Here is a 70,548-nt window from a genome sequence, read left to right as displayed (position 1 = left end):
TGTTTCTAGGCTGCTTATCTGCAGACACTCCCTGGAACAGGCTCTGTCCCAAGGCCTAAAAAGAGGGGGGAAAAGATGAGAAAATGGGAGGGCGGAGTGGGGGAGAGAGAGGAAGCTGGAGGAGGAGGGAAAGGGTGAGGGGGTAGTGGCAGAGGCAGAAGAATGGAATAATAGCACAATCACAGATAACATTGCATGGCTCATGGCTTTCCCATTTATTTAACCCCATTTAATCTTCAAAACAACTTTGCTGTGGATATTGTTCTCTTTTTACAGATGGAGAAAACCGTTGCAGAGACTGTTTTGGCTCACAGTGCCTAAAACTCAGCCCAGCTCTGGCCTCAGTTTTCGTTTCGGAGTTGAAGGGGCACAATCTGCTCTCAGAGCTGAGCGCGTAGGCACCGCCTGAACCCGCATCAAACAGTGGCCCCCAAATGCTGGTCACGACTTGTGTTCTGGGGTGTCTCCCTCCCCACCCCATCTTTGAACCTAGACCAGGGCTCTATCTGTGCCAGGCACCCCAGACACAGTCAAGAGACTTCCGTTGCAGTTTTTGCCCTGACACCTACCTTCTGTGTGACGCCAGCGTAGTTACTTAACCTCTCTGGGCCTCAATTGCCTCATGGTCTTGTACCTGATAAGTTGAGCATGTCCTGGACTAGGTGCCTCTTCTCTCCAGTCCCTCACACCTGGGGCCCAGACGCCCTGCAGCTCGTTGTCCCCAGTGATCTGTGGTTAATGTGGCCCTCAGCCACCCCAAACCAGAACCGTCGAGTCCTCCTTCACTCCATGTCCAGTCGGCCACTGTGCCCCGCTGACTGTGCCTCCTAAATACCTTGAGAATTGCTGTGCTCCCTGCCTGGTGTTTGGTAGATGCTGAAGAGATGCTAGTTCTTTTTCTTCTGAGAACCTCCTCCTGCTTTGAAAATACCAAGTGATCTGAAAATGTGTCACTGTGGTACAGCTTGATTCCTGAGCCTCCCTTCTCACTTCTCTGCCAGCCACAGTGTCCCAAGTCCTACCCGAGGGGCTGGGGCTTCAAGACAGCTTCTGACTGTCACCCCATTCCCACTACAGGGCCTGGGTTTGGGCTCTCATGGCCCCCAGGGGTGGCAGTATGTCACGGTGGTTAAGCATGTGGGCCTTGGACTCTAACCTCAAGTCTGCCACTAACTAGCTGTGTGACCTAGACAAGTGACCTAACTTCTCTGTGCTGCCGTCTCCTCACCTATAAAATGGAAATGATACTAGATACTACACCTTGTTATGAGAATTAAATGAATTTATATACACAAAATACTTAGAACAGTGCCTGGCAAAAACAAGCATTCAACAAATATTAACTTTTATAATTATTGCCTGGAATATAATCACCTCCTCAGTGGTCTGTGCTTCCAGTTTTATATGTATTATACAATACATTCTCCACTCAGTGGCCAGAGAGCTTTCTCTGTCACTCCATGCAGGGTTGCCAGATAAAATACAAGATGCCCAGTTTAAATCTAAATAGATGTTTGGTATTTGCTAAATCTGGCAACTCTTCTCCTGTGCTTAAAATTTTCCCCTGGTTCTCCATTACCTTTAAAATAAAATCTAAGCTTTTTAGCATGACATTCAAGTGTGATTCAGACCTCTGCCCTCTCCATTTAATCTGTCACCTCCTTATTTCTTACCATCCCCAGCCCCCTCCTCTTATGCTCCAGCCATCTCCATCTGCTTTCTTGGAATCCCAGAGAATGACTCTTAGCATTTTGGAGCTAGGATGGACCATTTGTCACATTTTTAGATGAGGAAATTACGGTCCAGAGAGATTAAAGACCTGCCCAAAGCCACACAGCGGTTAAGTGAAACTCACATCCCCTATGTTCTTGATAGGACCTCAAACCTTGGTTCTGCAACACTGAAAGCCAGGCCCAGGCCAGAGGAAGATCCTCTTGGAACAACAAACATACTAGGTTTAAAATTCCTGGCCTCAGAGGACCAGCCGTGTGCTTCTCTTAGAGTCTGAGACTGAGGGAAAGCTGGATCTGCCGGCCTGGAGCCGTTCCCAGGAGCCAGCCTCCGCAAGCTGTGATGCACGAGAGGTTCTGGGGAGTTCTGGGGGGCAGAGAGCTGACCTGGAGGTGTTCCAGGCTCAGGTAAGGAGCTCCTCAGGGTATAGGGAAGTGCTTCTGAGACTCAGGGCTAGGGAAGCAAGGCCCAGTTTGCAGCTCTGTACTTGGGGTTTCCCCAAGTCCAGGCAGCTGAGAGTGAGGCTGGGGATTATAAAATAGGCAGAATAATCCTGGCTGTGAATAATCCTGCCCAGAAGACTTGTGGTGGCCTCAGGGCAAACAGAGTGGAGGCCATTAGAATGGGAATGGGGGACCTTTCCCACCGGGCTCCTGGGGCAGGTCTCAGCACTCTGCAGTCACCCCTGGCATCAAACTTGAAGTCGACCAGCTTCCCAGCCAGGTCCCTGGGAGGCTCTGGCTCTGTTTTAGCCACTCAATGCAAATATCTCTGCTCAGTGCTGAGAACCTAGTCTCAGTAATTGACTTGTATGATGTCCAAAGACTCCGTGCATATAACAGGCTCAAAGTGAAGCATCATCTTTAGCAAAAAGATTTATCATGGAATCTGCGACAGCTTCCCATTTGTCTGGAGCAGAAGTAGGAGCGACTCTCCTTGCCAGGAATCATCCTTTGTCTTCAAAGCAGATTTCTCCCAGGTTGGAGTCGTCCTGGGCCCAGGCTGAGACCTGTGGCCGACTTCCTGGCCAAGGTCCCAGAGTCCTGGTGTCTCCATCTCAAGAATCTCAGCCACAGGCAGCAGGGATGAGGGAGAAAGTGGAGCCCTGGGTTTAGGAGCCCCGAGTTCTAGAACTGACTCCGTTAGCAGCTGGCTGTGACCTTGGGCAAGTCACTTGATACCTCAGGCTTTTACGGCTCTATCTGTAAAATGGAATGTGTGATTCCTGTTTAACTATCTTACAGCAGTAATGGAAGAAGAGTCATCCATCACCTACTTCGCAGGGAAGCAGTGTGGCCAGTCCTCAGTGTGGGCAGAGGCTACCCGAGGAACATCCTGTGGGTGATCAGGTGTGACAGCAGGGAGGAGTGACACTGAGACGGGGCTTTGAAGGACAGAAAGGCTTCTGATGAGGGGAGCCAAGGGGGAGGACCTTCTAGGCAGAAGAGATGATGCTGGGGGAAAGACTCAGGAGAATGCTGGGGCCGGTGAGCATGGAAGCTGGAACCCATGAGGAGATGCTTCCATTCATCCGCCCACTGTAGTAGAGGTGACTGCCTTTTAAAATCGCTTTCTATGTGCCGGACACTTTGTAATCACTCTAACTTTCACAGCTTTCTTCAAAGTAGATAACATTATCCCTTTCACAAATAAGCAGCTGAGGCCCAGAGAGTCTAAGTAAGCTCCCCAAAGGAGTCACAAGTGAGTGACAGAGCCGGGACTCAGATTCAGGTCTGTCTCCCCAGGGTGCTGTGACCCCCCCCCCCCCCCGCCATGCTAACTGCCAACCATCGCTGAATGAATGTGTGCCTCCATCCCACAACCCCTGCTAGGAGCCAGGGGAGGATTTTCTAGAAACAGGTTGGGCACTGGTTCTGCACTCCAGCAGCTGGCAGCCTTGGTAAAGGAACACACACAGCTTGGGTGCTCGGCTGGCGGTGAAGCACAGAGGAAGCATGGCCTGCATGGCCATGTCTATTGCTTCTCAAATAAAAATATTCCTCTCCTGACAGCCAGCTTGGGAGATCAATAATTCTGTCAGAGCATCCCTGCAGTAAGGCTGGAACTCTGCAGTTTTCCCCAAGACTAGCCCCCCGGATCAGAGTAACTGCTCTCCACACCCCCCACCATGAGCTTGGGCACGGGCTGGTATGGTCAATCCACTGTTAGGCCGGCTAAGAGCCGGTGGGGCAGGGACAGGCGGGGCACTCTGTCCTCAGCTCTACAGAGACTGCACAGGTGAAGAGAGTTAGGGAGACAGAGGCTTGCCTTGGGCCACTTTTGGCCTCCAGCCCGGTGGATTTTAACCTCTGTGGAGCCTGCTGGACACCAGTCCAAGGCCAGGTGGTGACAGAGCCCATGGCTGATGCTGACAGAGGCAGCCCTGTGATGATGATTGTTTTTCTCTTCTGTCTCCTTCAAGAATACGTCAATGCACGAGTTTCTTTGTCTTCTCTGAATCCACCTCCCCCTGGACCCTCCACTGCTGGCAGCTTGAGCCCACGGGATTGAACCACGTGAATCAGGTCTGTGGTCGGCAGTGTCCTATCCCAAGACTTGGCTAGCGTTTCCTCCTCAGCCCACCTCAGTCAGAGCACTGTCCCCCTCCCCAGGTCCTATCCCAGCACCCAGTGTCCCCTGAGAATGCTCCTCCCCATCTGTCTGCCTGGCTGTGTGTTTTCCCTTCCATCCTCCAGGAAGCCTTCCCTGACTTCTGTGGCCCAACCCTACTACCAGACCCAAATGGCCCCAGAGCGCAGCTAATGGTTAACAAGATTCTCTTCTATTCACTTATCCATATGTACCTAAAGCAGGGCAGCTCTGTAAGGGCAGGAAGAGTCCTTTCCTGCCTTTTCATCTCATCCTCAGCACCAATCAAAGAAGGGCAAAGGACTTGGTGATATTTAAGGGATTCAGCTGGATGGGGGCAGATCTGGGACATTCTGATCAAAAAAAGATTTCCATAGATTACCATGGATGACATCTGGCTTTGCTCGATATTGCAGGACTTCTCATGATTTATTAGCCACTCTCTCCACATGTATCAGCCAAGGGGCCAGGGCCAAGTCTCAGCACAGAATAATTAAGCTCTGTTCTCCTTCCTTGGAGGACCTTTGACTCCAGCCAGGTGGGATAACCTGGGAGCCAAGGTACCGAAATCCCCACTCACCAGAGTCACACTTATATCTCAGTGGCCCCTCGCAGTCCCCAGTCCAGAGTGGAGCCCCAGTGAGGTGGGGGGGAGCCTGCTAAGGACATGCTGATTCTTGCCCCAGTTTTCAACTGACTCACCACGTGACCTTGGACAAGTCCCTCGACCTTTCCGGGCCTGGTTACCTTCATCTGACAACAAGGGGATTGTAACAGTCCTCGAGGGTTGTTAAGGTGCTTTATGGCTCTGAACTTTTGCTTCTCTGACTCAGAGGCAAAGATGTCTATTGCTTCTCAAATAAAAATATTCCTCTCCTGACAGCCAGCTTGGGAGATCAATAATTCTGTCAGAGCACCCTTGCAGTAAGGCTGGAACTCTGCAGTTTTCCCCAAGACTAGACACTTTATCTTTATTCATTGTTCATCCCTTTTCTCCCTCTCCTTAGCCCTCCCTCCAGCCCCCTTCACCACCCCACCCCCAACCTGGGATGCGGCAACCTGCCTTGAATGAAGAATGGCTGGTCACATGGCCTGGTCACCATGGAGACGGATCCCCACAGACGAGGTAGGCATCAAAGTCACATGAGAACCCCAGAAAACTGGCTGAGGTATTTATAGAAGCAAGCTGGCGCTTTTACGGAAATGGGTCTATATTTGACTCTGGTACTGAAAGCTTCATGCTGGCTCTGGGGTGAGGCATGTTTTGCACCAGATTCTCCCTCCCCAGGTCTGGTGAGGCAGATAGCCCCCTGCCTTCCTATTGTCTCCTGGCATGTTCCCCTCCCCACCTCACGCCCAGCTGATGCTGCTCCTACTAGAGCAGAGCCCTGCTCCCTTCTGTTTACATTGAACAAGGCTTCTTCCCAGGCTGGGAGTTTGGGGCTCCAGGATGCTGGGCATGTGGGCAGATTGGGACACCCTCTTTCACTACCCCCCCACCCCAAGTACAAACCAGAAGCATGTCCTTGCTGCTCTTCATAAATGTTAGAAGATACTGTCATTGCTCAAAGCCTTTGCCACTTCTTTCTTCCTTCCAAGTTTGGAGACAGCTGCCAAAGGGAGGAGGGCTTCGGCCACCCAGCCCTTCGTGGGTGTTACAGCCGTGTTCCAGAAAGCAAGTCCATGCTAGCGGGAACCATTATTTATTGAGCACTCACCTTATACATGTTATCTCATATACGCCCGCCTCACACGCCCTAGAACATAGATACTGCCGTTATCCCCATTTCACAGATGAGGACGAGGAAGCTCCAAGTCAGGATGAGAACCCCAACCTATCTGATTGCACAGTCCCCGCCCTTCCCACCGTGCCCCGCTGTGGAGAAGGCAGAGCAAGCCTGAGCGGAAGGGATAGGAGGGGAGGAAGGGGCCAAGGAGAGCGCGGCAGACAGTTGCAGTCTAGGGGAGCAAGGAGAAATGCATTTTGCTATTTTAATGAGCAGGTAATACATGCCCACGGTCAAGAAAAATTAAAACAAAACTCAATAAGTTCAATGCCAAATTTCTGTTCCCAGGGCCCTCCAGCCCCCAGTTTCCTTCTGCAGAGGGAGTCACCATGGCCAGTTTCAGATGTCCCTTTCTAGAGATCTCATATGCACTATAGAAGCAGATATGGATATACTGAATCGACATGGTACGGACATAAGGTATAAAATTCAAAAGGTGAAAAGTAAATCTTTCTCCCATGCCTGCCCACAGCCATGCTCGCCCTAGAGGCATGCACTATCATCAGTATCTTATGTATCATTCCAGAAATATTTTATGCCTCTACAAGTATGTGCAGCATACACAAATGGTCACACCCTCTCCACGCTATCCTGCATCTTTTTATCATTTAACAACACATTTTGCAGATGTTTCCAAATCAGAACATGGAGCAGGCTTGTTCATTTTAATGGCTGCAAAAAGTTTGATTGTGTGATGGTACCATAAATTATGTAAACAGTTTCTTGTTGATAGACAGCTAAATAGTTTCCATTTTTAAAATTACAAATACTGCTGAAGGAGAATCTTTAGATGAATGTCTTTAAACAAACACATATGCAAAATGAGTGTGTACTTCCATAACTTTGACAGATGTGGCCTAATGGGCAATGGGATGCACCCTTGTAATTTTGATAGTCTAATTATCTTCAGCAGAGATTGTACGATTTAACTCTTCTCCCACTAGCAACATGTGTGTTATCAACCTTCTTTTACAAAAAAAAAAAAATTTGCCAACATAATAGGTACAATACGGTATCTCATTTTTCAGTGTGCATTTCTTCTATTATGAATGAAACTAAACATCTTTTTATATATGTAGGAGCCACTTGTATTTTATTTTCCATGAACTTTCTATTCACATCATTTTCTCTTTTTCTTACTGATTTTTAGGCACTCTTTATATATTAAAGAAATACCTCCTCCACTTTTTAAACAGTCACTCCACAGATATCCCTCAACACCCACTATATGGCAGGACTGTTCTAGGCTCTGTTCTAGGGAATACAGAGTTCATCTGTCTAGTTGGGAGCAGACAACAAGTAAATAAACATGAATGTGAATTGAGTGCCAGATGTGAGAAGTGATATGGAGAACAATAAAGCAGAAGGAGGTAAAGGGAGTACCAGTCATTATATCAGACTTAGAAAGGTCTTCCCCACTCCACATTGTGACAATTTTTTTCCCCATGCTTTCTTTTAGGTTTTTTTTTTTTTTGGCTGTGTTGGGTCTTCGTTTCTGTGCGAGGGCTTTCTCCAGTTGTGGCGAGCGGGGGCCACTCTTCATTGCGGTGCGCGGGCCTCTCACTGTCGCGGCCTCTCCCGTTGCGGAGCACAGGCTCCAGACGCGCAGGGTCAGTAGTTGTGGCTCACGGGCCTAGCTGCTCCGCGGCATGTGGGATCTTCCTGGACCGGGGCACGAACCCGTGTCCCCTGCATTGGCAGGCGGATTCTTAACCACTGCGCCACCAGGGAAGCCCTCTTTTAGGTTTTATTTTTAAAAAATTAGACTTTTCAAAGGACAAACTTCTGACTTTGACGATCCTATTGTATGTTTACTTTCCTAGTTCATCAGTTTCTACCTTGTCTTTATCATTTACTTTCTTCAGGTCTATTTTCATAAGTTCTTGAGATGGTTGGTTGATTCATTGATTTTCACTCTTTCTTCTTTTCTAATATATCTATTTAAGGCTGTAAATACCCCTCTAAGTACTGCTTTTGATGCCTTCTATGGATTATTTTTTTCTTTCATTTATTATGCCTTCTATGGATTATTTTTTTCTTTCATTTATTATCTCAATACATCTACAATGTATGTGGGTATAAGAAATAAGGCAGGGATTCAAATTTACTTTTTTTCAGATGGCCAAACCAATGCTGTCTATTAAAAATCCATCTTCCCCCTACTCATTTGAAATGTAATCTTTATTATATTTTAAATGACTGAATCTGGGTTTATTTCTGGACTATGTTCTGCTTCATGTATTTCTCATAACTAGGACTACATTAATTTAAACTCGTAGCTTTATACTGTGTTTTACCACCTGGTAAATTCCCACACCACACCAATTCTCTCCCTTAATTTCCCTGGATATTTTTGCTGGTTTCTTTTTTCAGATGAAGCTTAGTATCAGCTTGCTTAGTTAAAAAGAAAAATAAAACCCTTTTGTTATTTTCATGGAGGTCATTTTAAAATACAGATTAATTTAGAGAGAATTAACATGTTCATTATGTTTTGTCTGCCAATCTAAGAACATGCTGTTTCTTTTCTTATGGTCAAATGTCCTTTTGGAGCTCTCAGTGGCATTCAGGAGCTTTCTACACATCTTTTAAAGTTTATTTCTAAGTATTTTTCTTTTTTTTGTTGCTATTGCAAATGAAGCACTTCTTACGTTTTCTTACCGGTCGTTGTAGATCTGAAGGTTATAGATATCTTACATGTTAATTTTGCAAACAATCGCTTACTGAATTATATTGTTTAAGTTTTTTAGTTCTGAGTTATTTTTTAAATGAAGTTTTCAGCTTTTAAGGAAAGAAAGCACATTATATTTTAAAACTTCCAGGGTAAATAGCTATTTAATCATTCAATGAGTTAATAGGTGTAAGATGCTTAGAGTAGCATTGGGCACATCTTAAGAGCAACAGTGGGAATATGCCTTGAGTTTACACAGGGTTTTATCTCATTTAATCCTTACAACGACCCCATGAGGTTAGAGAACACATTATTTCTATTTTCCAGATAAAGAATCTGAAGGTCAGAGATATTAAGCGATTTGTCAAAGGTCACCTGGCAAGGCAGTGTTGGATGGAACCTGAGTTTATCTGACTGTATACATAACACTGTCTCAGAGAAAGAGAACAAGGCAAGTCCTTTTGCCACGTGAAGGGTCCTTTAGAATCGCTCATCCCACAGGTGGGTTTTGATTTGTGTTTTGGATGTTTACGCAGGGGTGTGTTTAGTCGGGGCACCCACCGTGCTTGATAAGGGCCCTATGGAGTCAGATGCCCCGGGGCCAGCATTCTAGGCCACTGAGTCCCAATAAGCAGAAGGTCGGGCTGCCTTTGGAGCTGGGCAGTGGGGCCTTGTCTGCCTTTGCATGGCGCCTCTTGCTCCTGTGAAGAGCTGTCCATTCCTCTCCTCCAGCACTGCACGTGACCACCTCGCGATGCTGATGCCGGGGGATGGGGTGAGGGGGGACGTGAGGAACCAAATGGTTCACAGGCTCACCTGAGTCACATGTGGGGAAAATAAGGTGGAGGTGCAGGAAAAAGTCTGGAGGTCCCCTCGGTCCTCCTGGGCCTCTGACCTCTCGCTGCCTCTCTCTCTCCTCATATTTCCCCAACGCTGCTCACCTCTGGGGTTCTCTCAGGCCCGGAAGTGAGGCTTCCATTACAGCCTGGGGAGTTAAGGTCAAGAACGAAGAGACTCTCAGAGCTGCTGTGAGGTGGGACCTGGGAATAGAAATTGCAGTCTCCTTTCAGGAAGCAGTGATGCTTCCGAAGGGCTCTGGGGTTGCCACCTCCCATTTAAGTCTAGATAGGAAGTCATCCCTATAATGTCACTATCATGCTGTAAAACTTTCAGTGGCTCCCTATTACCTTCTGAAATAAGTAGAGGCTTTTTTATCCTGGCATGTCAGGCCTCCACATTAGCAAATCCAACTTGCCTTCGGGCTTTATTTCTCACTTGTCCCCCTAAGCCCACAGCTTCTAAATGGCCTGGCTGGATCCAGACCTAGGTCTGTGAGGCTGGGGACATGGTAAATTCCTTCACAAGCTGAGGAGGAATGGTTGCTCTCTATTTCTTTAGAGTGGTCCTCTAGCTCCAGAGAGGAAACTAGATAGACTGGTTATATCCATCCTTTCATCTGAAAATGATAATTCTATTAGTGCAGCTCAAACTTAACATTAGCTGCTTTAGCAGCATTTCACATGGCTGCTTCATATTTATCGCTTAAAATAAAATAAAACTCCAGTTATTTTTCATATATACTCTGATGGAACTGAGAAGGATGGATTTTGAGAAGAAACATGAAACAGAAGTGTAAAAGGGAATGAAATCATCTGTGCTGTTTCTACAAAGATTCTTACATGAATCATATATATATTGCACATGCCCAAGCAGAGAGAGAGGGGGTTGGGGGGGAAGAGATAGAATCCTGTTCCCTTTTCCAAACAACATAATACTCAGAGCAAAAACTGAACTCAACACAGACCCCTAGGTGTTAACAAAGTCCCTTTTTCACTGCTTCAGGAAACATTTGCTTCCTCTTACGGACATAAGATGAATTTCATAGTTGTCTTCTCCCATCTGGGGCTGCTTTGGGGCTTTCATTAGGCTCTGGCCTAGGCAGAGGAAAGTTGTTTAGCTCCTAACACCTTCCAAGTTGTCCTTGACTGGCTGTATAAAACCTGCCTCTGAATTCAGCCACGAGCTACTGAGTTTAGTACAGTGCCCGACATGGACTAGCTCTCCCCAAATATGATGTCGTTGGATTTGAAGACCAGATCACTGCCTGTAGACAGGAGCAGGTGTGCTCAGAGCTATATGAAGGGCTGACGTCCTCCAAGGTTGGCACCAGGTGAGGCAGGAGAGGAGGGACAGCTGCCTGCATGTCCTGACTTTGCCCAGGGAAATCCCTTCCCCATTCAGGTTCTCGCTGCTCCCTCAACACATGACTCGTTTGGACAGGTGACCTCCTGGATGGCCTGGTTTGCAAGGCAGAGCTCCAGGCGCTGTTGCATCTGCATGGGACCCCAGGACAAAGAGATCTGGCCTGAAGCCCCCCTTCCAAGCCCCTGGCCCAGCTCCTCACTGTGTATCATCACACCATCATCACCATCATCATCATCATCAACACAGCAGCAGTTACATGTACTGAGTCCTCCTATGGTCCAGGCTGCTCTTAGAAACGTGTTACTTGGGGGAAAAAATCTCATTTAACACTCAATATCCTATGAAGGGGTACTATTATTCTCCCCATTTCACAGATGAGGAGGCTCGGCCCTGAGAGTTCCCAAGCTAGTCATAATGGGGTGAACTAGGAATGCTGGCACCTCGACTGCAGGGACCAAGTTTTTAGGCTCAAATGTCTTTCTTCTGTGATAGACGTTGTCCTCTCACCTCTTGACTCCTCCTCTCTGTCTTCTTTCTTGACCCTTCTTGCTTCTCCTGCCCCTTAGAAGTGAGCACTGCCCTGCATCCCCAAAATTCTATCTTCTTGACCGTCTTCTATGTACTTCCTCTGCCATCTTTTCCTCCGCTTAACGACCCCTTTTATGCTTATGACTCCCCAGTCTGCATCTCTACCCTCTTTCCTGGACTTTATGCCCATATTTCTTACCACACTTTATTTTTTCAGCAAATTTTTATGGAGTGTCTGCTCTGTGTTGAAGATGGTCTCTGCCCCATGAAGCTTACACCCCAGCCAAGGAGACTGTCACTCAGCCCCCAGTCACACCACTAAGTCCTCAGTTACAATCATGATGAGGGCCACAAAGGAGAAGCCATGTCTACCTGGGAAGTGGACTGAATTCTTCCCCAGGTCAGGGGAGGCATGAAGAAGTAGGATTTGAGGTGAACTCTGTGGGGGAGTGGATGGGGAACAGGGGAAGAGGAGTGGGACATAGCAGCTTGGGGCAGAGAGGGCACAGGGACTGAAGACTGAGTCAGGAAGGAGTGGGTGAGCAGGAGAGCTGAGAAGGTCGTGTAGGTAGTGGGCTGCAGGGAAGGCTGAGGGGAGAGGGGTGTGAAATGAGGCTGGAGATGACGAGGGGCCTTGAAGGACATGTTAAAGATGTGGGCAAAAGTGTGCGAGCTGGAGAAGGGTGTGAGCATATCTGTGCTTCTAAAAGATCACGCTCGCTGCTACATGGAGAAAAGGTGACGAGACTGAAGTCTGAGTCAGGAGGCGATTGTGAGAGTCCACGCGGGTGGTGATTATTGCCTGGACAACTAGGGTTGTGGCAGCAGAATTAAACAGAACTGGCCAGATTCTAGAGGTACTTAGGAGATAAAATCTCCAGGATTTAGTGATAGATTTTGTGAGGGAGTAAGAAAGGGTTAGGGTTAGGGTATTGAGCAGGGTGGGTGTTCGAGGACCGTGGAGAGGGTTGGAGTGACCTTCATCAGAGTAGGGAAGTAAGTCGACCAGGGAGTCATAGGAAGGTCATCAGGCAGCAGGAGCAGCCCACCTGAGGTTGGAAACCATGAAGTCAGAGGGAGACCCATGTACCCCCATAGTGTGTTTTTCTCTAGAGAACTTGGTCTAGAGAAACCAAGTATTGAGTTCATTCAAGTTTGGGGTTTTACTGGGTAGACGTGATACAAAGGCAGAGAGGCAAGGACACCTGCTTATGTCTTGATATCCCCGGATGCTTCATTCTCAATATGCCTCAAATCCATTATCTCATTACTTTCTTCCCCAATGCTCCCCAAATCTGCTCCTCTTTCTAGATTCCTTACCTTGGTTAACAACAATACAATTACCCAATAATATCAGTAATAACAGTAATTTATTAAGCAGGTGATATCAGATGTGATACCAGATGTTTTAAAAGAATCATCTCCTCTGATCACCATAATAACTTTATGGAGTATGTGTTACCCATTTTACAGATGTGGAAACTGAGGCTCAGAGAGGTTACATAACTTCCTCAAGGTTTCTAGTAAATGGTAGTCAGGATGAAAAGTTAGGTCTGTATGAGTCCAAAGTCCTTCCCCTTTCTCCTCACTGCACCACCTTCAAGTTCCCCGCCTTATAACCACCTATCTTGGGTTCTTTCCTTTTTCTCCCTCCTACACAGGGTCAGTCATCACGTTCCGTTTGGTTTACGTCTGTCAAGCCTCCTGTATCACTTGCTACTGCCTGCCATGCCCCTCCACCCCACTCTGCATTGCTGGCTGGATCCACCAGAGTGGAAGCTCCACAAGGGCAGGGATCTGTGGATCTGTGGACAGATAATGATCTGTCGTTTTCTGCCGTATCCTCAGGGCCTAAAACAGTGTAGGCAAACACTAGGCTAACACTAAGTAGTGGTTGAGTGAAGAGATAAGTGTCTATCAGAAGGTAATTCTCCATGGGTGACTCAAGTTTCCACAAGTCTCATGGGTAGAGGCACTGATGGCTTTTTGTTCCAGACTATCTTTTTGAGGAGGTTTGCATGGCAAACAGCCTTGAAAGACAGAGATAGGGTCTCCCCCAGTGGAGGCCAGGTATATTTGCCATCCAGTATAATAAAGATAATGTCTCTCTCAGGAGCAAAGGTTGGCAGGTTTGCTTGCATTATAAAAAGACTGGGGTTTCCTAAGCTTGGAGCTCCTCAGCATGTGCAGTATCACCTGGGCCCAGCCGCACATCCCTCACATGGGACTTGGCTTAGAGAAACTGATTTGAATGCTAAGCTCATGCTACCTGCTGTGCTATGAGTACGAAAGTCCTTTGTCTCTGGCCCAGGAGTCCTTTGTCTCTGGCCCAGGTGTTAGATGCAAGGGTAAAATCTCAGAGCCTTCAGAATTCATGACAATGATCCTACTGCCTTTCAGTAGAGCAACTGATACAGCCTCCACCTCCCATCCCTCCCAGACACCTGCCTCTAATGCCAAGGTCCCCTTAGTGTCCTCTAGAGCCGAAATAATTCATCCAGACTCCCCACACAGCCCTCCCAGGCCCTGAGGGATGGCTCCTACCTCCCTAACTGCACCTCCACTCAGCCCACCCCTGCTCCAGCTCAGGCAGTCATCCCAACTGCACATCTTCTCCACTCTCTTGCACCTTTGCCCTTATCATGCTGTTCCCTCCACAAGGGTCATCCTTCCCCTTTTCCATTGAAATCCTGTCCACCCTCTGCGGCCAGGATCCTGTCTCACCTCCTCCATAAGGCCTGCCCAGAGCTCAGTCACTCTCCGAGCTTCACTCACTTTACTCATCTTGTAGGGTCCTCCCATCCTTCTGTCTTGAATTGTGGCTTCCTGGGTAAACCCCACTCTGCCTCTCCCCGAGGTTCCATGCCTTCATCTCCCAGAGCAGTGATCTTTGCAACTCCTGCAGCCCCTGCCATACAGTAGGAGCTCAATAGATGAGCGATGTATTGAGGAGTTGAACGGCACAGGGAAGGGTCTTGCAGAATGGTAGGAGGGAAGGACAGTGGAGTGGAAAAGTGTGGAGAAGAGAGTGAACAAAGGCATGGAGGTGGAAGTGGCTAGGGCAGGGGAATAACCACTTTGGCGGGGGTTGAGTTCATACCAGGAGGCCGAAAGAGATGCGCCTGGAAGGATGAAGGAAGTGAGGCCCAGGGCTCAGGAGGGCTTCGGCCATGGGGCCCCCATTCCTCTTTGAGGGCAGAGCCTGGTAATGCTCCAGAATCTGGGTCCCTTGGCCAGGGGCTTCCAGAGGCTGCTCCTGGAGCAGCCCCCTGCCTCTCCCTGCCCACCCCCCTCTGTCTGCGTCGTCCATCAGAGACTCGCTCACGGCCCCAGAGCCTCGCACTGACGCGGGCCGGTGCGTGAGTCAAGCCTGCGTCACGGCGCCCCGCCGCCAGGGTGGCCTTTCGCAAAGCGAGGGAACAGTGCGCGCTGCGCTCCGCCCCGCTCCGTTCCGCTCCGCAGAGCCGGCGCGGCCAGGGCGCAGGGAGGGTGGCCCTCGGCCCCGGTGCCTGCAGCCTCACGCGCTACCTCCGCTGCGGGACCTGGGTTCCCGGACCGCTCCCCCGAGGCCCGAGCGCGCCGCGGGCGGGAGACGGGCCGGGACAAGCGGCGAGGAGAGGGCGAGAGAAGCGAGCAGAGTCTCGTGCGCCGGCGCGCGGCCCCGGGTCCCCTCCCAGCCCTGGCCGCGGCCCGTCGCCGCCACACTCGGACTGCCCGTGGGAGGGGCTGTGCGCCCGCGACCCGTCGGGGACCGCAGCTGCTCGGTCGGAGTGCAGCGGCCGAGACCGCGCGACGGCCACGCGGGACAGGTGAGTCGCCGGCCGCGCCCCGTCTGGCTTTATGGGACCAGCCACCGCAACTTCAGCTATTCCGGCCCCGCCCCAGCCAGGGAGGCCTAAGGACCGAGGTGCGAGACGGCGCTGCCGGGGTATCGACCCAGCCTTGCGAGGGCCCCGGGCTCCTCCCGCCACTCCAGCCGCCGTTGCCTGGCGACGGAGCCCCGGGGCCCGCGCTTCTCGGGCGCTCCGGTGGTGTCCTGCGCTGCGCTCACGGTTGGACACCGGACTCCAGCTTCCGGGGCTAAGAGGGCCCAAGAACTCCGGAGGTAATCGGGCAGAGCTGCAGAGGCAAGCGCCCGCGGAGGACCGGGGAGGAGGCCCGGCCAGAATCGCCGCCTGGAGCTGCGCGCCCAGGGCACAGTTCCCTCGGGGAGGCTCCTGCGCGGCAGGAGACCCCAGCCCCAGCCGCTCGGCTTCAGGCCCGTGACCTTGACAGTAACACTGGCAAGAGAAGCAGAGCGCTCACGCGCGAGATGAATATTTAATTCCCAGTCTTGGGGCTGGTCCTCGCTGAATTCGGAGCTAGCGGGGAGCCCATTCTCCCTCGAGGGAAGCGCATCTGGGAACCGAATGGCGGAGATGGGGGACGTGCGCGGGGTGCAGGTCTGGAGGGGGTACCGCCTCGGGAGAGAGGCCTCTGCCACGTTTATACCTGTGCGCACCGTGCTCTCTAGCGATGCTAGTGTGTCTAGCGCACAGTGGTCTAGGGAGGGCCGCTCCCGCAGGGGCGCGGTCTCCTGCTCTATCCTTTTAAAGCTCAAACAGCCCTGTCAGGGCTGCAAGTGTTCAGAAATCCCGAGGCCACTCACCTTACAGGACCCAGTCGCTGTGACGCGGAGTTAAAAAAAATTTGTTCCCACCCCTCTTTCGTTCTTTGAGAAAAAATTTAACGGACCCTTTGGATTAGGAAATTTCAAACCAGAGCTACCTTTGGGGCAATTCCGCTGTGAGTATGAGGCAGGTGGGGTTGGGTTGGGGAGAGAAGTCAGTGGTGTAGAGAAGGAAGATTCTTTTGAGGGCACTGCCCCTGCCTGTTAACAGGAACTTTCAGGAACTAAGAAAATCCTGTAATGGCTCGCCCCAAAATTCAACCAAAACTTTAGTTATGCTGTGCTGGACCTACCGACTGATGTCTGAAGAACAAGGCCAGAGTGTGTGGAGGTTAACCAGAGGGCTTCTTCCGTCTCATGCTGTGCTTGCATTATCCCATGGTCTGGTGAGGTGGACCCATCACCTGGGCAGGAAGAGCTTTGAGGTCACACCTGCTTGTCCTTGGCCATGGCCCATCCACGGGGACCATGAGAGGCTCAGCTCCTCTGCTGGCTTTTTGTCTAACAGAGCAGCTGTGGCTAAGTAGGTGGTGAATTTCAGCAAATCCCTGCATCTCAGCCTGGAGGGTGACTCAGTGTAGAAGGCAAATTGTGCCCACCAGCTCTGATGGGAGTGAGTGTGTTTGGCCTGAGTCACACACAGAGTCATGTGTCAGCTGGTTGTGAGTTGAATGGAGTTCTTTACCAGGACTTGTGAGTGGCAGTGACCCAAGCTCTCAGTGTTTTGGAGTCACTGACCAAAGGTGAGCAAGTCTCCAGAATGAGCTAAGCAGAGCTCAGGCTGCCTGGCTGCTGGGCAGGGGTCCTGGAGCTCTGACCCCATGGGGAAAGTGAGCAGGGCCGGGTTGGGGGGGGTGTTGGAGGAGAGGCTTGGCAGGGGGGCCCTGTGATTTCAGTGAGAACTTGGCTCAGTGCTCTGCCATGTGCCAGCATGGGGTGACCTTGGGCAAGTCCCTTTACCTCCCGAGCCTTGGTTTCCTCAGCCATGAAACAGGGATGCCAGTGGTACCTTTTCTGCAGGCTTATTTTTGAGACCAGTGCTAGACATGTAGCAGATGCTCGTTAAATGTTAGTTCCCCACCCCTTTCCTTATGGGCCTTAATCAGAAGTAATTCTTTCTCTTCCTGTCCTTGTTTCTTGGTGTGAGAGGGGGCATGGAGACAAATGAAAGTGTCAGGGCTTTCCATGTGGTTAAGAAGGACGCATAACTCAGCTTCAAACTGACCCATTTCCAACCCTCAGGTCTCCCCTGGGAGACCCTGAATGGGGAAGCCTGAGTAAGAGCAGTGCTATGGGGGATGGAGTGGAAGGTGGGGGGTGAGAGGGGCTGTGCTGGGTCTGCTGGGTGCCCTTGGTTGCCTGTAGCTGCTTCAGGGTGAGACTCTAGCACAGACTTTGACTCCTGAGGATTGTTCATGGCTGTGGCCTACACCCAAGTTGCAGCACTCGCTAAACTTCAGGGGTCCCTGCTCTTTGGTCAGGTCTTGCCATCCCCCTCCCCACCTGTCCTGTCCATAATGGAGTTGGGAGCTGCAGAAGAACAGTCCAGGAGAGGCTAGGCTGGCCTTCCTGGAGAGGAAAGGAGTATATGTCCTGCCTTTCCTGAAAGATCCTGGGCCACTGGCTCCCTCCTGTAATATGTCTAGACCTGGTGCTGAGCTAAGAGGTGTGCACCTTAAGAGCAAAGGAAATATGAGGATCCCCAGGGCAGCAAGAAAGAAGCCATGCTGACCCAGGGGACTCCAGTCTGCTTCTGGAAATGTGCATGTGTGTGTGTGTGTGTGTGGTACATGAACCCTGGAATCACTGCCCTCCCAATTGGATCTGGGAGCAAATTCCAAGGATGATAAATACAGAGATGGGAGGATTCCTAAGAAGCAAGTTCCTTCTGCCTGTGCAGCATCCCTTCCCTGTGCTCCTTCCTATCCAGGTTTGCTGCAGCAGGACAATTCATCATTAATCTCTTCAAAGCTGCTAAGATAAGCAGCAGAACGGTTTAAAAGGAAGATGGATTTCGTTTTTGTTTCTGTTTTTTTTTTCTGAAAACCAGGTCTGAGTTATTGCTTGCTCTCAGGCTGGGCTGCAAGAAGTCCTCACAACAAAATATCTGGAGCACCAGGATGGAAAAACTCTGTTAGCCCGTACAAAGTCCTTTTATAGCAGCCCTCTCCTGACTGATATCCCAGGCTTCCAGAGGTCAGAAGCACAGTACCACAGGTAGACCTGTGTTAGTGCACTGTCCCGAACGCAGGTGGGATGATGATCTGTGGGGAAATGCCTACTTGGCCTGCTTCTAGGAGGGGCAGGTGCTGGGTTCCAGCAGCTCACTTGGTGCTTGGCACACAGTAATAATACCCAGGTTTTTATTGAGGCTTGTGCTAAGTGCTTTATTCATATACTATCTCGTTTAACCTTCGTTACAGTCCCAGGAGGCATATTATTGCTCTCAGCAGTTTACAGATGTGGGACTTGAGGTTCAGGGAGGTTAAATAATTTGCTCAAGGTCACACAGTAGTGAATGGCAACCTGAGAATTTGAACTCAGGTCTGTCAGATTCCAGACTTCATGCTCTTGATGTCTGTGTGATGTGTCTCTGTAATAAGTTCTTAATAAATGTTGCTGACAACCTAGGCATTTACCCAAATGAGCTTGTCTAAACCTGTGAGTTTGGTTCTTTAAGCTGGTGCCCTGAGAAGGGGGTATGAGCCTCTACTAATGGGAAATTAGTAGAGAATGAACATATCTCAGTTTCTAAGTTTTGGGGAATACAGTATGTGGTTCCAGGTAGATTGGAATCCAGAAGAACATCCCAGGCTCCATCTTGGTGCTTTACTGTCCTATCCATCTTTCTCTTCCTGACCTCTACCACCCCTGACCTCATTCCCTTAAAGTTTGTCCAAGTCTGGGGTTGGTTCTGGGAGCAGTGAGGGAAGAGTCAGAGCAGATTGGAGGTTGCCCTGAGGATTTCTGTGTCTGCAAAATCAAGGACAGCCAGTCGCTGGTGGGAGCTCTGATGTGTCAGGTTTCTCTGCTGGACAGGGTGTGCTAGGGACCTGCAGCAGTTTCTGGTGAGGTCCCAGACCCCAGAGCAAAACTGCTAACACTCCAAGGTTATTTACAGCAGCTGCGGCATGGGCTGCCCAGAGGGATGTTGCTTGCTTCCTGGTCCCGTCCTGTGGAGCCCACTCTCTTTATCCTTGGGGCTCCACCACTTGCATCCTTGGCTGTTCTGGGAAACTTGGCATCCTCCTGGCTCTCCACCTCTTCTCTCTCTCTGAGAAATCACCTGGAGGAATAGGCCCATACTGTCCTAGCCTGCCTGGCATCTTCAAACCACCTTTGATCACCGTGGGGAAGTTTCTGAAAGTGAGGGTGGATAGTTAGAATGTAAGCATCTCCTCCACCCCCAGCAGACAAAGAGGTCTTCCCAGGAACCCTTGCTCCACAGGCAGCCATTTTGAGGAGATACAGCCTTTGGGTAATTCTCTCCCCCCATCTCCCATCCCCCATGAGTAAAAGTAGAGGAGAACATGGCGGAAGAGTAAGATGCGGAGATCACCATCCCCCATGAGTAATTTTAAAAATTAAAACATGGTTCATCTCTGGATAAATCCAGTTATTTAAGAAAAATATAATTAGATATTCACTGTGTACAGAAAACTCACATGTGAGAACATAAACTCAGATGCAAGATGGATTACTGTACCAAATTATTCTCACATTTAAAACCAGGTATATATTGTTAGAGAATAATTTTGGGTCAGGTGAGGCCTGGGCAGCCTGAGCCCCCAACTTGGGAGTTGAGACCGAAAGCGCTTTTGCTCTGAGGCCTCCTGTGGAGTGAGGGTGGGGCGAGCGGGGCCAGGGGAAGTGACACCCCAGCTCCCAGGCCCCGGGGTCATCGCATCAGCTGCATTTGACCCACTGCGCTGCCACTCTGTCTTCCAGGGCCTGCGCACAGTTCATTTGAAGATAACAAGTTGCCTCTCGACGTGTTCCATCATCTCTAATTTAATTACTGGTTTAATTAGAACTTCCATTGGATTCTTTGCACCACTGCTTTGCCACCTATTATTTCACTTGCAAATAGAATCTGTTGGTCCCCACCCCAAATTCCTGCTGGTTGCATTTTCTCTTTAATTATAAGACTTCTGGGCTCTGTGGTTTTAAATCCACCTCCAGGTCAGGAGTGCTGTTTGAGAAAGCTATGGTTCAGGAGATGTGAACAGTCACCTGGTGGAATGGCTCCAGCAGGTGCTGCCAGGTGAGTATTCAGGGAGGACGTGGACCTCGTCTCCCTGGGGGGTCTACAGGGCAGAGAGCAAGCGTGCTCCTGTGCTGGGCAACCTGGCACTGGCTCTCAGAATGGCCTGGTGGGTGCTGTCCACGGTCCTGGCACACCTCTGAGACAACCTGCCTGCTAGTAATTCGGGGACTCCTTTAGAACCGCTGGAAGGAATCTCCTTGACCAGTCCCCAAATTGTATTATGCCTTTAGCTTTGGGAAAGGACCCAGCCAAGTGAGGAAGCTCCTGACCTCAGGGAGGAATGATGGTAGATGGACTTTGTTCCATTGTTGACTTGCTGAATGAGATTCACGTATGTCACTTTGCAGTGTGGCATGGTGCATTGGAGAACTTCCTAACCAGGGCCCCAGAGGGGTGGCATGAGGCCCAGAAATAATGACGCCTTCATTCCTTGGAATAGCCTTGAGTGGCCTAGGGTGGTGAAGCCTCCTCCATTTACCCCAGTGTGCCATAGCCGTATTCTCTTCTCTGTGTGTCATCACATGTGGAAGGATGTAAAGCACCAGTGTATTGGAAAGAGTATGGGCTATCGAGTGAGGTAGACCACAGTTTGGATTCCCTCTCCTCCGCTTCATGGCTGGGTAATCTTGTACATGGTATTTAGCTTCCCTTAGCTTAGGCTTCTTCATCTGTAAAATGAGAATTCCATTTTATCCCAAGCTTTTTTGGGGGGTAAATAACATATGTAAGCACAGTAGGTCTTCAAACATGTGTGCTCCCTCCGCTGTGATCTCAGGTGTCCTGCTGGGAGTGCTTTTCTGCCCACCCCTCCACAAAGCCGCACTGAAGCCTGGTAAGGAAAGAGACACAAATGTTTCTGGTTCTCAGGAAAGAGACATCATGTTGGGACTGTAATTAAGGGTTTCTGATCACTATTCCTTCAAGTGCTCTTCACAGTCTGGTGGGTAACTCAGGTAATTGGACACCCTTGATTCCTTCTGTCTCTCTCTGAGACAAGAGAAAATAGTGGCTTTAAGAAAATCCAGGTCAGAGGATTTGGGCAGTAGCTGTGAGGACCCATCTGTCACCACCATGGGCCTCCCATGAATAAGAAAAGAAGGGAGTGAGGCATTCACTCATTGCTCCTGGACTTTTTATTTTCACAACTGATTTTAAAAAAATATTTTTTCCAAATCAGGACAGTCTCATGGATCTTCTGTTTGGGGCCTGTGTGCACTTCAGCACCCTGGGGTCCTCTGTTTCCCTCTCTCTTTAAAACCTAAACCTTATCCAACAGCCAGCCCAGGTCACCACCATCTCTAACCTACCATCCCCACTTTTTCCTTTTTTTTTTTTTTTAATTTATTTTATTGACGTATAGCTGATTTACAACATTGTGTTAATTTCTGCTGTACAGCAAAGTGATTCGATTATACATATATATATACATTCTTTTTCATATTCTTTTCCATTATGGTTTATCACAGAATATTGAATATAGTTCCCTGTGCTATACAGTAGAACCTTGTTGTTTATTCATTCTATATATAATAGTTTGCACCTGCTAATCTCAAACTCCCAATCCATGTGCTTTTTTTTTTTAATTAATTTATTTACTTATATTTATTTTTGGCTGTGTTGGGTCTTCGTTTCTGTGCGAGGGCTTTCTCCAGTTGTGGCGAGCGGGGGCCACTCTTCATCGCGGTGCGCAGGCCTCTCACCGTCGCGGCCTCTCCCGTTGCGGAGCACAGGCTCCAGACGTGCAGGCTCAGTAGTTGTGGCTCGCGGGCTTAGTCGCTCCGCGGCATGTGGGATCCTCCCAGACCAGGGCTCGAACCCGTGTTCCCTGCATTGGCAGGCAGATTCTTAACCACTGCGCCACCAGGGAAGCCCTCCATGTGCTTTTTAATTTGTACTCTACTGATCTATTTAAAAACAGTCGGGTGACATCACTCCCCTGCTCGAAAACTGCCAGCAGCTTCCTGTTATCCTTGAGAGGAAACCCAAACTCCTTTCTATGGCCCACGGGTCCTGCCTGCTCAGGATGCCAGTTATCCTCCTGTCTCAGCACCTCCCACTCTTCCCTGGCTCAGGATGCACTAGACTCAGGGCCCTTCCTTCTAGTCCTTGAACTCACCAAGTGCTGCTCCTGCCTCAGGGCCTTTGCACTTTCTGTTCCCTCTGCCCTGAATGCTTTCCCAGGATATCCACATGGCTTATTCTCTCACACTATCAGGTCTTTATCAGAGTTGCTTTCCTAACTCTTCTACATATTGTAGCATCCCTACCTCACTCCATCCCTGCTGTATTATATATTTATTTGTTATCACTATGGATACAGTCTATGCCTATATATACAATATTAATTACACATTTGTCTGGTTTTTATTTGTCCTCTGCACTGGAATGTACGTCCGCCAGGGCAGGGACATTATTTGCTCTGTTCTCTGCTGTACTAGGACAGGGCCTGGTGCATAGTTAGTGTTCAGTAAATACCTGTTGAAGGAAGTAAAGGACAGGAAGGAGAGAGAGAGGGAGGGAAAATATAGAGAGGAATTTTTAATGTCCCGTATTTCAGCAGTATCCCTAGTTCGTGGGAGTTTCTGGGCATTTCTCCGTTCTCCTTCAGCCCAAGAGGGGCGTGGGAAATCAGTCGGAGCTCCAAACACCTGCACCCCCCACCAGCCCCACATGTCCTCAGGTACCTGCGTGCTTGTTCCACACCAGTTCCTGGCCATTTCGGGACTGTGGGTGGATGGGCCTCTGTTCCTGGTTGGACCCATTTCCCCCATGTTCTCACGAGGAGGGGCAGCTGGTGTGGGTTTATGATGTGCCCCCTGCCTTATATCATTTTATCCTCATGACAACCCTGCGAAGTCAGAGCCTCATCCCCGTCTTTTCAGGTCCAGAAACTGCAACCAAAAGAGGAGGTGTACTTCCCCAAAGACTCACAACTTGTAAGTGGCAGCAGAACTCAGACCCAGGTTTCCCTGGCTCCAAAACCCATGATCTTTCTGGGACAGTGTGGTGGTTGAGAGATTCTGGAGTCATCCTGTGTTGGTGGTGGGGACTCCAGGCCTCCACTGTTTGACTGTGTGCCATATTTCATCAATTCCAAGATGTGTAATCTTGCACAGTGTCACATCTTCAAATCAGGATGTGCAATCAACAACGTCTCAGATTGGCTGTTGGTCAGGTGGAGTGGTGACCTAGTTGCGGGGGGGCGGGGTGAAAACCTTCCATGGACACTTTCTGGTAAGTTCAAGAAAGTACCAGCACCAAAGGATCTTAAGTTCAATGAAATATAGGTAATTAATCCCTCTGAGCCTCTACTTCTTCATTTGTAAAATGGGGATAAGAGTGGCACCAGCCTCATGCAGTTATTGGTGGGGTTAAAGGAGATAATGTCTGCTCAACACAGTGGCTGTTATGGAGCTGGCCCTCAAGAAGTATCACCTATGTGCTGCTGTTGTCATTGTCATTATTACCACCCCACTCTGCCCTCAGCAACCTAAATTCTAGTGCAAGGTTCAGGCATCTGTGGGGCAGCCGTGGTACTGCTCTTGCTTGTACACCCACTGGGCGTGCATTTCCCCCTCACATGATATGGTAGAACTGAACCAAAAGATTTTGTTGGCACTGGCTCCGCCCACATTTTCCAGTGCCAGTTCCTCCCCCTGTGGACCATCTGCCCCTTTTCCTGCTTTCTTTCCTCCTTGACTAAGAAAACAAAACACCAACTGCAGAGAACACGCTCAGCAAACGCAGCAGGAAGGTGAGATGGGCGGCAGAAGACTCCACTGGCTCCTTTGCCTGTTTGTTGTTTGGAATGGTCCACCAGCCTCAGAAACGCTCCATGCCAAGACTGTGCCCGTCCAGTGTTTATTTCTCTCTGGTGAGGGTGGATCCTGTCTGCAAAGTGGAGAAAAGGAGGCACAAATCATGGCTCCTTTATAAAAGACAAAAAGTCAATGAGCGACGGTCAGGCTTCTTAGTTTACCTTAGCTTTAAACTGCCGCTTGGGGCATCAGATGCTCTTGGGATCAGAATGTCCTGTCAGAAAATGGGGAAAATTTGAAGCTGGAAAATTACATCAGGCCCTAGAAAATTTGGGGAGTTCAAAATACTTTAATTCATTGATTCACGCACTCACTTCATTCATATCATATTTGTTGAGCACGTATGGTAGTAAGTCACCAGGATTTGGCCTTGCAGAAGCAAAGATGCTGTCAATCTGGATAAGGACAGGAGACCACAGCACAAACCCAGCAAATCTGTAAAATGGAGTCAGAAGTAACCATCCTATTGATTTGACTTCTCAGTAAGCTTTTCTTTCTCTTTCTCCTTCTACCCATGTGGTAACCAGATGCAGTTGGTAGGTAAGCGCTGTTCCCTATTTTCCAGATGAATAAGGAACAGAAAGCTGTCTTCCGAGGCCTGGGGTCCCCCTGACATGTGCTGGAGGGCTGTGCGTGATTAGAGCCCCCGACTGGGCAGGCGACTTCTGGTAGGTTTACCGCCTCTCCTCTAGTCAGAGCTATTAGCTCTTCGCCCCGGCCTCTTTGTTTCAAAGGCAAAGGCAGTGGTTCAGATTTCAACATAGGAAGCGGGTTGTTCTTGGAGGGTAGGCAGGCAGAGACCCTGGAGCATCTGTAAATACCACATTCTGTCTGGTGTGCCAGGCCCTGCTGGGCCCGGGGCAGGCAGGAGGGGCACAAAGCTGAATACACCTTGGGTCCTGCCCTCAGGGAGCCTTGTGGTTAGAAAAGGAATCAGGCCTGTAAACAACTAGCTATACTAGAAAGCCAAATGGTAGAAGTGTAAAATAGTCTTATAAAGAGCGTGCTGAGGAGAGAGAAAGGGATACTCATTCTTACTTAGAGAACTGCGGAAGGTGTCACAGGTGAGACGGTGGGCCTCGAGCTGGGCCTTCAAAGACTAGAAGGTCCAGGAGGCAGAAGATGGGGAGTGGTGCGTGGGCAGGGGAGGAAAAGGAGAGCCGGGGCTGGGGAGGTGGAAGGGGGCCCAGAGGAGGAGCTGCGTGTCTTGGCCAGGGCAGTGCGTTGGCAGTGGGTGCAGAGGACGTGGTACCCAAGAAGCCGCCTCCGAAGGTCTGGAGGAGAAGTGAGCTGGGAGCCTGTCGCCGGCCTCTAGCGGAGAGAAGTTCTGAGCTAGAGCACGAGGGGTGGGAGAGGACAGATCTGAACCCACTGACAGGAATTTGCGACGTGGGCACGAAGGGTGAAGGAGGGAGAAGGCAGGAATGGTGCTGGGTCCCTGCCTGTGCGTCCTGGGCGAGAAAACTCAAGGCGGGTGGCCACGACGTCCATGAGGAGCAGTTTGCCCCAGGTGACTGCCAGGGGTTCCAATAAGACAATTGAAAATAATTTGGAGGATAATTTGGGTCTCTGATAACAGTCTGACCTGTTTCGGGCTCAGTGGAAGCCCAGAGGCTCTGAGGTAATTAGGACAACTGTGTGGGCCACCACCGCTTGTCACCTGGAAATCAGGAAGCTGTCAAGTTCCCTGAGAGGAAGGGGCCCGGCCTTGCTTCCTTCTCACCACCGCTTAGCCCTGAGTTGGACCTTGGCAGTATGGCGCGGGGAGCTGGGTGCTCTCCTCGACTTTCCTCTGCTGGGGGCTCTCACAGCCTCCCTGTGGTGGAGGTTTGCATTTATGAATGTGCAGCACTCTCTCCAGAGCCCCCTGACCCAAGAGCAGCAAAACTGGGCATGCCCCCTGGGGCTCAGTGAAGCCAACACTCGAGGTCTGTGGTCCCCTTGGCTCCTCTTTCCCCAGGATGGCAGCTTGTCCACTCAGCTCCCCGGGGGTCTCCCTTGGAAAATCAGTGACTCCCTTGAGTTTGTCCCTTGAGGTATCTGATACAAACTTACCGACCCCAGGAGGCAGGTGCGCAGAGGGTCCCCCGCCCCGTCTCTGGCTGTTGTCGAGTGGAGGGGCCTCTGGCTTGGCTTTGGTTTCAGGGTGAGCAGCCACCCCCTTGGGGTAATTGCTGAGCGCTGTGCTTGAAAAGTTGTGGAGCCATCAGTCCTCTGGCAGGAGACATTTTTACCTGTCTGCCTCCTAGTGGCACTGTTTTTTTCTCTTTTTAAGAAGATTCACAGTTCACTAACTGGTCCTGCTTCTCTCACATGTGCTATTCTGAGCCGTAAGCTGCATCTGTTGCTAAGTGACAGATCTGGCACCAAGGGCTTTCTTGGCATTCGAGCCCCTCTGCATTGTGCTTTAAGTAATTGAGGCATTCCTTTCCGAGAGTACCATGGACTGATGCGCTGCTCCGGAAAGCAACTTTACAACCCACCCCCAACTACTACAGGGCGATGATCTGAGTACGACTGGGTTGGCTGCCAAAGCATCCCCTCAGTGCACCAGTGAGCTCTCAGCTGGCAGAGGGTGGCCTGACAGACCAGCCCAAGGACCTGCAGTGTCTAGTGCCTGGGGCTGGTCACACCTTGCTCACACGCACGTGCAGGAGGGGCACTCCCTGGATAGATGCAGAGCTGAAAGAGCCTCAGAGATCATCCAGACCAACTCATTTCACACACAGGGAAACTGAGGTCCAGAGAGGTCAGGGTGATGGTGCCAATTTGCACGGTTGGCTGGTGGTTGGTCAAGACCAGCACCGAGCCAGCCTCCCGCTGCTTGGATCTCGGCTGGCTCCACGGTCTGCAAAGGCAGGGGCAGAGAGGAATCTGCACACCCCCCTGGGTTTTCTCTGATCCTGGTGCTTGTCCCCAGCAGTGCTTCGGGGTCCTTGGCTGGTACACATTGGATTCCCGGGCCCTGGTCTGAAAGCTCACCTTTCCCCACAGACGGCCTCCAGGCTTCAGGGAACTAGTGCGTGCAGGGAGCCAGGGTTGTTCTGAGTCGCTGCTGCCACCTTCCCTTTAAAGGCACTGAGAGAGCACAGGAGTGGGGAGATCTGGGTGCTGACAGCTGTGTGATGTGAGCCATGCCCTGTCCCACCCTGGGGCATAGCTGTCCACCTCACTTCCCGGCCCAGGCTGTGAATCCGAGATGATGAGAAGAGGTGACGTTTGTGAGCGCTTGGTGGGGGCCGGTCCCCTTCTGAGACCTGTACAACCTGTCCTCCGCATGACATTGCAGTGAGCGCTGCTCTCCTCACTGACGCTCACCAAACGAGCTCAGTAAGGTGAAGAAGCTTCCCAGGCCGGCAGTTGGTAAGGAGCGAAGCTGAGATTCGAACCCAGGCAGTTCAGCTTTGGAGCAGAATCACCCCATACTGTGCCCATAGACTGTGTAAAACATGTTTTTAAATGGTTTCAAACTATTCCAAATGCGAGCTATAGTGTGACTAATGATACTGCTAGACTTTACTATGAGGCCATGTTTTTATCAGTAATAACCTTACTGATCTTTGGGCCCAGGATCTGGCGCCACATGGCCTTTACCTGCTTCCCTTTGACCCTGGGGCAGGTGAGTGGGCCTGGGCTTCGCAGGGTGCTGCGCCACCAGCCTCAGGGTGCTGGCACTTCTCGCTAACAGAAAAAGACATCTCTGAGCTGGTGGTGCTGCAAAATGCTCTCCATCCTCCACCCCGCTCCCCCCCGCAAACTCATTTTGGCTTTTCCTGAGGAGAAACAGGGCATTTATGTAACAAAATATAAATAGGGGGACTTACATATTTTTAAATGAATAAAGGCAAAGAACACCAGGCTTCCAGGTAGCAGCCTCTGTCATTTGGGTTCTTCCTGGTGCCAGGCCCTGCACTAGGCACTTTGTATGCATCTGCCCATGGAATCCTCACGCAGCCCTGCCTGGGAGGCAGGAACTGTCATCAGATAGAACATTTTCACCCGAGAGGGAGCCTGACGCTCGCATAATTCAAGTGAGGTGGCTGCCCCCTCACTCGGCACCAGCTGACGTCTTTACAGTTGGTGGAGTGGAGGCGTCAGGGGCGGAGGGCAGGGGCTTTGAAGTCAGACAGGCACTTCATTCATTCACTCACACACTTAACATACATCTCCTGATGTATACGCCTCTGCTCAGATGTCCCCTCCTCAGAGATGCCTTTCCAGACCATAAAATGGCAGCCCTCCAGCTCGCAAGCCACCCCACTCTCTACCCCATGTTATTGTCTTTATAGCAAAAATCACCACTGGCTATTTTATCTGTTTATTTCTTTCTTTAGTATCTGGCCTTTCCACTAGAAATATAACCTCCGCAAGAGGAAACACTTGGCTTATTTTGTTTGCTCCTGTATCCCTCACACCTGGAACAGAGCCTGCTACAGAGAATGTACTCAGTTAATGTATGTCAAGTCAATGAATGAGTGAGTGAATGAATGAATGAATGAAATGGGCTCTCAAACCCAGGCCTCTCTGACTTCAAAGCCTCTGCCCTTTACCATGAGAGACGACTGTCTTCTTCCAGTGTCCCACCCCCCTTGCTGAGTCTGACCCAGTGGCTTTGGGCAATTCACTTCCTCTCTCTGGGCCTCAGTTTCCTCATATATAAAATGAGAATGTTGCTAGGATCCCTCAAACTTTAATATTCCAAATGTTGGACTCTGCTGTCACATGAGCATATTCACTGGGCACAGACGGTTCTAGTCATGATTGAAACCCAGCCCAGTGTCTCAGCTTGCAAGTTTGCACCGGCACTTTGCTTCCTGCAAACCCAATGGCCTAGGAGGACCCCGGGCCCCCATCCTGCAGTGCAGGTTGTTCGTGCACATCAATGATGTCTTGGGAAGGAGGAAGAAGCTCATATTGAGCTGATGCCTATGGTTTCCGTGATGCTGCTGTGGGTATCCTTCTCTGGATTTACCAGAAGGTGTTCATTTTGTCCTTGAGCCCACTTAGTTTAAAATGATGCCTTCCTCCCCTCCCGCCTGCTTCTCATGCTGGTGACCAGAGCTGCCACTCACTAATCTATTTATGGGGAAGCATGTTCTCTAATTGGTCAGCCTCAAGATAAATTCTGCAGACTTGCAGGAATTCCCCTCGGTTTTCTCCAGTTGCGGCAAGATGAACAGTACGTCATATCTAACGCACAGCAGATTTTTCTGATCAAATCCTGCTGCAGGCTGAGTACCTGCAGAGAGGCTCCGGGCTAAGGTACCTGGTGATTGTGGTTGCAGGAGGGACCCACCCTCACCCTTCTCCCCAGCTCTAGTTTTTAATAAAACTCTTGACCTAAGCTGAGGAGAGATGGGGTAGCTGGACAAGCGACCACTGCATGTGCCTTAGGTTTTGTTCTCCATTTGAGAGCCTGGGGACAGGGACCTACTGACTGGGGAGGGGGAGGGGCTTGTCCTGGCAGCCCAGGCAAGAACACAGGCCTCCCCCTTGCACAACTCCTGCGGACACCATTGGCTTCTGTAGCACAGGCACTGTAGCAGCCCGGGGGGAGGCTGAGGGCTGGAGGGGCCGCAGACACAGAGTCCCACCTTGGAGCACCCTCCAGGACATGATGGAGTGTTCAGCTGACCCACTGTAAAGTTGAGTCCCAACAGAGAGCTACATTTCTTGTAGGGGATTCTGAGGTCTTTCAGGCAGGCTGGCTCTGTCCCAGTCACTCCAAAGCCCAAGACCCTGGCTGTGCCTGAGGTGAAAGGGGACAGTCCCTAAAGAATCACTGTCCCCCTTAGATGAGGAGGGCAGGGAAGTGTCACCTGCTTGTGTGGTCCAAGGCCTGGCCTGGGGAGGGCTGGCTAACCCCGCGGACCAGGGTGGACAGTTGTCCACATCTGCCAGGCCTCCTAGCTTCATTACATGTGTAATGGGATCTGGCCAGCCAGGTCTCCTTGAAGGTCCTTGTGGCTGGAGTCAGCCAGGAGGTCTGGGTCAAGCCCAGCAGGAGGGGCATCCCTGCATGCTTCCGCTACACAGGGACCTTGCCCAAGAGTTCAGGTGGCACGTGCGAGGAGAACAGAGGCAGCTCCTTCCCTTAGTAATGGCAGAGCCGCATAATTTACATCCCTAGAAAGATGCAGGGCAACTGCAGGTCGGGGTGTACGTGGTTTAATTTTAAATCCTCCAACCTTCCCTTAATGAGGAGGTGCTTCAAAACAAGCAGAATGTTGGGATCCTTCAAAGGACTCATTTGCTTGGTGCTTTATTTGTTTAAGGGAAAGCATGATACACGATGGGGAATGGCAGGAGTAGGGAGGGTTTTGCCTCCCCCGCCCACCTTGTGCAGACATTATCTGCTGTAAAACTGTCACTGAAGGATGGAGAACTGGCTCTTGGCTGTGGTGGCCTTCAGATAATGTCACTGCTGAGTGATGACCCAGGATTTGTTGGCACTGAGCAAACATCTCTAGGGCTCTGCTGCCAGGATCCTTAGCTGAGCCTGGCCGGAGCTCCTGCCTGGGATGCTGGTGTCCAGGGGCTCCACGGTAAGAGCTCTAGCCTTTTTTTCCCCAAACATTAATGTCCCTCTGAATCACCAAAGGTTTTGTAGAAATACAGAGAATGATTCAGTAGGTCTGGGGTGGGCCTGAGAGTCTGTGTTTCTGACAAGTTCCCATGATGCCACTGGCCCCAAAACTGCATTTTGAATGCAAGCGCTGGCTTCCTGGGTCCCACCAGGTGATTTGACTAAATAGAACACAGGAGGGCTAGGACTTGGCTATACCCTGTGCTGCCCTGGGCGGGGAAGGCCGTGGAGCCCTCCAGATGTTCTTGAACATTCTAGGATCTGTGGTTATGAAAGGGGTCAGTGTTGTCGTGGACGACCCTTTATTTGGGTTTGGTGTATGGTGTTGCTTCTTCCGTCCCATTAGGCTGGCCTTTCTGATGATGCTCAGGTAAGAAGGCCAGTGGGGAAACTGAGTGTGCAGACCTCGAGCTCCTCAGCGGGCACCTCGATGGGGAGGAAGGCGAGCTCGATGCTCAAGGCCACTGACCAGCCTCTGAGTGAGTGACGGGGAGTGGATGAATTGATTGGGTCGTGTCCGCTTGGGCTCCCCACCTCTCTGGCGTGGTCAGCTAATCCTCTCCTGCTCATCTGGTTTCAGAGGTCCCTGCATGAGAAGGAGCTGACAGCAGCCGAGCCCCACCTTCTCTGCGTGCTGGGGAGCAGGGCTGCGTCGCCCAGGTGGCCCAATGCCGAAGAACAGCAAGGTGACCCAGCGCGAGCACAGTAGTGAGCATGTCACGGAGTCGGTGGCCGACCTGCTGGCCCTTGAGGAGCCTGTGGATTATAAGCAGAGCATCCTGAATGTGGCCGGAGAAGCAGGCGGCAAGCAGAAGGTGGCGGAGGGGGAGCTGGATGTGGAGGACCGGCCGGCCTGGAACAGCAAGCTGCAGTACATCCTGGCCCAGATCGGCTTCTCTGTGGGCCTTGGCAACATCTGGAGGTTCCCCTACCTGTGCCAGAAAAATGGAGGAGGTAAGAGGCAGCCCTGCTTGCCCTGGGGGTGCCCTGCAAATGGCCTGGGCTGAGGGGAGAAAAGAAACACCCCTCTGTGAGGCAGAACCAGAGCCCTCGTAGGTTGGAGCTCAGAACTCCAGAGTGAGACTCCCCAGGAATAGCTAACGGCTAATAGCTCTCAAGAGGCTGCAGGCATGATGATAAGAATGTGGGCTTTGGCCCTAGACAGTCTGGGTTCAAATCCCAGTGCAGCCACTGGGACCCTGTGCAAGTTGCTTAATTTCTCTGTGCCTTGCTGTTCTGCATTTGTAAAATGGGAATAATAGTAGTTCCTGCCTCACAGGATAGTTGGGAGAACTAAATGAGCTTTACATGTAGAATGCTTACCACTGTATCTGACACAGTAACTATTGGCCATTGTTACTAAATGCGTATAACTGCTGGGCAATGTTGTAAGCACTTCTTGGATATTAGGCTGAAATACGTGAAACTGTTGATATGTGAGTGTCTTGGAACAGCCAAAGCACCAATTTCATATGGTTCAACCATCATATCCTCCCAAAAAGCCTATGTGAGGAAGAGCTATTCTCATCCTCACTTTAGAAACTGCAAAACAGGCACAGAGAGGTTAGATCACTTGCTCAAGGTCACACAGCTAGTGATAAAGTCAGGATTCAAACCTGGACAGCTTGGCCCCAGAGCCTGAGCACTTAATCACTATACCCGCAGCCTCCCAGGTAGGAAGGGTCCTCATGCTGCCCTCTGAGTTTCAATCCCCCCAGAGGATCCTGCCTGTGGTATCAAACCCCTTCTACTCACTACTTCTAGCTCCCAGGGTGGGTAGAAGCCCCCAGGCCTTATCCCCCAGCACCTGAATGCAGGCTAGAAAGTTCCAAAGGCAACTTGCTTTGAAACCAGGGGGAAACTAACCAAAAATGAGCAAGGCAAAACCCAATGGACTGAAAACAATGACGCTTCCAAGCTCAGACCTCTGGTCCTGGGAAAGTGATTTGAGTCAGAAGAGAGCTTTCATGCCCCTGAGTCCCTGTGCCCTGGCACCGCCACACTCCAGCCTGAAGGTGTGGCTGCAGCTTTGCAGGCATTTTAACCCTGCTGCCTCCCTCGCTGCCCCGTGGGACTCTCCTCCCAGTGATGGAGCCCTATTCAGGGACCCTCCCTCCTCTCCGGGACACTCTCCCTGGTCCAGAAGGCAGAGTCTGGCTGGAGGCTTCCCCTCCTTTGCAGTTTCTAGTGAAGGGCAGGGAGTGAGAATGCCCACCTGACCTAGGCCAGAAACTTCCATCTTGCCACCAGGGCACAGTCTATTCCCCCCATGCTCTTCTTGCTTTGAAGGATCTTTTTTTTCTCCCCCAATAAATAACTGCCAATCAGAGCTTTCAGTCTGTATGGCATGTCCAGGCCCAGGTCGCTGAGTTGATACAAAACCAGCCCAAAGCAAAGATACAAATGGAAGTGTGTGGTTCCCTTAAGTGCGGTGAGATGTTAAGAGCTCAGAGTACCCGAAACAACTTTGGAGGACACGTTGCATTTGGGGACTCCGGCTGGCAACCTCCAACCTTGTCCTTTGTGGCCGAGATCATCAGTCTGCCTGAGCCCTGATGCTGAATCACAGAGTCCTTCTCCCCACCACACAGTCTGCCCGCGCCCCTGCTCCCCCGGGCAGTGTTCTTGCCAAAGTCTGTTAGTTTCCAGTGTCACCAGACAGTTGCCACGGCACCAGACATCACGAACACCCCGGGAAGAAAAGCGTTGTCGGGTCTCAGGACTCTGAGCTCCCCATCCCATGTTCCTACCTTCATTTTCCCATCCTTTCTGACTCCTGAATCCCTCTTTATCTCTACCTTTAACTCTCCAGTATTTTACCATTTTTATAGTAAGTCATCTTAAATCTTTTTTGGAAGGAGGCAAATTATCACAGGAAGGAGATGGTTGGTCTGAGAGTCAAAACTCTGGTTTTGAGCCCTGGGTGATCCAGTCAAAATTACTTAATTTTGGATGGAAACTCTGGAACTCTGCCTAGCTCTACCAGATGTTGACAGTTTATTCTGCATCCTCTCAGTTTGCTTTTTTTTTCTCTTTATTTTTATGAGAAGGAGGCAAATGGTCATCAGGTGCTTACTATGGGTAAGTCACTCATTTAATCCTCACAACAGCCCTGTGCAGTAGGTATACAGTTGAAGCATATGAAATGGCCATTTTCATAAGTCAAAAATGATCAAATATCAGCAATTTCATATGGTTCTACTTAATATTTTCATCCTCTTTACATAGATGGCAGAACAGTGGCGCAGAGAGATCAAGCAATTTGCCCAAAGTCACACAGCTAGTAAGTGGCAGAGCCAGAATTCAGGCCCAGGAGGTCTGGCTCCGTGGTCTGGATCTCAACCCCTACTCAGTGTGCATCTCAACAGGCTGAGATCGAGATGGTCTTTCAAGGCCCAGGGATAACCTTGGGGTTTGCAAGAAGCGAGACATGTATAGACATGTCACACAGCCTCCCGGGTTTTGTATTTCACCCGCAAGTCCTCAGGTCGGGCAAGATGTGCAGGGAGATGTGTCCCTGTCCTTTCCTGCAGATCACTTCTCTCCTCTTCTGCTTCCCTGAGCCGGAGACCAAGAGACAGAACTAGGTTAAAAGACAGAGCCAGGGGTCCTTCAGGCCCTCCTCCTTTTAGGATCGTGATACAGCAGGTTGTTAGTGACAAGTGGAATTTATGTGTGCATGTGATCCTGTGCACCTGTGTGTTTAACGAATTAGATGCTGTTATGTGAGGTGTGGGAGGTTGCTCACCTGGAAGCCTCTCCTGATTAGCTCCATGGGACTCACACCCCTCCCTCAGGACACACGTGCTCAGTTGGCCGTGTGTGATGTGTGTGCATGCACTGACATTGCTCGTGTGAACCTGAGGGTCCCGCAGCTCTCTTGGGATAGCGTCTGTGCCTTCTGTTGCCCTGATATCCCCACTGCACACACCTGGTACAGAGTAGATAACAGCTGACTGTTGCCAAGTGCCGGGTCATGCACCCCGGAGATGCCCGACCCCCTGGACTCATTGGCAGTTTGGGCACATGTTGGGGGGACAGGTGTCCACAGAGTATGTCAGGAGGTGGCTGTGTCTGTCTCTGAGTCTAGCCTCGTGAGTGGGAGGCATTGACATACATCTGGATCCTCCTTTAGTGTTTCGGGTCAGGGGAGCCAAGGGCTAGAAGGAGGTCTGGGCGGCCAGTGTGTGGTAGGTCGCACGTGTGAGCCAGACCATTCCTGGAGGAGCACAGGGACTGGTAACTGTTTGAGGACGATTGGAGATGTGGCCGATGCTGTAGGACCTGGCTGCCACCCCTCTCTTACCCTGCTGCTGTGCTGCAGACACCCTCCAACATCCTTCCCTCCTCCCCAGGTGCCTACCTGGTGCCCTACCTGGTGCTGCTGATCATCATTGGGATCCCGCTCTTCTTCCTGGAGCTGGCTGTGGGCCAGAGGATCCGCCGCGGCAGCATCGGCGTGTGGCACTATGTGTGCCCCCGCCTGGGCGGCATCGGCTTCTCCAGCTGCATAGTGAGTCGGGGGCTGGTGGCGGGCACTAGCCAGGAGGCAGAGGGGCTGCTCTTGGGCACAGGGTTTACAGACCAGAGTCCTGGGCGGAGGTTAGGGCAGGGAGGGAGACCCTCATCATGAGAATTGCATCCAGCTGGTGTCTCAGGGCCACATATTTCCTAAACCGAAAGTTGGCACCACTCTCTGATGGTCTAATATTTGGGATTATTATGAAGAAGGAAAGGCCTGGGACATCTCCGCCAGAGTTCTCTGGGGACATGTGGACCATCCCAGATTCCCCTCTCTGCCTACCAGTCCATCAGCTCTCTGTGAGGGAGGCCCGTCCTTTTTCCTGGGTTAAAGAGTATTTTATTTGGGTAAGTGGGTGGCACGAGAAAAGGCAGCCCTGGGGTATGGCGTCTCCTTGCCAGTTTGCTGTGCGCATGAGCAGACTGGGAGAAGGACTCAGGAGCCTGGGGCTGACCGAGGAGGGGTGAGGCTTTGGAACAATGGGAGACAGGGAGACCCCACTGGCCTGGATGGGGAACTCCATGAGAGCTCCAGGCTGATCCACGGGGCAGCAGACGAGGCCCTGCTTAGTTAGCTCTCTAGGTGAGGAAACCGAGCCTCCCTTAAGGGCAAAGCCCGCAGGTGCCCATGCTCACACCTAGGATAAAAACTGGAATCTGCTTCTGGAAGGGACTGAGGATCTTTCAGCCCCGGCAGCAGGGCCAGCCCAAACCTGCCTCACTCAGCGACTGGGAGAGATCACCTCTACACAGGTTGACATGGCTGAATACAGCACCCTCTGCTGGGGCTGGCTGGGTGTATATGCATGAGTGTGAGTGGTCTGCCCCTTGGACTAAAAGCATCCAAGTAAAGATAGTGAGTGTCTCTCCTTCTGTATTCCACATAAGGTGTGCTGTAGGAGTGTCTGCTTGTGCATACCCGGGCTTAGGTGAAATTAATAAAGCAAGGGGCTCTCAGCTCTCACACTGCCCAGCAGTGTCACTGATGCATCATATAGCCGGGCCCCTGAACATAGAAGGGATCTCTTGACATCCAAAGTGGATGCAGCAAATCTCTGCATGTAAAAGCATTGCTTTCAAAGAAACCCCTTGAACCCTCAGTCAGAATCCATGTGCTCCTATTTTAAATACAATTCTACCAAGGTTGGTTATCATGTTTCCAAGAACGAGAATCGATGTCTTTCTAGAGGCAGACTGCTGACAGTACCAAAGAGAAAGTAGCATCCCGAGAGAAGGAAAGACATAGGAAGCCAATAAGAAGCATTTACAAAACCTCAAAAAGCGCAGCAGTCTGGGGCCATTTACTGTAGCGGCAGTAGCTGTACATGCCTCCATAGCCCTGGAGGGCAGCTCTGGAATTGTAATCCTGAGTCATCAGGAAATGATGGGGAAGTGCTTCAAGCGTCTTAGAAGAATTTCAAACTGGAGAGGATTAATATTTTAAGAGTTTACTGCTTAAAGGAGAGAACTTTAATATCTGAAACATTCCTCTGTGGATTCCCCAAATAGCAGATGAGTGGAGGATTAGGAGCAGACCCTCAGCTGCCACTGTCCCATGATCCCATCCCTCCTCCCCCTCCTCCAAGGCTGTGCGTGGGGAGGGGCGTGGGAGTGGAGTTGCCTGTAGCCTCTGTGACCCCCATGGACCCCCGTCTGCAGGTCTGCCTCTTTGTTGGGCTGTACTATAATGTGATCATCGGGTGGAGCATCTTCTATTTCTTCAAGTCTTTCCAGTACCCGCTGCCCTGGAGTGAGTGCCCTGTCGCCAGGAATGGGACCGTGGCAGGCAAGTATGGTTCTTCTGAGCAACCCACCTGGGGATTCCAGCCAGATCTGTCCCAGGAAGGCGTTGAAGGAGCCTAAGAGGCTAAGGCACAGATTTGGGATTTCATTGACTTGCTGTGTCACCTTGGATAAGCCACCTACCCTCTCTGATCCTCATTTCCTCTTCTGATGATCTCTTGCCAGCCTATCCCACAATGTTCTTACAGGGATTGAATGAAATAGTGAGTGTAGGTATAACTCTGGAGATTGTGACTTTTGTTTAGTTATTATTAACTACCCTAGGTTACTCTAATACCATCCTATCTGGAAACAACCTTAATTTGCATGCCAGTCCCCTAAAGGGCTGGCTGACTTATCCCACCCACAGATGGGTAAACTGAGGCCCAGAAACAACTTTCCCATGGTCACACCACTGATTTAACCAAGGATCAAGGATGAGAATGCAGGTCTCCAGCTCCTCGCTCAGAACCGTTCCCAAGGAACTTGAGGCCGGTTCTGCCTAATCTTTCCTGCCCTCCATGGATGGATGTGGGCAGGGGGATGACATGAGTGGGAATTCAGTCAGATCAGTGTATCCTGAAGCCTCCCAGGCCCCTTGGGAGCCCAGGAGTCCTCAGGGTCTGCCAGATCCTGGCTAACCCAGAACAATATCATTCTTCCCTGCTACCCATGCTCAGCTGCCCTGGGTGGGGGTCAAGTGGAGGAGGTGGTCCCACGGGCCTCTCCACTGAGGCCCTGTGGCTTTTGCTGCCGTTTCAGTGGTGGAGCCAGAGTGTGAGAAGAGCTCGGCCACTACCTACTTCTGGTACCGAGAGGCATTGGACATCTCCAACTCCATCTCAGAGAGTGGGGGCCTCAACTGGAAGATGACCCTGTGTCTCCTCGTGGCCTGGAGCATCGTGGGCATGGCCGTCGTCAAGGGCATCCAGTCCTCGGGGAAGGTGAGCGGTGAGGGGGGGGCACCCACACCTACACGGGGGAGGGGGTGCCGCAGAAAACTGTGGAAGGCAGGGGTGGAGAACTCTGGGTCGCCCCTGCAGGGTTCTTTGGGTGGGCTTGGCCTCTGGATGGCTCAGGATGAGGACACAGGCCCCTGAGGAGGTGATGGGAGCATCATAGCCACAGTATTGTTCCCTGTGGACAGCCCGCCAGGGATGGGCTTGTGGAAAATCACTGCCTGGACCCCAGCTGCCTCCGTGCTCAGATAACTCCGGGTTGCTCCCACAGACTTTAAAGAGAAGGAAAACCAGGAGTACTGAGCTAGGACATTCGGCTAGACCCTAGCCCTTCAGCTTCCCTAGCAAGAGCCCTAGAAGAGCCTGCTCAGCAATTTTTGGTGAAAACCAACAGCTCAATGTATCTACAACTGATGGGCTCTGTGAACGGGTGGGTACTGTGAGTGAAGGGGGCTTTGGGGGCCTCTGAGGGTACAGACCAGCCAAGCCCCACACACACCTTCTCCCAGTAGGTCAGATTCCCTTAAAATAAGGGCACTTTCTTCTTTGTCATGTGTCAGTATTCGTGGACTGCCAGGGCTGGAAAAGATGTTAGAGATCCTATAGCCCAATCCACCCATTTTACAGACGAAGAAACCGAGGTTCCAGAGGTGGGGGGAAATATCTCACCTGAGATCAGGCAGCCAGTCAGCCCCAGGGCTGGAACTAGAATCCTGGCTGTCTGTCTGTCTGAGGCTCCAGGCTCTTTGGTGGATTTGATGAGCAGGGAAGCTAAGCCCTGGAAAGGTAGCGTGGTCTCAGCCACCACCTCTTCTCTCTCCAAAGGCCAAAACAGTAGCTGGCACTTCGTGGCACTGATCAGGCACTGCCACATGTATGAGTGCATTTGGGCCACAACAATCTTAGGAGTTAGGAGTTATTTTACCCACTTTATAGATGAGGAAATGGAGGCACCCCGAGGTTAAATAAATGGCTCAAGGTCATGTGGTTGGAAAATGGTAGTCAGGATCAGAACTCAGGTTGTCTAGCTCTGGACCTCCGTGCTTTTAACCTTACACCATCCTCCCTGAACAGCCTTCTTGGTTTGTTTCAGTGCAGCAAACTTTTTGTAAGCATCTCCTTTGTGGGAGGCTCTGTGCCAGGCCCATGGAGATATAGAAATGTTCAAGAAATGCATGTGCTAGAAAGTAGCATTTAATTTATAATCACAAGAGGCAGGACCTTCTTCTGATGCTTTTGCTTGGGAGCCGTGCCTATAACCTCCTGGATGCCTTCTGTCAAAGGAGCTCTAAGGACAGGGGAGATCCTTAGGGGGTCCACTGGAGTCAGGGACAGAAAAGCAGGCATGAGATATGAAAAAATGAAGAGGGGGGAGCAAAGGGTTCCTCGCCCCCTTGGCGGCCCTTGGGGGCGCGGAGGCCGCGAGCCCAGCCCCACCAGCCCTTGAAAGGAGAAAACAACCCTCAGGCACAGCCATGCTGACTCCAGCTTGTCTGTGAGGCTGCTTCTGCCTTGGCTCGATGCCAGACGTGCAGTGGGTTTGGCCCCGTGCCCAGGGGTCCCGGGGCTCTGCTTTCTGCTGCCATCAGAGGAGGCGCGTGTACCCCAGCTGCGAGCAGGGAGGCGGGTGCCAGCCGCAGGAGGGGCTCTGGCCCACAGTGGGTCCCTGTCCTCTCTGCAGGTGATGTATTTCAGCTCCCTCTTTCCCTACGTGGTGCTGGCCTGCTTCCTGGTCCGGGGGCTGCTGCTGCGGGGGGCCGTCGACGGCATCCTACACATGTTCACTCCCAAGGTAAGGGTCTCGGGCTCCCCAGGAACACGGACAGCTCTTCTGGGCCTTGTCTGCTTCACGCAGTTTAACACTGCCTGAGGACGCGCTGTTCGGCGGGCACTGTTGTGGGCGCTGGAGGGAGGCACCAGGGAAGCGGGCATGGGCCCTGCCCGTGTGGTTCTAAGGAGAGCGACAGGGCAGGGACACCACATCGGTATGGGTGAAATCAGAAGACACTTCAGGGAGGAGATGATATCTGAAACGAGCCTCAGGGAGCAGATAGGATTTCAGTGGGCAGCAGTAGGATGTTGCAGTCAAAGGAACTGTATGAGCGAGAGTGTGGAAAAGCACTAGGCGTGCTTGGGGCCATGGTGTGAAGTCAGTTTTGGCTCGGGTTGTGGCGGGGAGGGCGCGGTTTCATTGAGTGGATCTGTGACAGCAGGAACCAAGGAGACGCCTAAGAGAAGAAAGCTCCCTGGGAATCCCAAATTGTACCCCAATCAGGAGAATGAGGTTACTATCTTATTAAAGATAAAAGAGCACGTGGATAGACATTTTACCCTTACCAAAGCTATCCACATCTCTCATTAGATCCTCCCAGTAGCCCAGTGAGGGATGAGCAGGACCGTGGTGCATGGTGTCCTGAAGGTGGACACCTATACTCCTTAGGAAAATGGAAACAGCCAGTTTCCTAAGCATGGTCTCTGCCCACCAGGTGGCCCTGCCTCTCTGTTGCCCTCCAGACCACTGGGCACAGCTGGCATGAGCCAGTCCACTGAGGAATAAGAGAATTTCAGATGCAGAAACGGCATGCCCTTCAATGTAACCCTAAGCAAAGTACATTAGTCGCTCCAGCAGGCAGGCTGGGAGGTCCACCTCCAAATGCCAGCTGATCAGTAAGCAACATCAGGGGCCTGGTGAGGCTCCAGTCCACAGGCACAGGGTCAGAACCCTGCCAGGCCAGCTTAAGGCCCTCAACACTGTCCCTCAGTAGTGCCATCTCACTCATGTGTGCGTGCGCACACACACACCCATACACACATACACACACATACACACACGCATTAATGCTTACAAAGAAAGTTCGTACAAATGGCACAGGGAGAAGAATCCAGATCTAGTGGGGTTTGAAATCCCCGTTCCCTCCCAATTCCCCTGCTCTGCAGCTGCAAACAGCTCCTGATGTTTGGGGGTGGGGGAGGTGGGTAGCAATGGGCAGGGCACGGACCCCTCCATATCCACTGGACAGAGCATATGGGCCCTCAGCGTTCTTGGATGTAACATCCTAGGTTTCTACATGAACAAGCACGGAGGTCCGCTCTATGGAGCACTTAGTGAATCTCCCGAGGCATGAGTGTGACTACCGAGCCACTTGGCTGGGGTAGGGTTGTTGTGAACATGTGATATCTGACAAAGAAGAGAAAAATGCAAACCTGGTTTCTTTGGGGGAAAACAGCCATGAGACGAAAGCCGATGGTTTTTATGAATGAATTCAACTGTATTTCTAGAACCGTGATCAGTCTAATGTGTTCACTTGAGTCTTTCCGTTATACTTTATTGAGCTTTATGAGAAAATTATATACTCTGGAGATGTTAATAAACATGGAGATTCACACAGGTCTCCAAATGGTCCGCTGGGTGGTGCTAAGAGAGCCTGGTACTTAACTCAGAAGCCAATGGAACCGATTCATAATATCAGTTGCCAGTCCCAGCACACACAATACTGCTCCCCTTCTGATTCAGACACTCTTTAAAACATTTTTTTAAGTGAAACATCTCAGACATATAAACACACATATAATAATATAATAAACATTCTTAAGAAATAAAATATTACAGATGTCATAAAAGTGCCTGTGTAGCGGGCCCTCATCCCATTCTCTTCCCTTCCCTAAAATAACCACTATCTTGAATTTGCGGTTTAACCTGCTAATACATTTTTAAAATTTTGTAATACATATATGTGTATACGTAAATAAGATATAGCATATGTGCATACTTCTAATCTTTTTTGTATTATATGCAACCTTCTGCAACTTGCTTTTATTTTTGCTAAACACTCTTTTTTGAGATTTTAGCTATATTGATATATGGAGCTCTAGTGCATCCGTTTTCATGGCTGTATTGTATTCCACTGTGGCACTAAACTAAAATTTATTTATTCATTCTCTAGTTGATGGTCATTTAAGTTGTGTCCAGTTCTCACCATTGCTAATAATGCTAATAAACATTATGACACAGGTCTTCATGTGCACACGTTTCTCTCGGGCATATATGTTTTGGAGTGGAATTACCATCTTAAAGGGTATATGTGTCTTCAGTTTTACTAGATGTTGGCCGAGTTGCTCTCCAAAGTGGTTGCATCTATCAATATTAACACTCCCACCAGTTGTATATGAGAGTCCCAGTTGCTCCACATGTGTTACACTGCAATTTTTGCCAATCAGGTGGATGCAAAAAGGTTGATGTACACTTTGAATAACAGGGGCGCTCCTTTCCCAAAGCTTTTCCTGGATGTTCAGGATACAGTGTGGTTCCACTTTAGCATTTGCAGAGGCCCCGAGTCTTCACGAGGTGAAACTTAAATCAAATCCAGAAGGCCCTAGAGGAGCCAGGTCACCAAGAACCAGCAGGTTTGGTCCCTGGTCCATCTAGCTCTTGTGACCTTCAGGTATGGATAGAGCCTGTGGGGCCCATCTTGAGACCTTGTCCACTGAGCAGGGCCATGGGGCAGCTCCTGCCCTTGACCCTGGAGGGATGTATTGAGCAGGGAAGGGGAGGCTTGAGGGCTTCAGAGGCCAAACCCCTCCATCAAGGGTCTCCTTCACAGCCTGTGTCACCATTTGTTTTAGGCAGGTGAGGCCCAGTGGTGATGGCTGGGGTGAAGTTCCTGTTTACAAATTCTTCCAAGTCATCTGCAAAAAGTGTGGACCCACTCTCAGACACAAATGTCTGACTGTCCATACATAGCAAGCTACTGTTGCAGAGCTGGGACTGTTTCAGCGTGGGATTGGTGAGATATGAGGAACCCGGGAGCCATTTCAAGTCCTGGCTCTAGTATAGTGCTGTAGAGTGCCAGGGTCACTGCACACAGCTGCCCAGCCTGTGCACTGCTCCATTCATATCGACCACAGTGTAAATGACATCACCAGGGGTCATGCCATTTGGCAACCATGGGACAGTCCAAGCAGATTTTTGGCCAGGGCATCTCAGAATCTACCTGAAAGAAGCATAGGCCCTCCATGGATATGCTGAATAACCAGGAAGATGCCCCCTCCTATAAAGTCTTCCAACATCAGAAATAATCCAAGCTAGAGGACCTGGGCTCTCAGTCCATGCCTTCAAGCAGTTATTAAGTGTGATGAATGCAGTGTGGCCAGGATACCATGATGACCCACTAGCACTTTTGATGGGACAGTAGCTCATGTTAATGGCTAATGAACTTCTTGAATTCCTTGGGCTACTTCTTTCTGAATTATTCTTTCCATCCAGTTAAAAACCCGAGTTGCTATGGGGTACCATACAACTAACCATGTGATTTGCTCAATATAAGATGGATTATGGTAGATTTTGCAACCGCCAAAACTTCCAGGGAATATTTATCAAAATTACAACTGTTCACGTCCCTTGGCCCAGCAATTCCGCTTCTAGGTATTTGTCCTACAGATGTACTCACCCACAAACAAAATGATCTGTGCATAATATTGGTCATTGCAGCATTTGTTTTAGTAGCAAAAGAGTGAAAACAACCTGAATGACCATCATTTATTTATTTCTTCATTCAATAAAGGTTCATTGAATTCCTGTTATGTTCTGGCACTGTTGTGGGTTCTGGGATCCAGCAGTGAACAAAGCAGATAAACTTCCTGGCCCTGTTGGAGCTTATATTTTAGTAACAGGAGACAGATAATGTAAGACAAAGGAGTTGTTGGATGGTGTTGCTAAGGAGAAAAATAAAGCAGAGAAAGAAGGATTCAGGGCACTGGGGAGAGTTTTGCTTAGCTAGTGGGCTCAAGGAAGGCCTCCCCGAGAAAGTGATATTTGAGTGAAGACTCGATGGAGGTGAGGGGGCAGGCCATGTGGATATTTGGAAGTAGCACATCCCATTCTAAACAGAGAGAACAATAAATGAAGAGCCCCTAAGTTTGTACGTGTCTGTCATTCTCAAAGAGGCTGTTGTGGCTGGAGTGGGAGGGGAGAAAGATAGGACCTGTGGCCACGGGACCAGTGGGGAGCCAGACCAGGAGGGTCCTGTAGGCCAGGTAAGGACTCTGGTGTTTCCTTGGGGTGAAATGGGGGCCATTGGACAGTTCTGAGCAGAGGAGTGACATGATCTGACTTCCGTCTTCCGAGGATCACTCTGGTTGCCATTGAGAATCTGAGGGAGCAAGGGTAGACTAGGGAGAAGCCTCCATCCAGGTGCTAGAATTCATCCAGGTGGGAGGTGACTGGCTGGAGCCCAGGTGATGTCAATGGAAGAGATGAGAAGTGGTCAGATTGAGGCTATACTCAGAAAGCAGAGTCAACAGGATTTGCTGCTGGATTGGATGTGAGATGTGAGAGAGAGGGTGACAAGGATGACTGCAAGACCTTTTGTCTGAGCAACCAGGAGGATGTGGTTGGGGGGAGCAGGTTTGGTGAGGAACACCGAGAGTACTGTTTTGAACATGGCAGGTCTAAAACATCTAAGAGATATCCAAGTGGAGAAGCTGAGTGGGTGGTTGGATAGATGAGTCTGGTGGTCGCGTGGAAGTAAAAATTTGGGAGTCTGAGAATTTAAAGTCATGGACTGGTTACAGTCACATAGTGAACATAGAGAAGAGGACTAAACACTGAACGCTGGGGTCCCAGTGTTTAGAGGTTGAGAGAGAGATAGTCAATGAGGGCGGAGGAGAAATGAGAGAGATAGAGAGAGAAAGAGAGGTCCATCCCAGAGGCCAAGCGGAGAAAGTGCTCTAAGAAGGAGGGAATGGTCAGCCAAGTCCAAAGCTGCCGAGAGGTCAGGTGATGAGGACTGAGCAATGGCCAATGTGCTTGGCAGCAGGGGGGTCACTGGCACCTCAACAAGAGCTGTTTTGGTGGCATGCTGGGGACAAAGTCTAGTAACAGTGGGTTCAAGGGAAAATGGGAGGGGAGGAACTGGAGGCAAGTAATGAAGACCACTGATTTTCAGGAGTTTTGCTGTAAGGAGAGCAGAGGAACAGGAAATGGGGTGGTAACCAGAGAGGACCATGGAATCAAAGGTGTCATTTCAGAATTTTATATGATGATGAAAATAATCCATCATACATTGCTGGTGGGAATGTAGAATGGTGCAGCCGCTTTGGAACAGTCTCGCAGTTCCTCAAAAGGTCACACAAAGTTAGCGTATGACCCAGCAACTCCACTCCTAGGTGCATATCCAAGAGAACTGAAAACATATGTTCAAAAATTTGTGCGCAAGTGTTCATAGCAGCATTGTTCATAATAGCCAAAAGTAGACACAACTCAAATGTCCATCAACTGATGAATGGAAAAATAAAAGGTAGTATGTTCATACGATGGAATGTTAGCTGGCCATACAAAGGAATGAAGTACGTGCTACAATATGGATGAATTCATCCTTGAAGACATTATGCTGAGGGAAAGAAGCCGGTCACAAAAGACCACATATTGTGTGATTCTGTTTATATAAAATGTCCAGAATAGGTGATTCTGTAGAGACAGAAAACAGATTAGTGGTCGCTTGTGGGGAGGTTGGGTGAGAAATGGGGAGTAACTGTTAATGGTATGGGCTTTCGTTTTGGGGTGATGAAGATGTTCCAGAATTGATTGTGGGAACGCTGTGCACCTCTGTGATATACTAAAAACCATTGAACTGTACACTTTTTAAAAAAATCCAAAAAAGAGAGGGAAATTGATGGTATAGGAGAGGAGGGAAGCAAAGTCCTTGAATAAGCAGGAGAGATGGGACCCAGTGCCCAGGTGGAGGAGTTGGTCTTAGCTTGGAGCACACACTGTCCCCGTAGGAGCAGGAAGGATGGGCCAGCCTGTGGCACAGATGCTGGCAGCTGAGAAGCGGTGGCGAGGATATTCTCACTGTGGGAGCTCTCTTCTCATTGGGTCATTTTTCTCTGTGAAGTAGGCAGCAAGGTCATCAGCTGAGAGTAGTGATGGTGGGGGAGGGGTTGGAGGCCTAAGGAGGGGTGAGTGTGACGTAACTGTGTACCAGATGGGGATGCATGCACACGGGGGTGGAGGGGGCAGGAGCTGGAGGTCAGGGGTTGGGGGAGCAGGGAAGGCAGCCAGCATGGTTCCAGTTCCACGGTGGACAGTTCTTCATATTGTACCATCTCTGAAGGCAGGCTGTTCTCACAATCAGTGAGACACTTAGAACAATCACATGTTTTCCAGCAGTCAGTGCTTACTATGTGAGGCACCTTACGTATATTAACTCATTTAAACTCATGACAGTTCTAGAAGTATTATTATTATCACCGCTTTCCACATGGGGAAACTGAAGCACAGAGAAGTTAAATAATTAGTTTAAGGTCCCAGGTGTCCTGGGCCCAAGGTGTGTGTTGTGTCCAGCTATGCTTGCTGCTTGGGGGCAGGCCCAGAGTAGATGGGGGGTTGGTCATCACCAGGGTCAGGAGCTTATCAAGCGATGACAATGGAGAGATGGCAGGGGAGATGAGAGTGTAAGCAAGGAGTGACGAGAAGGATGGACATTGACTAAGCCAGTGACGAAGGAAAGTTAGGATACAAACAGGGTGAGGGGCAGTGAAATGGAGGTAGGCCAAAGGATTGGCTGTCCCAGCAGGGCTGAAGAATTTTTAGAGTTTAGATACTAGAGGTGAGCTGGAAAGATGGAGTGCTTTGGAGTATGGGACCCTTAAAAACTGAGGTTTAATTGGAGCACAGCTAGTAGTCATGACAAAGGCCACGGCATGACCATAAGAGTGGGGGAAGGCAAAGAGCACCGGAAGTGTTGTAGGAAAATGGGGCCTGAAAGGATGGTCATGGCCCAGGTCTCGGGTGAGTCCCTGGGATGGGCTGCCAAGGGAGGGTCCTTGACTTCACGCAGGAAAGAATTCAAGAGCGAGCCATCGTAAAGTGAAAGCAGGTTTACTGAGATACACAACAGGTCTCAGGAGGCCCCGAGGGGTGGGGTGGTTAGTTTTTATGGGCTGGGTAATTTCATAGGCTAACGTGTGGGAGGATTATTCCAACTATTTTGGGAAAGGGGCGGGGATTTCCAGGAACTGGGCCATCACCCACCTTTTGGCCTTTTATGCTTGGCCTGGGAACTGTCCTGGCGCCTGTGGGTGTGTCATGTAGCTAATCTATTACATGAATGTATCATGAGGCTCAAAGTCCACTGGAAGTCGAATATTCCGCCATCTTGGGCCTAGTCCGTTCTAACCAGTTTTTGTTGTATCCTCAACAGCTCTGTCATTCTTCTAAAGGTTGTGCCCTGCCCTCTTTGCTCCTGTCTCTGAAGGGAGGAGGAAAAGGGACCCAGAGGCAGATTGTTGGAGGGGACATTGATGGAGATATTGAAATCACCCAGATGACAGCAGCAGTAGTGTTGGGAAGAGCGACAGTGTGCAGTGGAATGTGGGGAGCGGCCGGGAGAGCGGACAGCACTTTGTCCACCCAGGCCCAGTGCTCCTAAGTGTGCAAGAAAACAGCCTTCCCCCTGAGAGGCTGCAGGGGCCGCCTCGGCCTCAGGGCCCCTTGCTCAGCCCTTCCCTGCACATCAGGCTCCCCTGGGAGCTGTAACGACCAGGAAAAACTACCAGCGCTCAGGCCCACCCTTGACTAATCAGAATCCAGCAATCAGACTCCTTACTCAGGATCGCTGGGTGTGGTGTCCAGATGGCAGTAGAGCGTCAGAGCTCCCCAGGTGATTCTAATGGGTAGCCAGGGTGGAGAGCTGCTGAGTCACAGCAAGAAGGTGAAGAGAACATCCAGAGATGCGTTGCAGTAATGGGGGATTGTGCTGATAACAGGGCCCAGTGGTAGGGTGCAGGCAGTTGTGGGCAGTGGCACAGACGCTTGAGTCAGAGCAGGGGACAGAACTGGCCCTCCTGGGATGAAAGCCAGATGAAGGATGACCCTGGAGTCGTGGACATCTTGCAGCAGCGGAGCTAAACTGGGCCCTGGGACCGAGGACCTGGCCTGTTGGTCCCTTAAGCCAACTGTGGGGACGAGGCTATGAGTGGGCAGGGGCAGGGGGGGCAGCTTACCAGGAGCCCCGGAACCCTGTGGGTTCCCAACTCAGCAGGATGAGGAAGTGTTAAGGCTGGGGGCAACATCTCTGGTGGACAGTAGGGAAGAAACAGGGAGGAATACACACACACGTAGATATGCATGTGCATGACGTGTGTGTGTGTGTGTGCGTGTGTGCGTGCATATATCTATATTGCTGGTATACACATAAAATATCACTGGAAGGGTAGGCAAGAGACTGGTACTGTGGTTACATCTAGGGAAGAGGAACTGAGTATCTGGAATACAGGGGTGAGAAAAAGGAGACCCTTTTATGCCTTTTGAGTTTTAAACCAGTAACCGCATCACCTATAATCAGTAAGATGGAAGCCACACCAGTTTTTCGGGGGCGGGGCCTGGCACAACCTGAGCCACGCGGGAACTGCGGGCATCTGCTTTGCGGCCTCTGGGGTCTGGACGAGCGAGTGGTCCTGCCCGGTGAGGACAGGCCGCAGGGTCAGGGGTGTGCGTTCACCCTCAGAGAGGAGAAGTGGGGTCCCTGCAAAGGCCCAGGTGTAGCGGTTAGTGGAGGAACTTCGTGACCCCCGCAACTAGCGTAAGGCTTCTGAGGAGGGTGGTGAGGGCAGCCCAGCCTTGTTCCCAGAGGTGGGCTCTGGAGCCGGACAGTCTGGCTCAGATCCCAGCTCATCCCTCAGTCGTGGGAGGGCAAGTTCCTTGGCCTCTCGGGGCCTCAGTTTCCTCAGCTGCAAGATGGGGTGAACCATGGCAGCTCCCTCACCACATCGTCAGGAGAGCATATAGGACTGTCTCGGGGTGCAGGGAGTGCATGGTGAGCATTAGCTATTTTTCTTCTCCGTCGTGAAGGTGACACTGCTCTTGGGCAGTAGGAACCAGGTGCCCCTGTGCCATCTGGCGTCTGCGGGCCTGTCTGTGCTGAGAAGCAAGGGCGGCGTGCGCTCCTGTCATGCACCAGCCCGGGCTAGGGCTCAGCAGCTGCTTGTCGATTCAAAAAGCATCTTCATGCTGCTGAGTCAAATGCCGTGGAACACCTTGCTCCCCGCCTGAGGAAGTGACTCAGCCGTGTGCCAAGGAAATGGCAGCAAGCCATTGCTCTGTTTCAGGGTGGGCACCCTGAGGCAGGTTTGAGCCTTGTTTTCAGTGGGGAAAGCCCGTTTCCCACCTCTCTTCTTGCAGTCACATCCTGATGTCCAGGAAGGACACTGGGTTTCCTGAGGTCTGGTCTGGGGTTCATCCTCTGTTGACACTATGATCAGGACCTTGTTGAGATCAGGCACTATCATCCATGAAATCCTCAAAGAGCCCCTTTAAATTCAAGGAACACGGGCATTCGGTCCTGAAGGTGCCTGGCTCTCTTTACCCCCAGATGTGCACTGGGCTTCTGGTCCTCTCCACCAGCAAGAGTGCCCCTCCACACTGCAGGCTGGAAGGGGGGATGCCCAGGGACCACTCACACAAAGGCCAAGCTTTGGCCCTCTCGGCTGCTTTCCTGGGGGCTTATTAATGTCAGATTTGGATCCATCAACTTACTTCAAAGTAATCTAGAGGGGGGCGGGGGGAAGGGTGGGGATATAGAGGAAGCAAGATTAGCCATGTGTTGATAATTGTTGAAGCTGGGGGATGGGTACATGGGGGTTCATAACACTATCCTCTCCACTTTTGTACATTTTGTAATCAATGTTCTACAATTCTTAAAAATGGAAAAATAACAGCAATTAAATACCATCTTAACATACAAACAAAAAACAGTTTTTGTTTCCGTCCAAAATCATTGCATGTAAGACAATCCTACCCTGTCCTCTGAGAAATCCCGCATGCTATAGGGTCAGCTCTGATGGCACAGTTTGGGATTATGGTGTCCTCCCTGAAGTGGCCGCCTCCATTTATGAAATTGGCCCTGATGGTGCCTGGGCCTAGGAATTTATCCACATCTTAGTTTTAGGCTCAGGAAGTGGTGAAAATCCTAATGATGACATGTGTTTGAGTCTCATAAACGGCCCAGACCTTTTTGTAAAAACTTTGGTAATGACTGACATAGATCAAAAAGGAAATAATTACTTCAAAATGAGAGAGAGAGAGAGAGAAGAGAAGGAAAGGAGATGGAAAGGAAGCCAGCATTAAAATAGCCTTGTTTTAGAAAGTAGAAGTTTAAAGTCCTAAGGATCTTCCTGTCCGAGAAGACTGCATCTTAGCACAAAAAGGTTTATACAACTTCATAGCCCCTGGTCTGGTCCTTCCTGCTCAGCTCACCTTGAGGACACAGGTCAGCCTTTGTCTGTCTCTCTCTTGCCCCCCACTCTTTCCTTCTCTCCTGTGTGCCAGGCACTGCTCACACAAAGATGAACAAGAGATGGGCTCCACCCCTAACAAGCACCAAGTGTGGAAAGGAAGACAGACACATAAACCTGAAATGCGGGTATTGACAAGAACTGTGAGAGTCCAGGGACCACGAGTAGCTCTGCCAGAGGCAGTCAGGAAAAGCTTCAAAGAACAGGTGATATTTGTGCTGGGTTTTGAGAAATAAATAGGAGTTCACCAGAAAGTGAGTAGGTGGAAGGGAATTCCAGGCAGAGGGAGCAGCCTGGGCAAAGGCCAGAAGTATAAGACCACGGTGCTTTTGAAGAGTGGTTAGGATGTTCAGAACACAGAATGGAAAAAGATTTTCCAGCAGGCAGTGGGGAACCATTAAAGATGTTTCAACATGCAAACGGCGTTGCCAGAGCTATGTCTGTCTCAACTGGCCCTCTCTTACAAAATCTTGTGCTTCCTCCTAGTTGGAACTCTCCAAACTACCCAGAGCCCTCCCACTAGGTCCAGGTTTCTAGCCTGAGGTTCCAGCGGATTGGTAGGACTGTCATGACTGACATCCGTGAACTTCAGTGAATACCAGCACGCCTTCCAGACATAAGTAATCCACCCATTTCTGGAACCTTCTGAGAGGATCATTTTAAAAAACACAAAAACCCACCCAGGAGAAGGGAGGTACAGAAGTCCTTTCCCAGTGGAACTATGATTATTTTGTTCTCCCTTTTAAAATAATCTCCAGATTTCTATTAGGAGCATGTATAGGCGCTTATTTCTTTATGCACAATGCCAAAATCCAAATAGCCCTGAAAAACAAAAAAAAAATTTTTTTCTTTCTCCCAGAACTCATTTGGCGGCAAAATGACCTGAAGAGATGTGAGACTATTTATAGTCTTTATCGATTCACTTGGTGTGAATATTCATATTCTGCTGCAGAAATACTAATGTGTCTGATTACAGGGTGCTGCCCCAGACCCCATGGGGGGTGTTGTGTAATTATGTGGCATATGCACCATATTACCTTTCTAAAATAAAATTGGAAACAAAGCCTGGTTTCCAAAACCAGTCTGGTCCCAAGGCTTTTAGATGAGGAGATGCAGGTCTGTCCCACTTTTGTAAAGAAGATGACACTGCAAGAGCAGCGGGCCCTCAACAGTGTGGGATGACCCTGCGCCATTTCTCTGGCCATCTTTCTCTTCCGTGTCCCATGGTGAACATTTTAAACCCCTTCCACTGTCTGAACCTTCTGACCTCTCCTCCCAGTGCACCTGACCCCCAACAGATGATTTTGTCTCCTGCTTTATGGGGAAAACAGAAGCCACCAAGACGAAAACTCCCTTAGATGGCGGAGACAGAAACAGAATATGTATACAACCCTGCCCACAGCTGCCCTATCCTGTCCTCCTTCTCTCGTCTCCCAGGTGAGCAGCTCAAGGGTTCCCTATGGAAGACAGCTCCTCTTCCCTCCTCTAGGTCTCCTGCCCTCCATCAGCTTTAGGTATCGTCAAGTCACTGCATTAAAAACAAAAACGAGACAACAAATCAAAAAGCAACCCTCCTCTGATTTCGTAGCCTTCCCCCGATATTGCCCTGTCTTTCATGCCAAGCCTAGCTTCTCCAGAGTGTCCACCATTTCTTCCCCTCTGCTTCTCACCTCTCCTCATTCCTCTCTGTCTTCTGGCCCCATTGCTCCCTGTACAGCTCCGACTAAGCTCACCCATGACCTCATTGCTGTAGCATCTTTCACTCCGTAACAGGGGTCCCCGCTCCTCCCCGGCGGGCTTTCTTCCGATGGCCTCCGTGATCCAGCCCTCTCCTGCTTTTCCTCCGGCCTCCACTGCTGCTTCTCCTCTCCCTCCCTGTAAGACCCTCTTCCCTGCTTTAAACTTGCAGATGTTAACTTGGCCCCAGCCTCTTGCCTCTTCCAACTCTATCCACAGCCTCAGGGCAATCACTGCCTGTACATTTGCTACGCACACATTATACCTCCAGCTCAGCGCTCTCCTCGAAATTCCAAACTCATTTGTCTAACTACCGGCTTGACATCTCCTTGTAGGTATCTTAAGGACTCATTAAACTCAGCATTTCTAGAAGGGATGTTTTGATCTTCCCTGTTCTAACCCCATCAACACCGGCCCCTCTTCCACTGTTTCCACATCCACCCACTCAGGTCTGCAGGCCAGAGCTGTGGCCGTCACCCTGGCATCTCCCCTTCCAGCGCCCCCCATCTCCAGTCCGTCACTAAGGTAGACTTGTTTTTTCCTGCTATACCCTCTCTGTCTTCACCACCCTGACCCTAGGCAATGCCACCGTGACCTCCCACCTGAATCCCAGGATGTGCTTCCTCGAAGATCTGCTGCATCCACTGGTTTCTTTTAGAAATGCCCATCCGATTGTTTCCCTCCTCCTTCACACCCCTTAGTGCTTTCCCTGGTTAAGTGCTTTTTTAGGATCAAGACAAGGATCCTTATGGGCCTTTGCTGTGACTCCTCTGACTCTCCCAGCCTCGCCTGTGCCACTCCTGCCTTGTCCTCACCGCTTCCCTACACACATAGCTCCCCGTGTGGGGAGGGTGTCCTCCTCCATCCCCCCTCAGGGCCTCTGCAAACACTGTTCCCTCTGCCTGAATGCTCGTCCCTCCCTTTAGCGAGGGCAGCTCAAAGATCCCTTCCTCTGGAAGCCTTCCCTGACCTCCTGACTCACTCAAATCCCCCTATCACAGGCTCTCCCAACATTAGGTACCTGGCTTTCCCAGCCCTTGTCACTTTTGCAACTTAGCATCTATTCATGGGGTCATTTGACCAATGTCCATCTCTCCAACTAGAAGGTCAGCTCCACGAGAGCTGGGGCCTTGCCTGCTATTGCTCCCCGTGGTTCCCCACCACCCAGTACCAGGCCTGGCCCACAGTAGGTGCTCAGGGTTTGATGGATGAGTGGCTGCATGTCGTATCCACAGGGAGCCCACACATGTTACAGCTGTTGAATGTACCGCCAGGGGGAGGGGGTGGGAGGGTGTCACCTCCTCATGAATGACAAGGGGCTCTTGGCTCCTTAAGGTCTGGGCTCGGGGCTTTCTTGGTGGGCCAAAGATGGCTTTACCTATTTTGTGTGGACTGAGGGACTGTAATCTCCCCTGGAATGCACATACTAGCGACCAGGCAGTCCTCCTGGTCCTCCATTTGTGTACAGGGCCCAAAGTCCGAGGGCTCTACTACCATCTCCCTCCTCCTCCTCCCCTAGCCCATCACTCTGCCAGCCTCCAAGCTTGCCAACGCCTTCTCAGCTGGGCAGTGACTCCTGGTGCTCAGACACACCTGGGAAGCTGCTGAGATGGTGGGCCCCTGTCCTAGATGTTAGGACTGAAATATTAGAGCTGGATGGACCCTAAGCCCATCACTTTACTGTACACACAAGGAACAGACTGTCTTATAGGCACGCAGCAAGGGGCAACCGGGCCAGGACCACGTGGGGCTTGTGCCCACAGGAGGAGTAGATTCTCTAGTTCGCTCCTTGCCTCCCTCATCTGTTTGGAGTGAAGTCACTTGGGTCCACCTCAGCAGCAAAGGTCCAAAGGGAAAGTGGTCTGAGGAGTATAGCGGCAGACCAGCAGAGTCAGGAGATGGTGCTAGTAGGGCGCCATGGCCTGATGTCAGACGATCTGTGTTTTAGTAACTCCTCTGCCCCAGCTGGCTGGCTCCGGTACTTTGAGTGAGTTATTTCACCTTTGGGTCTTAGTTTACTCTTTCTAAATGTGAATAACAATTCCTTCCCCCACCAAAAAAAACAAACCAAAAAAACCAAAAAAACCCCAAAACCCACCTCTGTCCTGATCAGGTCAAAGGCATTTTGTCAGGATTAAATGCTCCAGGATTAAATGCGCCAGGCATTACTTGAGACTGTACATTTGGTCCTCACAATCATTTTCGGAGGGAGACTCTATTATTATTCCCATTTTTCAGATGAGAAAACAGAGGCTCATAAAACAGGCACTATCACTTGCCTAAGCCTTCTCAGCTATTTAAAGAGGAAGTCAGATTTAGACCTGGGTCTTTCTGACTCTAAAACCCTATGCTGGGCCCAAGCCCTAGTCCCTGCATTGAGGAACAAACAGTAAAAGGAAAACAGACATGAAAAGTGTTTAGAAATTGCCCCAAGCCATCTAGATACTGTGGAGGTCCTGGCTCCTGTTGGGTCTGAGGGCAGATGGACAAGTCAGGTAGGGGCTCCCCTCTCCAGGAAGTGTCTGGGTTCTGTGCTTCAAGCTGGGTGGGTTGGGGGTGATTCTTCTGTGACCTAGGGCCTGTAGATGTATATGAATGAACGTAGGGTTTTTTTCTTTTTTGGAAAAGGGAGTTTGGGTGGGCAGGAGGGAGAGGTTGGTATCTTTTTTCATGGTTTGAGGTGGAGGAGGGAGACGTTTGTGTTCTTAGTTGTCTTGTACAGTTGTGCAGGCTGTATACTGCACGACTCCAGGAGGCACCATTCACACTATAGTCTAAGTGAATGTCACTCCCTAGAGTTTGCCCTACACATCATTCCTGATGGCCTTGAAGATGTTCCTTGGTATGATATCTCCGTGGTAAACAACGATAGCAGTTAAAATTAACCGAGAACTTACTATGTAAGCATGTAGCGTTTATTTTATCTTACCTGGCCTCACAACAATCATCTGAAGCTGATACTCTTTTTTTTAATTGAAGTATAGTTGATGTACGATAGTATATGTTACAGGTGTACAATACAGTGATTCACAATTTTTAAAGGTTATACTCCATTTATAGTTATTATAAAATATTGGCTATATTCCCTGTGATGTACAATATATCCCTGTAGCTTATTTTATAAACAATAGTTTGTACCTCGTAATCCCCTCCCCCATTTGTCCCTCCCCCTTCCCTCTCCCCACTGATTACCTCTAGTTTGTTCTCCATATATCTGTGAGTGTGTTTCTTTTTTGTTATATTCACTAGTTTGTTGTATTTTTTAGATTCCTGATACTCTTGCTATCTGTGTTTTACCCATAGGAGACCTGAGGCTCAGGGAGGTTAGGGGAATTGCCCAGGCCACACGTAGCTCTTTACCACTGTGCCACGCTGCCTCTGGACTCCGTGAGGCTGAGGAAGGGGGGTGTGGTGGGAATTCCACTGCACATGAATAAAGCCGTTATCTTTTTTTTTTTTTTTTTGGCTGCGCCGCCTGCTTGTAGGATCCTTAGTTCCCTGGCTAGGGTTCACGCCTGGGCCACGGCAGTGAAAATGCCAAGTCCTAACCACTGGACCGCCAGGGAATTCCCTAAGCCATGATCTCTGTGTCTCTTTTCTTCCCCTGCCATGGTCGCCCCTCCCCCACCACAGCTGGACAAGATGCTGGACCCCCAGGTGTGGCGGGAGGCAGCCACACAGGTCTTCTTTGCCCTGGGGCTGGGCTTTGGGGGTGTCATCGCCTTCTCCAGCTACAACAAACAGGACAACAACTGCCACTTCGACGCCGCCCTGGTGTCCTTCATCAACTTCTTCACCTCGGTGCTGGCCACCCTCGTGGTGTTCGCTGTGCTGGGCTTCAAGGCCAACATCATGAATGAGAAGTGTGTGGTCGAGTAGGTGGCCCCTTCCTCCTCCTGTCCTTTTTTCTCGCTGTCCACCTTCCCCTGGGAGAGTCCCCCTCCACCCGCGCTGGGCGACGGAGGTAAGAGGAGCTCTCTGTCCCCAGCCCTGGACCACAGGGACAGCTTCAGAGATGTCTCCGTCGATGCCCATGGCATCCTGCCTGGGTGTCTAGGAGGTGCCCCCAGGATGGTGCCCAGTCCTGCCTTTTTACCTGCACTTTTTTTTTTTTTTTACCTTTTTTCTCGACTTTTTTGTTTTAAACCTTTTGACTTTACCCTCCCCTTTTGTGCTGCAGGAATGCCGAGAAGATCCTGGGGTACCTCAACACCGACGTCCTGAGCCGGGCCCTCATCCCTCCTCACGTCAACTTCTCTCACCTGACCACTAAGGACTACGCAGAGATGTACAAGGTCATCAAGACCGTGAAGGAGGACCATTTCTCAGCCCTGGGCCTTGATCCCTGCCTTCTGGAGGATGAGCTGGACAAGGTATGGGGCAGGCTGTCCTTCCAGGATGGGCAGAAAGGCAGGTGTGGGAGTGCAAGACCCAGAGACAGGCCATGGGTGGCTGGAGCTTGGGTGCAGAAAGCCTCCAGGGACTCATTTTTTTACTTGATAAGTGAGGACCTACTATGTGCCCAGAGAAGGACAGAGGAAAGGTGTTGGCCAAAACCCCTGTCCTGAGGTAGGCTGAGTCTCTCTGAGAAGACGAGGCAGATGCACAAGTCCCAGAAATCACAGGGAATGGGGACGGCTTTCACGTGTCTTGAATGGGTTTCCTGCGCACCCGTCTCTGCCATGTGTAATGCGTTTGGAACGGTGCCTTGGACACAGCAAGAAGAAAATAAGTGTTTACATTAGCGTCTGCCCTTTGCTGTCTATTCCCTGGGCCCTCTTGACAGAGCCGTGAGCCGAGTATTAATGTTGTCTCCTGTTTTACAGGCGAGCAGCCTGTAAGCTGGGAGCCTGCTTGAGGTCTCATGGCTAAGAAGTAGGGGAGCCAGGGTTCAAATCTTGATGCTTCTGCCCCTTCCCCAGCTGCCCCACTCCCACTGCCACAATGACCCTTAGCCCCTGAGGAGGGCAGGGCAATGCTGCCTCTCATTAACGTGCAGGCCCAAGTTTGGACACCTTGCTTCTATCCCCGTTTGCACAGCTGGAAACTTTCAAAGTGACTGTTCTGTTAGGAGGGGTAACAGGAGAGAGACATACCCATGGGGTCCTGGGATCCAGCTGGTGCCAGGGCTCACATGGGGCTGAGCCAGCTCCCGTCAGTCAGCCTCGACCAACCCTCCCCTCCTCCGTGGAGCCAGGGAAGCTGACGCTTTCCCTGCGCTCGTGAAAAAGTCAGCTGCATTCTACTGGCACCAGCCTAATGCTGAGGGACTGTGTCGCCTGTGAGCTCTTCCCATGTGATCAAGAGTGAAAGGGCCATGTCTGGGCACCCCTGCCCTGGTTTCTTCCCCAGGTAACTGGCAGCATAAAGGACGGCGCCCTTCCTTGAGACCCTGCCCCATTCTCACAGGCGTGGCCTGGTCCTCTGAATAGAAGTAGGATGGTAGCAGGCTTTTTAAAAAAATATTTGTTTATTTATTTGGCTGTGCGGGGTCTTAGTTGTGGCATGCGGGATCTTCATTGCCATGTGTGGGATCTTCGTTGCCACGTGCGGGATCTCTAGTTGCGGCATGCGGGATCTAGTTCCCTGACCAGGGATAGAACCCCGGCCCCCTGCATTGGGAGCACAGAGTCTTAACTGCTGGACCACCAGGGAAGTCCCCGTAGCAGTTTTTTTTTTACATAATACAATCTTGATGACATCTAAATGACAAGAACTACACTCTCACAGTTTGGGGAGGTGTTCCCTCGCAGTCCGCAGACACTGCAGGATAGCACAGAAGTGATGTCAGCGGACAGTGTGTGGTCAGTTCCCTGTGAGCAGGGACCTGGGCATTAAAGCAATGGTTCTCTACCTTGGCTGCCCATCAGAGTCACCTGGGGGCTTTATAAAACCCTGATACCCAGCTTTACCCCCAGGCCAAACAAATCATTGTCCTTGGGGGAGAGACCCAGGCATCAGTGTTTTTTAAAGGCTCCAACGTGAGTCCATTCGGTAGCCGAGGCTGAGACCACTTCGGTAAAGTCTGGCGTTCAGAGCTGTGGGCGGCTGCATTGCTTAGAGGAGGAGAGTCTTGAGCTGGGTGTGTTTCTAAAAGTGAGCATCTTCATCTGAATCACCTGGGGTCCTTGGACAACTCGTAGATTCCAGGCCCCACAGGTGAAGTCCTGAATTAATGTTTTACTCCCTGGGGGGTATTCTGATGCCCACTCAAATTTGAGACCCACTGGCCGAAAGCAAGAGGATTTAGGGGGGCGGGGATCTCTGTGCAGGAGGGAACAGCTATATTCCTAAAGCTCTGAGGGCGGAGATAAGGAAGCAGGGGGCTCCCAGGTGGGCGTGGACCCTCACTCAGCCCCGCCCTCCGCACCCACCCTCAGTCCGTGCAGGGCACAGGCCTGGCCTTCATCGCCTTCACCGAGGCCATGACGCACTTCCCCGCCTCGCCGTTCTGGTCCGTCATGTTCTTCCTGATGCTCATCAACCTGGGCCTGGGCAGTATGATCGGGACCATGGCGGGCATCACCACGCCCATCATCGACACCTTCAAGGTGCCCAAGGAGATGTTCACAGGTAAGTCCTCCCAGCAGTCCCCACTGGCCTTGTGGGCTGTCCAGGGGGACAGTGAACAGGTGGTGGCTCTGACGGTAGAAAGATTGGCTTCCCACTGGGTTATTCATGACTCCATACTTAGAAAGCTCCACCCCCCCCCACCCCCCACCCAACCCGGCACACAGCTGGAGCCTGGCTCCGCCACCCAGAGAAGAGCACTTCAGAGCCGGAAGGGAGAAGGCTGTTTGGAAATCTGTGCCAAACCTGGGCTGGGAGATAGGCCTCTTTCTTGGTTCGTTTGCCCTTCTCCCCAAGGGCCTGCTGAGGTGTCTTAGCAGGGGCGGCCTCCTCCGTGCAGGCCCTGCACCCTGTTCCATCCCTGTCACTCCCAGCCCCAGGGTGCTCCCTGCCTAGTAGAGTAGGAGCTCAGGACCTCAGCATCTGGACCCCCTCCCCACCTCCATGCAGGGCTGGGCCTACCGGAGGGTGGGCCGCAGGCCTGCTGTGAGGAGGGGTGAGATGGGAGGGACCTGGGTGCCCCCAAGACCCCTGGGGCGCCACCCACCCTGCACCTTTGCCCCCATACCGGCCTCCCGGCTCTCTGTAGTGGGCTGCTGTGTCTTTGCCTTCTTCGTGGGGCTGTTGTTCGTCCAGCGCTCCGGAAACTACTTTGTCACCATGTTTGATGACTACTCGGCCACCCTGCCGCTCACCGTCATCGTCATCCTTGAGAACGTCGCTGTGGCCTGGATCTATGGAACCAAGAAGTAAGGGGGACGTGGGGGAGAGCTGGGGACAGGAGGAGGGGTCTGTCCCATCATGACTCCCTGGAGAGTGCTGTGTTCCCAGGGCTGCTCATGAGTGGGGCAGGAGATCACAGAGTCAGAATGTCAGCCAGAAAGTGCCCTTACAGATCACTTAGGGAAACTGAGTCTCAGAGAGAGGACACGACTGTCCAAGGCCACTGGGCTGGTGAGAGAGAGAGCCAGGCTGAGGACACAAGTCTTCTGGATTCAGGTGCTGGCATCATCCTGAACGGGCTTAAATTACCATAGCACCTTTCCTGGGTACCAACTCTTCAGAATTCTGTCAAGCTCATTAAGCACTTGGTGGGTACACAAGAGGCCCCTGCCCTCAAAGAACCCATTGACTTCAGCAGCCTGACTCATAGTTCTAGAGTGAGCTACAAAGGAGTGTGAGACAAGGTGTGGTTTGGGCCCTAAGTTTGGGGTTGGGTGGGGTAAGAGAATTCAACAATATGAAAGGATTGGGTCTCGTAGCCTGAGCCTCAGGGAAACCTATACACACTGTCGGCCCCTGGCCTCATTCCTCATTTCAGGACAAATCTGTGTCCCCAGGAAGTCCTTTCACTCAGCAATGCCCGGGGCTCCTCTAACCCACTCAGCCTGACCCACCCTGATGTCTAGACCTGGTCTCAGAATCAGACTCTCACAGGCCCTGCTACAGCCGTCTACTTCCTAGGAGAGCGCAGGAGGGAATGGGCTGATAAGACAGCAACCCTGTGAGCTGGGGTTAGAACACGCTGCTGGAAAGGCTCTCACTCTTCTGCAGTCTGGTGAAGCCCCCTACCCCTTCTCAGACTGTTATTTTTTAATGCATAAGATAAAATATATAAGATTATATAGGAAACTAGTTATATTGAAAATTAGCAAAATAATGTTTAAAATCTGTGATACAGTAATATACGTGTACTTTATTTTTACTGCATTAAGTTACAAGATCTAGCTGTGGGTCTAATAACAATGGTAATTTCAAAGCAGTGATGAGCATAAATGATGTTTGTCGGTATCTCAATTGTAATGTGATAGGAAAATATCTGTGATTTAATCAATTGCTTACAGCGTCTTGGGTACTGTTAATACTACTGTCGTTGCTTGCACTTATAATAGAAAGAAATGCAAGATTTCAGCTAGGTGTTACTGAGGTAAAGATGATTTTTTTTAATGCCATTCATGTACACAGCCTGCCAGCCTCCTGGAATTTCACCCACATGCCCAGTGGTTAAGCATCCCTGAGTCAGGACGGCCTTCTGCCTTTGGACACTAGGAATGTGCACTTCTACCTCTCTTCCAGCAGGGGGAGTCTAGAGCCAGGCCAGCACCAGGTGGGCTGGGTGCCCACCCAGCAAAGCCCTCTGGAGCCTGTCCACCTGCCCAGGGCGTGTCCTGTGGGCTGTATCATATCCCTGGGTGAGGTGTGACGTGACATAGTCAGAGGAAGTTAGGGGAGGACAACAGAGCCTTTTCAGAGGCCAGCGGGGCCACAGAATAATGTATTGAATGTGAAGAGCGTTAAGAGCCTGGGAGGGAGGGACTGGTCAGTGAAGGCTTCCTGGAGGAGGTGGCTGGGGGGCATTGTGCCGGCATAGTGGGGGTGCCAACTTCTGGACCCTGCGCTGTGCTTGGCAGGTTCATGCAGGAGCTGACGGAGATGCTGGGCTTCCGGCCCTACCGCTTCTATTTCTACATGTGGAAGTTCGTGTCTCCACTGTGCATGGCTGTGCTCACCACGGCCAGCATCATCCAGCTGGGGGTCACGCCCCCGGGCTACAGCGCCTGGATCAAGGAGGAGGTGAGAGGCGGGGTCTGAAACCCCAGGGACATTGGCATCTTCCCAGGCCTTTAATGCCACAGGTGGTAGAGATAACCCCTTATAGGGCAACTACTCGGTGCCAGGCCCCGCCAGGGGCTTTGCACAGCTGATCTGTAACCTTTACAACAACCCAAAGAGAGAGGTGGTGTTATCGCTGTCACACAGATGGGGAAACTGAGGGTCAGAAAGGTGAATGCACTTGTCCAGTCTTTCTAACCCATGTTTTCTCTCCATGTGGAGTCTGTGGAGTGGATCCACCCCAACTTTTTACAAGTGCAGAAACTGAGACCCAGGGAGGCTCAGGCCCTTAGCCAAGGGGACCAGCTAACCCAAGGAGCAGCCCCTGATGAACCCCATCTCTGCCAGTGCCTGGCCAGGATGAGTGCGGTGGGAGAGGGCCGGGGGAGGTGGTCCTGGAGTCTGAGAGGGTGAGGCTGCGGCAGGGCGGGCAGCAGCCCTCACCCGTGTCCACCCCTAGGCTGCCGAGCGCTACCTGTATTTCCCTAACTGGGCCATGGCTCTCCTGATCACGCTCATCGTCGTGGCTGTCCTGCCCATCCCTGTGGTGTTCGTTCTGCGGCACTTCCACCTGCTCTCCGACGGCTCCAACACCCTCTCTGTGTCCTACAAGAAGGGCCGCATGATGAAGGACATCTCCAACCTGGAGGAGAACGATGAGACCCGCTTCATCCTCAGCAAGGTGCCCAGCGAGGCGCCCTCCCCCATGCCCACTCACCGCTCCTACCTGGGGCCCGGCAGCACATCGCCCCTGGAGACCAGTGGCAACCCCAACGGACGCTATGGGAGTGGCTACCTCCTGGCCAGCACCCCTGAGTCGGAGCTGTGACCACCGCCCCGCCCTGCCCGCCTCGCCTCCCACACCCAGCCAGCCCACGTGTCCCAGCCTGGCTTTTCCTTCCAGGCCAGGCCCTCTCCCCAAGGGGAGGGGGTCTGCCCTGCCTCATCCTCCACCCCAGTCCCAGCCGACTTCTGCTTCCTAGATCTGAGTTGGGGCTGGGAGAAGCTCTGTCCCCCAGTCTAGGCCCCCAACCCAGCTAACCTTCAGAGATCCTCTTACCAAACTACAGCTGAGTAACTGGAACCACCCAGACGTCCGGATTCCCAGTACAGGGGAGACTCCAAGTGGCCACTCCAGGGGTCACTCCACACTCCCTCTCTCCTGCAGTTCTTAGGTCTCGGAGTCCCTTAGATCTGTGCTGCCAGGTAGTGGTGGTGGCGCAGGGATGGGTTGGGTGGGGTGTCCCTTTCCAGAGGTGCCCAATTTAAGGTTGGGGATGGGGCAGAGGTGCCAGGACTCAGGGCTCAGACTTTGGGATGAAGTCTGCAGAAATCCCCAAGTTCTGTTTGGTGAGGCACACGGTACCCTCTGGTTTAGAGCATGAGCCTTGGCAGGGGAGTGGTCGGATGAGGGGGCTCCTTGGCCCCGGGCTCAAGGTGGACCCTCCAGTGTTCTTGGCCCTGCCTGGGGTGGGTGGGGTGTGCTCCCGCATCCTGCCTGGTAGGGCAGTGACTGGCCCCAGAGCCCTTCCCACCTCCATTAGGGCTTAGCCTGCTCTCTCCCCACACCCCGACCCGGGAGCCCAGAGTCGTGGCCTCTGCCTCTGTCCTCGAGAGAGGAGAGGTCTCCAGAGCACACCTGATGGTTCACAGCACAAGTCAGATGGTTTGGAGCACAGCTGTGAAGCATACCCCCTCCCCTCTCGCCCGGGGCCCGACTTTCTTGCTAGCGGCAGCTTCTGCCCTGGAACGGCAGTCCCTGGAGTTCAGGGGCTCACACCTGGGAAACAGATAATTTCACTGCCCCTTTGGGCCACCGCCCCTCTCCTTGTACAAGCACAGCCACCCGGTGCGCACGTCGTGTGTGGACACCTCAGAAACCTTTCCCAAGCTGCCCGGCCCGTGGTGGGGTGTAGGGGGCACAGGCCACGCTGTGGCCACTGGAAGCTGCCCAGGGGGAGGGCCGGGCCTCTGTCCTGGGGCCCAGCCCTGTGGCACCCCACCCATGCTTACCTTCGCCTCCCCCGGAAGAGGGCTGCCCTCGGAGTGCAGGCTAAGAGGATTGGAACCTGATTGGAGGTCAGAAGTCTGCAGAGAGATGAATGGACTGATGAAAGGATGCAAGGATGGATGGATGGAAGGAAGGAGCCGGGGAGGAAGGAAGACTGGCTGGGACAGCAAATCTCCATCTTTGAGAGCTGCAGTGGGCAGGGCAGGGGCAGGCCTGGCTCCTTCACAAAGGGTCCTGAGTCACTCTTGTGCCTCTGACTGCTCTCAGCCCTGGGAGGGACACACTAGGCCCAGGGGTCCCTCCTCCACCCCTTAGTCCCTTGGTTTTCCCCGCCCCCCCTTGGGGTCCACTCGCCATCTCCCTTCCTCGTCCTCCCCCCACACGTGCTCCCATTTCCAGCCCTCTCAGCCCCACCCATCCTTCCTGAGTGTGTGAGGGGAGGGGGAGACCCACATCTCCACAAAGACATGAGCTTTTGGGACACAACATCACGCCTTAGGCCCCCTCACCTGACAACACCTCCTACCTGGCCCTGTGCCTAATCCCAAGCAGAAATAGCAACAGGAAAAGCAAGGCCTCAGGAGAGACACTACTATATATACTCTTCTATATATTCTATTTCTATTGTATATTCAAGCTGTACATGTGGGTGTAAATGCTGTTAAATGACAAACCCAATATTATACTGTGGCTGGTGGACTATTTTCATCCTCAGTGCTGTAAAGATCTATTTTCATTGTATATTTGATATATTTTTAATTTTGTAGCGTGTGGCTGGACCAGGCCCCATCACGCCAGCCTGTGACAGGGCGGCTGAGCTGGGGCCGTCAGCTTGGTCCTCGTGGGCTGGGTAGTGCTCGCAGCCGGCTGCCGTAGGCCGGGCCCTGTCCTGCTGCGTCTCTGCCATTAGACGTAGGGCCCGGAGCTTGGTGTGTGCGTGTGCGTGTGTGTGTGTGCGCGCACATATGTGGGTGTGGGTGTGCGTAGGGTGCTGATTTGTGGTCCCCGTGTTCACCACGTTCCTGAAGGCCACGCTGCCCTCCTGCCACCTCCTCCTCCTCTCAGCTCCGTCAGGCGAGGCCTCAGGGCAGGGTTCCGTGGGAAACCCCTGTCGTGGGAAAGGCACATGCCTCTCACTGGTGACTCATTGCCTTCACCCCATTGGGCTTGCCAGAAACAGGGAATGAGGCATCTTAGGGGAGTGGGAGAAGTCCCCACATTTATTTTATTTTCTCGCTGTGCCCACTGGAGACACAATGTCTTCAGCTCCGGGGAAAGTGCTGGGTTTCTTAAGATGGTGAGACCCCAAGAGGGCGTCATCTCACAGCGCCTGTGTCCTGCGTTTGTCCTTGAGACATCCCTGACAGTGTTCAGAGGGAACAGCTGCCCCTCCCCTGTGCTGCTGACACACACACACCTCTGCTCACTCCTCAGGGGAGCTGGGAGTGGATGGGGCCGATGGGGTCAAGAGCAGGTACGGCATCTGACGGAGAGAGATCCAGCCCCAGATTCCCTGGAGGAGCAGGAGGTGGCCAGAGAGGGGCAGGCCCTATGTTCCAGCACACGGTCCCCACCCCACTGACTTTGGTGCTGTCCATGCAGTGCCCACAGTGGGCAGAGCAGACTCCGGGGCAGAGCAGGGCAGGGCAGGGCAGGAGTGTACCTGAAAGAGCCCCCGGTGCCTGGTCCTGCCTCTGCCCACCCTCCAGCCCCAGTCACCAGCTTCTTGCTCAGGGAGCCCTCTCCACTGAGGCAACGTGAAGCCTGAGGCCCAGATGGGTGGACGGGTGGGCACAGAGGTTGATGCCAGCCAGGTTGGCTTTTGCCCTCGAGCAATAAGTCTGTGGGGACTAGTGCTAGGAGAGACCCTCCTGACTCAGCCTACAGGCCGTGAGGCTGGGGGTCAGAAGCTGTGTGGTCCCAGGCCCAAGCAGGCCTGCACTATTACGGGGAGGGGGCTGCCCTCTGCCTTCTTCACAGCCGCACCTCCCCCCTCCCACCGGAGTACATGTTGGGACGCACCCGACTCCCTGAGCGCCCACCAGGCCCCCAAACTGGGGGCCTGCTGCCCTTTCACTGGAGCCTAATGACTGGGGATGGGGGAGAAGGGCCCAGCGTCCCTTCTCATCCTAAGCACACATGCCAGGTGTCACTTTCGGTTCTGGCGCAAGTTCAGAAAAATTCTAGTCTACGTGCCCCATGCTGGTCAGAACCCTGGGTCAAGACCACTCAGCCCAGGGGAGGGGATGAGGCTTTGTCACCCCTGGAGCCCCTCCTTCCTCTCTACACCCCCCATGGTGTACAATAAAGTGTCTGTTCTTACCAAACCCCTCTTGCCTTTCTGACCTGCTCTGGGATCAGGGAGAGGGGATGGGAGAGGCCATGGATCCCGAGGGCAGCTTTGGGTTGAAAGCCTGGGTGGGATGGGTTGGTGAGGACCGCTGTGGGACTTTGGGGGCCGCCTGGCTGTCTGGCTGAGGAGTCTGAGGAGGATGAAGAGGGGCATGTGTTTATTTTCCTAGGAATTGTCCAGGATAGGTAACCGCATACACTGGTAGCAAGCCTTACGGATTCCAAGTACTTCACACATCTAAGCTGATGTGATCACAGAGCAACAGCTCTCTGAGGGAGATATGCTGTTGTCCAAGTTTTTTCAGGTGAGACAAATGAGGCTTCGTCTGATGTGACAATGGTGTTTTGTGTCCGTGTACGGGACCTCGTAGGGAAAATTCCAACCCTGCCTTACTGCCAGGAAGACAGCCATCTAGGCCTGTCAGTTCTGCAAGGGGGGAGGTGGGAGGGGCTGAGGGTGGGAAGGCGCCAGTGTCCAGGGGCCTGAGATTGAGGTGGGGGATGGCCGGGGACTTGAGGGTTTGCCAGGAGCAGGCCACGTAAGTTCTGAGAGAATGGCCACTCTCTTCAAGGTAGCTATCTTTTTTGCAAACTTCAGTAGAAGGTAAAGGTGAAATATGAGATTGTTCATTGCCTATTTTCACAAATTTCAGTCTCAAGTATTTATTGAGCACCTACTGGATGCTTAGCTCTGGAGAACTGAATGAGCTGGGGGTAGGGGAAGCACTACTTCTTTGCTTCCCTCAAGGAGCACAGACACTGGAAGAGACAAGAAGTCTGGATCCTGGGGGAGGCCCCACCACACGGCACTCTACTCCAGTCTAGAATGATGCTACCTGATACCTGACACAGCCAAAGTCCCCCAAGGAACCTTCCATTTCCTTCTCCTGCCACAGAGAAGAAAGTGTTGTTCCAGGAATAGCCACCAGATGGCAGGAAAACCTTTCTCTCCAGGTCTTGGTCCACTTACCCGTCTCTCCAACTCCATCACTTATTCTTTTGTGGGCTAATTTATTCTTGAACAAACATTTATTAAGTATCCGCCATGAACAGGCTCTGTGCCAGCAATGGATACACAAAGATAAATAAATCAGCAGCGCTCACTGTCCTGAGTTTGGGGAAGGGAACCCCTCCTCCCCCACCCCCCATCTTCAAATCTCCCCATATATCTCTCAAACAGGGGAATGTCTTGGTGCTAAAAATATCACTCCTTGAAAATTAATTCAATTATTTGTTTAAAGGTAATTTTTTGGGTTGAAATGCCAACACTCCTGCCAGGAGGGACACATAGATCCACTAAAAAGCGGTATCACAAATGCTTGGGTTTGAGGGAGTTATGGAGTCAGACTTCCCAACTTCAAGTTCAAATGCCAGCTAGGCTTCCTGCTTCCTGAAAGACATAGGGCAAGTTATTTAACCCCTCTGAGCTTAAATTTCCTAGTCTATAAGATAGGTATAACGAATGGATTGAATGAGATAATGCATGTTGCTGTGTATCAAGTTACTACTCCAAAGCTTAGTGGCTTGAAACAACCATTCTATTATCTCATGATTTTGGGGGTGAGGAATTCAGGTATGGCTTGTCTGAGTGGCTCTTCTAGTGGCAACTGAGGTCACTCAGTGGTATTCAACCGGCAGATGAGTTAGTCTGGAGGGTCCAAGGCAGCCTCGCTCGCATTCATTCAAATGGCTGGCACCTCAGTGAGAACAGCTGGCAGCCTGGGCTCAGACTGTCCCCAGAGGAGCATCTACAACTGGATTCCACAACACAGTTCATCTCTGGGTGGCCAGACTTGTATGTGATGGCTCAAGGTGCCCAGAGAGATCGATTCAAGAGATAGGAGATGGAAACTGTCAATTTCTTAAGGCCTGGGCCTGGAAAATGGCATAGTGACACTTCTGCCATATTCTGTGGGTCACAGCATCTGCCCAGAGTTAATGGGAGGACATACAGATCCCGCTTGTTGATGGGAAGGGGGCCAAAGAATTTGTGGCTGTCCACGAAACAGGCCTATTCCAGGGTGCCAGAGATCTTCAGTCACTGGTGCCTGAGTGGGGCACAAACAGCTAAGTTCTGATGGGGAAGTGAATGGCTGAGCTTGGGCCCTGGGTATAGTAAGCAGACAGGGAGGAAGAGTAGGGCATGAGGGGGGCATGGGAGACAACTTCTTTTGCCGCATGCTTGCCCGGGGCAGGTAGCATGAAGTAGGTTTGAATCATGACTCTGTCACCAACCCTATGACCTGGGGCAAGTCCCTGAACCCTCTGATCCTCCACTTTCTAAAGGGAGAATGACAATAAAAACGCTTCCTTGCAGAGGTGTTGGGAGGAAAAAATGAACTCCTTCTGGAAAACCTACTGGAATCCAGTATAGAATTCTTTCCAAACTGGAATATAATAGGTGCTCATTAAATATTAGCTTCCTTCCTTCTTGCAACTGGAGTAAGTCCATGGGGCTTGCTTCATTCTGGGGGCCCCATCACCCTTGCATTGAGTCATTCTCCCAGAGCTATTTTGAAAGCCTGAAACTCAAAGAAGCCAAGGAAGGAGGGGAGAGAAGGCACTGTTTTAAGGAAAGGGAGTATCAGAAGTGTGGGTGTCTCCCCAATCCCTCACACCATCATGCTCCCCCCAACAAACAGCCATAAACAGCAACACAGCTTCAGCCAGCTCCAGCCACAGGGCCTTGGGCTAGAGGAGAAGGATTCTACAGACCATAGGGATATGGCGGCTTTTTTTACAAAGGCCCCCAATTCTTTAACACTTCGAGGGAATGGAGTCCATGCTCCTCCCCTGGAATCTGGGTGAGCAAAAACTTCCTTTGACCAACAGAGTATGGCGGAAATAATGCTATGTGACTTCTGAGGTTAGATTAGAATTGGTCATGCCACTTCCGTTGGGAGTTCTGGGGAAACCCAGACACCATCTAAGAAGTACAACTACCCTGCGACTAGCCTGTGCCAGAGAGGCCGTGTGTTTGCAGGTGTACCGTTGACAGCTTCAGCCAAGCTCCCAGCCAACAGCCAGCATTAACTGCCAGCCACAGGCTCACACCACGGCGAACATTCAGCCCAGCTGAGCTTCAGATGTCTGCAGCCCCGGCTGACATCTGCCTGCAGCTGCGTGAAGAGCTCTAAGCAAGGACTGTCTAACAGCCCTTCCTAACTTCTGACCCATAAAATCATGAGCAAAATACAGCACTTGTTGGATTTATACCACAAAGTTTGGGTAATTTGTTTCACAGCGATAGTAACCAGAATATAAACCTTAGTGCTTAACTGGCCCAGCCTCTTCGTAGAATAGTTGGAGAACCTGGCCCAGAGAGGGGAAACTCAGAGCCTCATAAACCACGGAGTTGGAGTCAAAGGGCTGGAAGCAATCTGAGTGTCAACCAAGCGGGGGTCAAAGACTGGGTTTCTCCCAATCCAGTGCACCCTCCAGTATAGCAAGATGCTGACAGGGAGGGCTCCCACCTTCTCCCACCCTCATCCCACCCTCACCCCACTGCCTCATTAATTCCATGCATCAAGTATAAACCAAGTGTTCTGAGTGCCTAGGATTGTGCTAAGCACTGGGAATATACAAAGTAGAATCAGGCAGGGGTCCCTTGCCTTGTACTTCTACTGCCTTGCAGAAGCAGTAATAATCTGACTTGGCACGTCCTGTCACTGTCATACTCACCAGTGCCAGGCACACTGCTGCGTTTATTTACATGGTCTTACATGGGAAGAAACCCTGGGAAATGGGGAGAAGGCCATGTGTGTCACTCAACAACCACCCAACCATTATTAGGATTACTCCAAGCGAGCCACGGTGCCAGCTGCAGAGCAAAGCTCCACCCTGGGGCTCCCTGGGTCAGAGCTGGCTGGCTTCTGGGTCTGTCTGTTCTTCCCAGGGCTGACCCAAGCAGGGAAGAATCCCTGGGTTTCATGAGTGTCCAAGAGGAGCCAGAGTTTGGTCTCCCTCTCCAGACAACTGCTTTCCTTTCCCTGGGACACCGCTGGAGGGGACCGGGCCCATCAGGACTAATTAACCACTCTAATGGAATAAGCCAGTTTTGCTGGAATTTAGCCCAGGTGGGAGGAAGCTGTACTTTTCTAGATGGAGAAGCACTGAGTGCCAAGGAGTCTTGCCAGCTGGGCCCTGAGCTACCGTGTGTGCACACGTGCTCTCACTTTCTGCACCTGGCCTGGGTCTCTATCTCAGCAGCCTTGAGCCAGGAGGGCTCCAGGAGTCCCCTTAGCTGCCCTGATCCTGTGATCCCATGAACACTGTTCTACATGCAGAGGCCACGTGGGCCCAATATCATTCTTGACCCTTGGCCCAAGCCCAGGCCCAGCTCAGTCTCCCAGCATTCACTGCTGCTCCACAGGCCTGGAATCTGTCAAGGAGAATGTGCCTGTGAGCTGACAATCAGGTCCCTTCTAGCCCTTTGACTCCAAGTCCATGGTTTATGAGGCTCTGAGTCCTGGCCAGGCCTGAGCTTGTAGCCTGTACCCTTCTGGTCTTTTCCCTTTAAGAGCTGGGCCATCAAAGGCCATCTCTGGTGTTCCCCCAGAGCCCCAAATACACCTTCACTAGGATTTTCACAGCAACTCAGCCCTGCCTTCGTCCCTTGTGCCGAGCCCTTCTAGCTGACCTCTGCAAGGCCCCGTGGGCTGTCCTCTGTGTCTGGGCTCCTCCCAGACCCCTCCTGGGAAGGCTCTCAGCATTTGATTTGGAGCCTGCAAGTCTCCGCAGGCTGCCTGGGGGTGGGGGTGGGAGGCAGGATAAAGTGAAGTGATAAGCACACGGGAGGTTTCAGCCTCCTCTCACCCTCCCTTCTCTCCCTCCATGAGGGGAAAAGCTCTATCACCCTCTGCCC

The 70,548-nt window shown here is 51.4% G+C and overlaps 1 protein-coding gene across 2 annotated transcripts; it reads left to right on the top strand.

Annotated features, from left to right (window-relative positions):
- Positions 1-31,516: 31,516 nt before the first annotated feature.
- Positions 31,517-62,150, top strand: SLC6A17 (solute carrier family 6 member 17). 2 transcript variants are annotated; one of them, XM_061186206.1, is made up of 11 exons: positions 31,517-31,802; positions 35,204-35,361; positions 37,029-37,155; positions 37,914-38,095; positions 39,792-39,902; positions 55,772-56,013; positions 56,319-56,511; positions 58,528-58,711; positions 59,298-59,457; positions 61,120-61,282; positions 61,782-62,150. In XM_061186206.1, exons 1-11 carry the CDS (start codon positions 31,517-31,519, stop codon positions 62,148-62,150), a joined length of 2,175 nt encoding a protein of 724 aa, XP_061042189.1. The 2 variants fall into 2 exon arrangements, with proteins under 2 accessions (XP_061042189.1, XP_061042188.1); XM_061186205.1 differs by having other exon boundaries at positions 58,519-58,711.
- The last annotated feature ends 8,398 nt before the right edge of the window (positions 62,151-70,548 follow it).

This window comes from Eubalaena glacialis, chromosome 3 (assembly GCF_028564815.1).
Source record: "Eubalaena glacialis isolate mEubGla1 chromosome 3, mEubGla1.1.hap2.+ XY, whole genome shotgun sequence".
In the NCBI taxonomy this organism is placed as follows: Eukaryota; Metazoa; Chordata; class Mammalia; order Artiodactyla; family Balaenidae; genus Eubalaena; species Eubalaena glacialis.
This window is presented reverse-complemented; position numbering and strand designations above follow the sequence as displayed.

Excerpts from the sequence above, each read along its gene's own strand:
- SLC6A17 (XM_061186205.1), top strand. The coding sequence starts at position 31,517 with ATGCCGAAGAACAGCAAGGTGACCCAGCGCGAGCACAGTAGTGAGCAT. Across the intron at positions 31,803-35,203 it reads GTGCCAGAAAAATGGAGGAG|GTGCCTACCTGGTGCCCTAC; the intron begins GTAAGAGGCAGC and ends CCTCCTCCCCAG. Across the intron at positions 39,903-55,771 it reads TACACATGTTCACTCCCAAG|CTGGACAAGATGCTGGACCC; the intron begins GTAAGGGTCTCG and ends CCCCCACCACAG.